Raw genomic sequence first — 72,089 nt, forward strand, 5'->3', positions numbered from 1 at the left:
TACACAGTGTGTGTAACAGAGAGAGTGAGACGATGAGAGACCACTGTGCAAAAAATGGTTAGAAATGAAGAATGCAGCTTACACAGTGAGTGAGAGAGGGAGACGATGAGAGATCACTGTGCTAAAAATAGTTGGAAATGAAGAATGCAACTTACACAGTGTGTGTGAGAGAAAGGGAGAGACGACGAGAGACCACTGTACAAAAAATGGTTGGAAATGAAAAATGTAGCTTACACAGTGTGTGTGTGTGAGAGAGAGGGGGAGACGATGAGAGACCATTGTGCGAAAAATCGTTGGAAATGAAGAATGCAGATTACATAGTGTATGTGTGTGTGTGAGACAGAGAGGGAGACGATGAGAGACCAATGTGCGAAAAATTGTTGGAAATGAAGAATGCAGCTTACACAGTATGTGTGTGTGAGAGAGAGAGGGAGACGATGAGAGACCACTGTGCGAAAAATGGTTAGAAATGAAGAATGTAGCTTACATAGTGTGTGTGAGAGATAGGGAGACGATAAGAGGCCACTGTTCAAAAAATGGTTGGAAATGAAGAATGCAGCTTACATAGTGTGTGTGTGTGAGAGAGGGAGACGATGAGAGACCACTGTGCGAAAAATAGTTAAAAATGAAGAATGCAGCTTACACAGTGTGTGTGAGAGAGAGAGGGAGACGATGAGAGATCACTATGCAAAAAATGGTTGGAAATGAAGAATGCAGCTTACACAGTGTGTGTGTGAGAGAGAGGGAGACGATGAGAGACCACTGTGCGAAAAATAGTTGAAAATGAAGAATGCAGCTTACACAGTGTGTGTGAGAGAGAGAGGGAGACGATGAGAGATCACTATGCGAAAAATGGTTGGAAATGAAGAATGCAGCTTACACAGTGTGTGTGTGTGAGAGAGAGGGAGACAATGAGAGACCACTGTGCGAAAAATAGTTGAAAATGAAGAATGCAGCTTACACAGTGTGTGTGAGAGAGAGAGGGAGACGATGAGAGACCACTGTGCAAAAAATAGTTGGAAATGAAGAATGCAGCTTACACAGTGTGTGTGTGTGTGTGTGTGAGGGAGAGGGAGACGATGAAAGACCACTATGCGAAAAATGGTTGGAAATGAAGAATGCAGCTAACACAGTGTGTGTGTGTGAGAGAGAGGGAGACGATGAAAGACCACTGTGCGAAAAGTACTTAAAAATGCAAAATGCAGCTTACACAGTGTGTGTGTGTGTGTGTGTGTGTGTGTGTGTGAGAAAGAGAGAGACGATGAGAGACCACTGTGCGAAAAATAGTTGGAAATGAAGAATTCAGGTTACACAGTGTGGGTGAGAGAGAGAAGGAGATGATGAGAGACCACTGTGCGAAAAACGGTTGGAAATGAAGAATGCAGCTGACACAGTGTGTGTGTGAGAGAGGAAGACAATTAGAGATCACTGTGCAAAAAATGGTTGGAAATTAAGAATGCAGCTTACACAATGTGTGTGTGTGAGAGAGAGAAGGAGACGATGAGAGACCACTGTGTGAAAAATGGTTGGAAATAAAGAATGCAGCTTACACAATGTGTGAGAGAGAGGGAGACGATGCGACCACTGTGCGAAAAATAGTTGGAAATGAAAAGTGCAGCTTACACAGTGTGTGAGAGGGAGAGGGAGACGATGAGATACCGCTGTGCGAAAAATGGTTTGAAATGAAGAATGCAACTTACACAGTATGTGAGAGAGAGAGGGGGGAGTTGATGAGGGGCCACTGTGCGAAAAATGGTTGGAAATGAAGAAAGCAACTTACATAGTGTGTGTGTGTGAGAGGGAGGGAGACGAAGACGAACCACTGTATGAAAAATGGTTGAAAATAAAGAATGCAGCTTACACAGTGTGTGTTTGAGAGTGAGAGACGATGAGAAACTACTGTGCGAAAAATAGTTGGAAATGAAAAATGCAGCTTACGCAGTGTGTGTGTGTGAGAGAGATAGAGACGATGAGAGACCATTGTGCGAAAAATGGTTAGAAATGAAGAATGCAACTTACACAGTGTGTGTGTGAGAGAGGGAGACGATGAGAAACCACTGTCCGAAAAATAGTTGGAAATAAAAAATGCAGCTTCCGCAGTGTGTGTGAGAGATAGGGAGACGATGAGAGACCACTGTGCGAAAAATGGTTGGAAATGAAGAATGCAGCTTACACAGTGTGTGTGTGTGAGAGAATGGGAGACGATGAGAGACCACTGTGTGAAAAATGGTAGGAAAAGAAAAATGCAACTTACACAGTGTGTGTGGGAGAGAGAGGGAGGGAGACGATGAGAGACCATTATGCGAAAAAATTTGGAAATGCAGAATGCAGATTACACAGTATGTGAGAGAGAGAGAGAGAGAGATAGGGGGAGACGATGAGAGACTGTTGTGCAAAAAATGGTTGGAAATGAAGAATGCAACTTACAAAGTGTGTGTGTGAGAGAGAGGAAGACGATGAGAGACCACTATGCGAAAAATTGTTGGAAATGAAGAATGCAGCTTACACAGTGTGTGTGTGAGAGATAGCGAGACGATGAGATACCACTGTACAAAAAATGGTTGAAAATGAAGAATGCAACTTACACAGTCTGTGTGTGAGAGAGAGAGAGAGAGAAAGAGAGAAAGAGAGAGAGAGAGAGAGGGAGATGATGATGGACCAATGTGCGAAAAATGGTTAGAAATGAAGAAAGTAGCTTACACTGTGTGTGAGAGAGGGAGGGAGACGATGACGGACCATTATGCGAAAAATGGTTGAAAATGAAGAATGCATCTTACACAGTGTGTGTGTGAGATTGGGAGATGATGAGAGACCACTGTGCGAAAAATAGTTGGAAATGAAAAATGCATCTTACACAGTGTGTGTGAGAGAGAGATAGAGACGATGAGAGACCACTGTGCAAAAAATTGTTGGAAATGAAGAATGCAACTTACACAGTGTGTGTGAGAGAGAGGGAGACGATGAGAGACCACTGTGCGAAAAATGGTTAGAAATAAAAAATGCAGCTTACGCAGTGTGTGTGAGAGATAGGGAGACGATGAGAGACCACTGTATGAAAAATGGTTGGAAATGAAGAATGCAGCTTACACAGTTTGTGTAAGAGAATGGAGACGATGAGAGACCACTTTGCGAAAAATGGTCAGAAAAGAAAAATGCAGCTTACACAGTGTGTGTGTGTGTGAGAGAAAGAGAGGGAGACGATGAGAGACCATTGTGCAAAAAATGGTTGGAAATGCAGAATGCAAATTACACAGTGTGTGAAGGAGAGAGGGGGAGACGATGAGAGACCACTTTGCGAAAAATGGTTGGAAATAAAAAATGCAGCTTACACAGTGTGTGTGTGAGAGAGAGGGAGACGATGAGAGACCATTGTGCGAAAAATGGTTGGAAATGAAAAATGCAGCTTACACAGTTTGTGAGAGAGAGAGAGAGAGAGAGAGAGAGAGAGAGAGATAGGGAGACGATGAGAGACCACTGTGCGAAAAATAGTTGGAAATAAAAAATGCAGCTTACACAGTGTGTGTGAGAGAGAGAGGGAGACGATGAGAGACCACTATGTGAAAAATGGTTGAAAATGAAGAATGCAACTTACACAGTGTGTGTGAGAGAAGGGGAGACGATGAAGACCACTGTGCAAAAAATGGTTGGAAATGAAAAATGCAGCTTACACAGTGTGTGAGAGAGAGAGAGAGGGGGACAATGAGAGACCACTGTGCGAAAAATAGTTTAAAATGAAGAATGCAGCTTACACAGTGTGTGAGAGAGAGGGGGGAGATGATGAGAGACCAATGTGCGAAATATAATTGGAAATGAAAAATGCAGCTTACACAGTGTGTGAGAGAGAGGAGACGATGAGAGAGCACTGTATGAAAAATGTTAGGAAATGAAGAATACAGCTTACACAGTGTGTGTGAGAGAGAGGAAGATGATGAGAGACCACTGTGTGAAAAATGGTTGGAAATGAAGAATGCATCTTACACAGTGTGTGAGAGATAGAGAGGGAGACGATAAGAGACCACTGTGCGAAAAATGGTTGGAAATGAAAAATGCAGCTTACACAGTGTGTGTGTGTGTGTGTGTGTGTGTGTGTGTGTGTGTGAGAGAGAGATGGAGACGATGAGAAACCACTGTGTGAAAAATGATTGGAAATGAAGAATACAACTTACATAGTATGTGTGTGTGAGAGAGGGAGATGATGAGAGACCATTGTGCGAAAAATAGTTGGAAATGAAAAATGCAGGTTTCAGTGTGTGTGAGAGAGAGGGAGACGATGAGAGACGATGATAAATTCATACGTACTGGTATAATAAAATCGTGGACAAATTAGAACATGACATGTGGATTATACTTTCTACGTCACTAATTAATGATATTTTTTTAAATACATATCATATCACTAAATTTTTCTTATATTTTAATAAAAAAATTATTTTACCAAAAGACTTAAATATTCGTTTTTTATATTGGACAAAAATTATCCTAATCCTTTTAATTCAGTTAAAATTCAATTAACTTTAGTTTTATATTTTTAAATTTAAATCAATTTAATAATTAAAACCAAAATACATTTTATTATTCATATACGCTAAAAAATCGTTTTATTTCTCATGAACTCTAATTTAATCTCTCTTGTCCGCTTCATACAAAAAAGAAGAACATATCTAAAAAATTGTTCTTCATCATTGTATACCAATCTACTAATAAAGAACAACCTCACTCCTAATCTCCTACCCGGACAGCAGTATTCTATCCTCACCCTCTCCCTTCCTAGCCGTGCTCCCTCTCTGTCGGTCTTTACTTAGTAGCGGCACGCACCAGCATCCGCCTTGTTGTTCTCCATCGTTCTCCTCCCTTTCTAGTCAAAGAAAAAGAAGAACCCAATTCCTCTAGCAAAGGTTTTTTCTCAGGGCATCGTCGGCTCTATCGCCGCTTCAGCTCACGGCACCACTCTCATTGTTTACTTGCATTTCTTTGCCAACATCATGGAGGTTCCTCAGCAAAGACTTTTTCTCTGTTATCAATTAATTTCTCATCTTGTTTGTGTAACTTCTGTAAAATATTGAATTGCAAAATAATTTCTCACGTGGTCATTATACTTGAATTATATCTATTTTAGTAATTCACTAATTCAGCTGGATTATAGTCCTCAACGAATATGTGAACTTGAGTAAACTTGAATGACCTGATAGTTGGATATTTTTTGTGTTACAAAAAATTTCTTCAATCAGCGTGAACCACAAGGGGAAAAATGGATAGTACTCACATTAGAGCAAGCTCTCCAAAGCATGATAGTTTTTCCGATGTGTAATGCTGTAAAACCTTGGTTACTTCCCCATCTTTTTCTTCCTGCCATTATTATAAACACAGAACAAGAATTTTAACACATCTTGTTCACAACAAAGAAAGTAATCCGGTTTTAGAAATGCTTGTAGAAGCAACATTTGTGATATGGTCCTAGACCTTGAAAACGTGATTTCATATGGATTATGCAAGGGGCAAAGCCAAGAGAGCCGGAGTGCTGGATTAGGTTTTAGAAATAACAGAAAGGTGGTTTTCGTAAGTGTTTATGTCAGTTGTCTTTATCATGAATGAAAAATTGCTTGCTAAGAAAGCTTTTAAAATAAAATTAGAACTTTTGGACGCCTGCAGATGCCATGATCCTTGCCTTTGCCTCTGGCTTGAATAAATTTCAGTATTTGCTTGAAAGAATAGTTGAGGAGCCATCACAGAGATCCATAAAATCGATACGGCAATCAAATGACAAAGATACAAACCTGAGTTGCCAAGACTTCAAATTCTCCACTACCAACAACATAAAAACAGTCACCTTCACTGCCCTGAAAAGTATAACTTTTGTCACAATTTTTGCCATTGCAAAATACAAACCAAGTCAAAATAAACAGAGGTTTCTAATATTAATGCAAGCTCCATTCAAGAATAGTGTTAATCCATTTAGAGACTTAAGCTCCACATTGTAGTGTTTGGTAGTACTATATCTTAGAGAACCATCATTATTATAAATCCCTTTAGAAGCACGTTGTAGACCAGAAATATAATCTTCAGATACTGCTGCACCAGCATCGCAATAATCTACTGGCGACCTGAAATTCAAGTGGAAAGACTCTTGAAATACATATGCTAGTTACTCAAGGTTAACCACAGTAGAATAGACAACAGCATTATTGATTGTAATGAAGAGTAGACAAGACCATAGAAGGTCGATGAAATTCATTTTACCCCTGTCTAGGTTTGTCTGTAATTCCATTCTAACAACTTTAATAGCCTACAATTTAAATCCCCTATGTCTATATATACTTTCAATAATAAATCAGCGTAAAGATTCAAAACGTGGAAACAATTCAAAGTTTTAGTTAAAACTATACAACAATGCCTCTCATTTAAGACATTATTATGACATTCTTTAAATCTAAGAATTTTTTATTGCCTCATAAATAAGTCTTTAAACGATTGCAACTTGTCCAAATTTGTAAAATATAAATAAATAAATAAAAAACATCCTGAAATCAGCTTGCTAAATCTCCAAAAACCCATTATGAAAGCCTTTTTATATTTCCTTCTTTGATGTCGAGTCTAAAATGGCCATTACAATCCGAATTTTTGGGTTAGTTACTTGATCTGTGTTCCCTCAAATATCGATGAGCTTTCATGTGTCTGATAAGTTAATGTTGATTGGTGCAGAAAATGACTGGGGAACTTTGATACGAAGACCATGGATAAGAGTTCCTGAAAACGGTGCAACGGAGCTCGCGAATTCAATGCCAAATATCTCTTCTGAACACCTGATGAAAATGCTTTTGAAGCCACAACTTATTAACAATAATGGAGCCATGGCCATGCAACAGGAATCTTGTTAGTACAGAGAATCTGCCACTGAAAAATTTGTATTCTCAATCTGTTCCTGACCAAGCTAATGTCATTAACTTACATTCTCAAGCAAAAAACGATAACCATATGTCTTCTGGAACAGTTATTGATAAGCCGAAGTTCGAACCTGAGGTATTAAATGCTCAAATGTATGAGATTCCATCTGTAGGAGCAGGAACCAACATTGAAAAAGTGGCCTCAAATCCTGCTAACTCTCAAATAGCACACTTCCTCAACTATCATTCCATTCCTATATGCTTTTGTCATGGCCCTTTTTTTAGAGTTAGTTTTAAGCTGATAATTTGAATATTTAGGAACTTGTGATTAAAGTTAGTTTAGTGCCGTAACTTTCGATTAAATCTTTTGTATCAACTAACCCTTTTTATATGTTAGGAAATCTGAGTTTTTAGTTCAATAACTTAATCCAAAAGAAAACAGATGTAACAGAGTCGTGACTAGTAACTAAATCTTGGATTTTCTGTTTGGAACACAGATTAGACAGATGCTCTTTGGACATTCAAGAATGAAAACTGATTATTCTACTAATTTTGCATATAACATTGTAACAATTCATCCATCATTAGATAACATACTAGATCTCATTAAAATTCAGTTCAATGATAAACATCAAATAAATCGACTCAGTTATCTTACATAAAATAAATACACCAAACATAACTCTGCAAAAATGGACAGCCAATTTACAACATGAATATAATTTTAGGATTTATATGTATGAAATATGAATCTAATTTTAAACTAACCTCAAAATTTACAACATGAACTAAGACTCACATTTCCCCTTAGTCCCTTAGCATTACTTCCAAAGATTTTGGATCATGCAAGTGTTTCTACTTAAATGTGGATTACAAAGAAATTGTAGTATACTATGTATGAATATAGGTGTCAGCATGGTTCATCCGCTTTGTACACATGTCTTTGCCAAACTTTTTGTGTTCTTTTTTGGGACCATCAGTGAGGACAGTATATGATAAATGCTTCTAAATTCAACTACAGCAATCAAAATACAGTATATAAACATATCTAAATTTCAGAATTAAATAAGGCACAAAATCACACACCAGTCCATAATTGGTTCAGTCTCCCCAAGCTAAAGATAATGACAAAACAAATAGGACTTGTTCAGAAACGATACCTCTTTGCACGCTTGGGATCAATTAAGGCTAGTTGGGCAAGCTTGGCAGCTGACATTGCTTTTTTAGAATCAGCTGCAGATATGTATTCTGAACCAGAGACTAGCATCTCAGGTTTGATGGTTGTTGACCCATCCATGGATTGACTGTGTTGGTGTCTAACTCTAGGCCGTTCATTGTTACCAAGGACACTGTTCTCTGCAGAAGAGGTAGGCCCTCCTGATGCAGGACCTGATGTGAGTGCCAAACCTGAAGCTGCAGCAGCATTAGATGGCTCACCCATTTGAAATGTTGATGTCGCAGATGATGAATTGAATTTATCCATATCGAGGTACATTGAAAGTAAGTCCTCCTCTGTGTCATCAGAAAACGGCGCCACATCGGCGCCTCCAACAACACCAAGGTCACTGTCGAAGCTGATATCATCAGGTAGGGTTAGAATCTTTGAATGAGCACGCCTGTGTCCCCTATTTCTTGGAGGATTATCGGGCATCGTGACTAAATCCACATTCCATGACCAAAGTGACTGGAGTCTGGGCTAGAACCTGGAACCACAACCCTAACGAACACTATGCAATTGCAATGTTACTGCTAAGCTAATACAGTCCAACCACTCCAAACCCCCCAGTATATCTCATTCCACGAAATATGACAGCCTAAGAATCGAAGAAGGAAAAAAAGCAGAAAAAAAAATCAATTGCCTAACGTGAAAGTCCGAGTAATGGTAATTCTAAAAATGATAAAGAATAAGCATCATGCATACGAAATCGATAACAATGAAATCGCAGATTAGTAGCAATTAGGCGCAGTGGAAAGACGATTCAAACACTTTTTATTTTTTATGTTTTATATATGTTTTTGTTGTAAACTTTTAATTTTTAAATTGATTTAAATTTAAAAATATAAAACTAAAGTTAGTTGAATTTTGACTAAATTAAAAGTATTAGGATAGTTTTTGTCTAATATAAAAAAATATTTAAATTTTTAAATAAAAATTATTTTTTATTTTTGTTAAAATATAAGGATAATTTAATAAAAGTATTGAGATGATATGTATTTAAGAAAAAATAAAATTAATTAGTGACATAGAAAATATAATCCATGTGTCGTGTTTTAATTTGTTTACAATTTTATTATACCAATACATATAAATTTATTATCGTACTAAAGCAAATAGCCAAATATACCTTATTTTTACTATCCACTAGTGGGTTACCCGCTCTTCCCTGGAACTGTATTATGCATCAAGTGAAGCAATATCAAAAAATTATGAATGCTTTGTTTGGATGTCAAATAATTTTAAAAAATGGTTAGTACGAATAATTTATTAAATTAAACCTTAAGTTTATCAGTATAACTTGAATCATTATATATTGTGTAGAGGAATTACACCTGCATAAAATAAATGCAAATAAATAATGTATTATTTAATGTGTTGCAAAAAAATGTTTCAAATTATTTCAAACTAATATAATAGAAACTGGACAATTTTGCAATAAAAATCTTAATTTTACATTAAATGTCGTAGAAAAATTCAAATTCAATTGTGCTTTTTATCTTGAGAAAGTATAGAGAGTCAATAGAGTATCTGTATAATGTGTATAATGGAGATTTAGGGATGTTCGATTCAGTAGGATATCAAATATTTATTATCCCTAGTACCCGGATGGTTATTCTGGATAATATAGGTGTATTGTATTTGAGAAATTAGTAGTATTTTATCTTAAATGTTCATTTTTTATCCATTAGCTCCCTAGCGGAATTCTTTCATCTTGCTTCATATAATAATAATATATAATTATAAAAAATTAATTATTTATTCCCATCTTACCTATATCTATTACTTGTATAATAGCCGTGGCTCATTAAGGCACGCGTCACTCTCACGTTAATCTGGAATAAAAAAATGAAAAAGGAGTAACCTAAAACCTAATCCCCTCACTCCCTTCGTTCTCTTCTCGATTGACTATTCTCTCCTTCTGGCCTGGATCATTTTCGTCGGTGTTGTGACCTCGATCATTCCCTCTCCTCTGTGTGACACTCTCTTTCTCTCTTATTTTCTCACTTTCTCTCTTATGGTGTTACTCTCACTCTTAAACCCAGTTCTCTGCTTCTCGATCCTTTTTTGCATTCTACCATTCTTTGCTTTTACTTGAGACACACACTCTCTCCTTCTTTCTCGATGTTTTTCCCACTCTGAAACCTTAGCCCTTCAACCCCGTTTTCCTCCCTTCAGTTCAGGTTTCTCTTCAAATCTGGCTATTCTCTCAATGCTTCTCTGCCATATCTCTCTCTAGGAACATTATTGATCTCAATGAACGGATGCTATAAACGGCTGCAGTGACACCGACAGCATCTATGAAGAGGAAGAAACGATTTCTTTAATTACTCAAAATGCCGGTATATCGGGATCTGGTCCAGTCAAAGCGGGGCGACGGAAGCCCTAAAGGCAAACGTTACCGAATTTCATCGCTGTTTTCTGCCGCCAATGACCCCTCAGAACAGTGTCCGGAGGCATTGCGGAGGCCACGGCGGACGCGACTGAAATGGTAGACCTCGGATGAGGGGCTGGAAAAGTGGGCCGAACACAGTAGAAGTCTTTAAATTCCAAATGTTTGCTCACCAGAACAGGTTAGATATCGGATGCTTCGTCATCGTGTTTTTTAGTATTTCTTTGATTTTGTTTCAAATAAATGTTAATTACTATTATGTATACTGTGATATGTTGGTATATGAAAATATATAAGAGATTAATTGAGTTTTTTGGAATAAAAATTAAGGAATAAGGCTTGGTTTTCTTGATCTTCCGTATAATCACATTCTTTCTCTCTTCGAAATCCTAATGTCTCAAAGTTCTCTCTATCCATCCCAAATGCAGCAGCAACAGAATGAGTAGAGGAAGAGGGTGATGAAGACTCACAGCCGAAATAGGCTATAATGGGGCGGAGGACAAGTCGAGACTTCTCCTCCTGAGGCTGTGATTTTCCCTCTCAAACGCAGCAGCGGCGGAATGATTAGAAAAAGAGGGCGATAAAGAGTCAAATGAGCACTTTTCTTATATTTAGATTTTGTGATTATGAATAATTATTTGTACAGTTGTTAAGTCACCTACATAATTATATTACTCATATCACGTAATTTTTAAACCATTAAAGTTATTACTTTACCTGTGTCATTTTTGAAAATGGTTCATTATGCCATAAGCTTATCCACTGGGATTCATGATTTAATTATGGTTGGAAATTAAGAAAGAGAAAAAAAAGAGGAAGAGAGTATTCGTTGACTGTAAACATCCTTTAAGAATTCATATTTTTTAAAGTTTTAATATAGAGCTAGACTAGAGTGGTATGAGGCTATTAGAAATTTGCATTTCCTACACATATGCATTTTTTATTTTTTGCAATTGTTGTTTGAGTTGACCTCTTTTTTTTTATTGTTATTTTACAACTCTGTACTACTTTAATTTTATGTCTTTGTTGGTTGGATAGATATTTTTAGTAATAGTAGTATAAGTCATATGATTTGTTGAATTTGATAAGTTGAAAAAAATTTAGAGGCACATTAAGAAGTATTTTTGGAATACTACTCTCTATTTTTCAAATGGTATATTAAAAGTAGATTATATTTTTGCTTTACCTTTTAAATAAAAGGTAAAGCAAAAAGTAACGTCCGAAAGCAAAAAATAACGTCCTCTATAGTACTTTCTTTAAACTAAGTTAGGATTTAAATTAAAAGATAGTGGTTAAGAGATTTGAAGGATAGTTCAAGTTGGAAAAAAGTTTTGTTTTTATTTCTGTATTTCTTTTTTTCATCTTGAGAAATAAGTTTGACGAGAGATTTCGGACATTTATTCTTTTTCTCTTTTTTTCCGTCAACAAATAAATAAAATCAAAGGTCAAAATAGCAGTTTTTTCAAATCTTTAAGTTCCTCATTTTTTTATGCAATGGGTCTTTTAAATTTTATAGACTTTCATTAGCATTGAAAAATGATAACTTATATTTTTGTAAAATAATTTTTTTATCTAAGAAATAAATTATTTTAACACAATAAATCAAAGAATTTTTACATAAATGATATTGGTTATAGTTTTTATTTATGTTTTATCTTTTAAACTATGTTGTTTATATGTTTAAATTGTATTTATTATCGCATAATTTATGAAGTTGAATATGATACAATATACTGTGAGGCAGGATTTCTTTAACCAATTTTAAGTGCTCATCAAATAGTATGCTGATATTCAAATGAATATTTTGAAAAATAAGAATAGAAAGAATGAGTATAAATTTGGTCTTAATTAAAAAAATTTTATAAATTATGATAGATTAAGAAATGATATTTATGTATTTTGAGTAATGATAAAATAAATTAATTTTTATCTTTAAATAAAAAATTAAACAATAAAAATACCTTTTTATATGATAATTTAAAAGGGCTGAAAAAAGAAATAAAAATTTTCAATCCGTGCGATCTTCTGCTAGTATATATATATATATATATATATATATATATGGAAAATTTTTTTGGATATTTATAATCATTAATCAATTAGTATTAGTATTTTCTTTTTGTATTTGGCTATACGGGCCAGATTCAGTCGAACCCCGACAACCTTTCTGACCCGATGGGAAAGATGAGTGACCAGAGGTCTAGCTCCACCAGAGACACCATTGTCGCTCAGAGGAAGAACACCGTTACCGTTCCATTGATCTTAAACTATTGTCTTAACCCACTTGCGCTGGTTCTTCTTGCTTTGAATCTGACCTACCACTCATCTTCATCATTCCGCCAAGTCGCTCCTCCTCTCCCCCAACCCGTTTCGTGGCTGGATCGAAACCGGTCGTGGAGCATGGATCCTCGTGGTAGCCGCGCTGAAGAGGCCGATTCTGGCCTGCCACTATCCTCACCTTCAAAACGATCTGCTTGTTCCCGTCATTCTCCACCGCAAAACCACATGCTCACCCTTTGCCATCATCGCTGCTAGTCGGAGCTCGGAGCGGTTGGTTGCGTCGACGATCCGATGGGTTTCGCGTGCTTCTATATCAAAACTGTCCAAACTTGCATCTTGAATTGAGTTACCATTTTCTGTGATACTTGGAGAGTTTCCAGCCTGTTGGTATCGATTGCCACCCTTCCCTGTCGAGCTGGTTGAGACGATACCCACTGTTATCGCTCCCGAGATTTGATAAGTTCCCATCTGTTCTCAAATGTATCATTAGAAGTAATAAACGTTACTACATTTTTCTATTGAGAAACGTTACGTTACTCGCAACTTTTTTGAGAGTTTTTACTTTCTTTTCCTTTTAAGAAAGAAGAGCTCCTGCTTGTGTATATGGATAAGAAAAAGTTTAGGGACCAGCAATTTTGTTAAATTATGGCCAGCATATAACCAGCAAAGAAAAGTGAGTTATTAGATAAAATTTCACACCAATCTCACACCATTAAAACTATTATTGATGGCTATTTGATGGCTACAAATCACAAAAATTGCCGATCTCTAACATTTTCTATGGATAACACTACTCATCCTTCATTCAGCCTTTCAATTTAATATTTTATTATTTTAATTTTTAATTAATTATGTTTCCTGTTTTTAAGAAACTACAATTAGTTTTTAAAAAAATACTACTTATATTTAAAATTCAGCATTTGTTGAGTTTTTTAATTTAATAATATTATTTAATTATTTTTTAATTAAGTCACTTTACTATTTTTTAGTAAACATATTGTTAATTATATTTAATTTAAAGTTTATTTAATTAGATGTGTTTGTTTTATTTTTTTTAATTATTATAATAAAAGACTAATTAAAGAAATAAGTTAAAAGATACTTGATTGCATTAATAAAAATATGGGCAAATCCCTCAAATAAGTCAAAGAAATACTAAAATGACGTGATTCAGCAAAAAAAAATGGTTCATGAATCAACTAGACAGAATTTTATTTTCAATATTAGAAGTGATATGGTGTATATCATCGTTATGGGGGTGCTGAGTGCTTCACCGAAATGTGACGGCCAAGAATCTTTAAATCAGACGGTTCGTTTTCCAGCAACTAATCGAACGGTTCGATTTTAGGTTGGGAAAGTACACAAATCGAACTGTCCGATTTGCGCCCCACCAACCACGCGTCGAGCATGTAAGATGGCCCCTCCTTCTGGGTGTATACATTCGAAGTGTATTCATTCATTCTCCACTTTCACTTTCATTCAACAACATTACAACCCCACCACCCTCACTTTTACATTCTCCTCCATTGTTAACACAACCGAGCTTCCAAAAAGAAAAAAAAATTTGGACCACCACTGCCTGTTATGCCAAGAAGAAGGAGAGTGAAAGATGTTAATTGTCCGAAACTTCACATTACTAATTATCTTGATCATCCTAATTATGTAAATTTTTATTTTTAAATATTTTAATTAAATAAAAATAATAATTATAATGTTAGAAATTAATAATTTATTATAGTGATAATGTTAGAAATTAGATTAGTGTAGTAATAATAATTTTTAATGATTTTGATTTAACTAAAATAATAGTAATAATATTAGATTAGTTGTTTATTAATGTTGATAATTAACGTAGTAATAATTTTTAAATATTTTAATTTAATTAAAATAATAGTGAGATTACATATTAGTAGATTAATTGTAGTGATATTGTTAGTTGTTTAGTTTAATAACAATTTTTTTTAAATATTCTGTACGTATGATAATAAATTAATTAATACAATTAATAGACTGGTGAAGAAGAATAATACTGTACTGTATGCGTGCGGAAGTAATTTATTTATTATAAGAATATTAGGTAGCGTTTGGTGGAGAGACAGAGGCGGAAAGACTGAGACTGAGAGACAGAGACTAAGAGACAGAAATTAAAATAAATTTCAGTATTCTGTTTGGCGCAAAATGGGAGACAGGAATTGAAACAAGAATAAAACTCTAATTTAATTTGCACAAAGGGTAAAATTGGAATTAATTAATTGAAATGAAAGTATTTTAGGTATAAAATGTTATTAAAGTTTCAGTCTCCATCTCTAAAAATTTCAGTCCCCTGTGTCCCTACTTTTTGGAGGTACTGAAATATTGAAATTTTAGAGACAGAGACAGAAATTTTAGTACCAGTCTCTGAACTAACAAACATGATACTGAGTTTCAGTCTCTCAGTCTCTGTCTCAGTACCTCAAAACAAACGCTACCTTAAGTAATAAGTTTTAAACGTGTGTGATAATAAATAAATTAATTAGTGTTAATTGTTTTGTAATAAATAATTTTATTGTAGTAATAATTTTTATTTACGTAATTGATGTATTTCTGTTATTATTATTATAATAATAATAATTATTATTATTAGTGCTATATAAATATTATTTTAGACATTTGAATGGGTAAGTCACCAAAAAAAAAAAGACATTTGAATGGGTAATTTTAATGCATCTAAAAATAATTAGATTTAGCAATAAGATTTATTGATAACCATAGATTGTAAAAAATATAGATTTAGGCATTTAGCAATAAGATTTATTGATAACCATTAGATTGTAAAAAATAATTAGATTTAGCAATAAGATTTATTAATAATATAGTTGTTAATATGATTATATTTTACTGGTTATGTGATCTATGAAAATGTGACTATGATAAATTTAGGTTGTTAATTAAACAAGGTTATATTTGTTTAATGTGGAATCGTGACTATGTTTTGTAGGGTTCACGGACGTTGCAATGTGACCACTACATACCGCCAGATCGGTACAATCAGATTGTAGAGGGACATTTACGGGAGACAGGCTTTTATCACGTTTCTCATATTGGAATTGTCCAATGTCAGTCGGCATTGGTTAATGCTCTGATCGAAAGATGGCGCCCTGAAACTCACACATTCCATTTACCGGTTGGTGAGTGTGCGGTGACGTTGGAGGACGTGGCGATTATTCTTGGTCTTCCGTCGAATGGTTTGCCAGTTACAGGACCGACACTCAGCAGTTATGAGGCATTAAAGGCTGAATGCCTGGATCAGTTTAGTGTTGCACCTAGGAAGAGTGAGTGTAGAGGAAGTTTCATCAAGTTGACCTGGTTTCGAGCACTGAAGGATCGTATAGTGTTGGCTGACAATATTCAGATTCAGAGGTACGTGAAGTGCCACAAAATGTTATTATTTGGTACCGTTATATTTGGAGATAAGTCTGGGGCAGGGGTGCACTGGAAGTTTCTGCCATTACTCCGCAACTTTTCTGGGATTATACAGTTTAGTTGGGGATCGGCATGCCTGGCACACCTTTATAGAGCGTTGTGTAGGGCAACTCGAGTCGACTGTAAAGAGATTGATGGTCCACTAACACTTTTGCTTACTTGGGCTTGGATCTGGCTACCATTTCTTGCGCCGATTTCTGACAATCTTCGACTCTTTCCGATTGCAAACTGGTAAATTTAAATACTACATGCTTTTAAATAGTGGTGCACGCTGTATTTTAAACTTCGTTGATAAATGTTATTTAATGAATTGTTTGCTGTCAGGTGGCATAATTGGGAGCGTGCCGAACGTCCCTACAGATATCGTACTCTTGGACAGTTTAGGAGAGCGTTAAATGATCTGCAAGAAGGACATGTTAGTTGTAAGAAATAAATATTTGTTTTCCTTTAGTCGTGTTATTATTCGGTGCGTAATACTCCTTTACTTGCATAATCAACAATGCATCATGCAAAAGTTAATAAGTTTATCAATTAGGCCATGAAATAGTATATAATAAACTAATAATCACAGAACCGGTTCCGATGATTTTCTAGTCGAACCGGCCGGTCAGGTTCAACGGTTTTCTAGACGAACCGGACCGGTCCAGTTCAATAGTTGCCTTTCCGAACCGTTCGGTCCAGTTCAATGGTTTTTTGGTCAAATCGGTCGGTCCGGTCCGGTTTTAACCACAACAATGGAAGACATAGTTATCAGAATCAAATCGGTTCATTCTGGATTTGACCTGTTCGGGCCGATTCTTTGCCAAGTGTGGTCTCATCATCGGCCCAGACCGACCTACGGTCCGGTTCGATGGTTTTCTAGTCGAACCGCCAGTCAGGTTCAACGATTTTCTAGACGAATCGGACCGGTCCAGTTCAATAGTTATCTGTCCGAACCGGGCAAACCAGTTCAATGGTTTTTGGGTCGAACCGGTCGGTCCGGTCCGGTCGGGTCCAGTTTTAACAGCAACAATGGAAGACAAAGATACCAGAACCAACCCAGTTCATTCTGCATTGGCACGGTTCTGGCCGGTTCGTTGCCAAGTGTGGTCTCATCATCGGACCGGACCAATCTACGATTCGGTTCGATGGTTTTCTGGTCGAACCAGCCGGTTCGGTTCAGTGGTTGCCTTGTCAAACTAGCCGGTCCGGTTTGGCCTAGTCTGGTTCTAACAACAACGATGGAAAATACTCAATTTCTCAGCATACACGTTCACTTGATAATCAAATATTAACCAATTACTAATTATATGCTATATTTTGCCTATTTACCGTTCTCTTAAATATTTGTTCTAAACTCAAAACTGATGCACAAATCATATCTTAACAAATCTTAATTTAAAATGATGACATACCTGCATTTACATATTGAGGAAACTCCGATGTATGCATTGCCTCCAAATCCAGTGACCGCATGAAAGTCGGCTCCTCAAAAGGCTGCTGGTTTGCTAGTGCATTTGCCACATCCGCCACGTCTGCCACCATAGCATCGTCTGCATGATCTTCGTCTACACCTGGACCAACCACCTCGTAGTTACTTTCAAACTCTTCTTCACTATCAATGCTGTAATCTTCTAATTCAATATCTCGATCCGCTGCAGATTGCTCGAACTAAACATACAGTTCGATGAATGATATTCGGGACCGGCCTTCAAGATACACTGAAAACATTTCTTGCATGCTCGCTTCATCGGTTATGTATTTCGTTTAAAATTGAACGAACCCACCAAATACAGACACAGGACATCTGTACAGAATACATGACACTCCCCTACGTATTTGAGGATCCATTTTTTCCCAAATCACACCTTTTAATTCTTCAAATGACAGAGTAAATGGAATCACAATATCTAATGAATTTTGACACACAAATTTTACTCCCTCAGATGTTTGTAATAAAATTTGACCATCATAATACACTTTCAATCTCACTCTATCATCCATCACCGAATAGAAAAAAAGAGAAAGAAAGCTTCGAGCTTCAGAGAACTCAAAGCTGTGGGAAGAAGAAGATGAGAATTGGTTGGTAGCTCGGCATTAATTTGAGTAACTGTGAAGCTCAAATCGGACCGTCCGACCGCATGCTCCATTTCAAATTTTTTTGAACACTGAAATCGGACCATCCGTTTTGAGGTTGGCCGCCAAAAATTTCCTCCAGGTCCAAGAAATCGCTGGGTCCGATTTCGTGGTCTTCTAGTAAGCAAACATGAAATTGCTGGGTCCGATTTCGTTGGCCCAAAATCATCTTCCTCCTCTCATGAAATCGCTCCGTCCGATTTCTTTGCAAACTACATCACTGCCTCACACAAATCGGACGGTCCGATTTGTGTCCTCCCTAACCTGCATGAAATCGGACCGTCCGATTTCCTCACACCAACTGAACGCCGTCACACCTCCGTTAAACTCCTCTAAGATCCATAACCATGCGTTACACCAATATAGGTGTCATATGCAAAAAATTGCTCATCAACCAGATGCACGTTTCTATGTAATTCGAATGAGTCTAATTCGAATTACACCTTCACTGTAATTCGAATAACCTGATTCGAATTACACACACGCACACAAGCACTAATTACTAAGGATTGAGTGTGTGTAATTCGAATCACCTTATTCGAATTAGTGTATGTGTGTAATTCGAATCAGATTCGAATTACATTGAATGTGTAATTCGAATTAGGCTAATTCGAATTACATAGAAATGCCCTCTTGGTTGAACCTGTAATAATTTTTTCTTTGGCTGAATCACGTAAATTTTTCACTAACATGGTTTATATGGGTGATCTATATGATAAAAACTCAGGTAATATATGTTTAATAATTTTTTCTTCTTGTAAAAAATATTTGCACAAATATATTACAAAAAAAATATATATTCACTTTATTGTGGAAATATGTATTTTACAAGAGTACTTATAAATGACACAACACAATAAATTAATATTCAAAGTTTAAACTCGATTCATTACGATTAATGATAGATTATGACAAACACAAGTCCAAAAATAGAAGATAACAATTTTCACAAATCCACAAAAAATAAAATCTCAATCCATGCCCAAAATCAAGCATTTTCTACCATTAGATCTGAATCCACAAAAGAAAGAAGCACTTATGCTGAACCAATAAAAAAAAAAACACACAAAAATCGTTAGACTTAATTTCACTCTTAACCAACTCTATTGTATTTGTGCAATACATTCTGGGCAAAGTATTTAATGGAACTCTATATGAGAATTCCATTCGATGGAACTCTCAAAAATATTTATGAATTTGCCCCCATTTCACTATCTTATATTTATTTATTGGAAATAAAATATTAAGTTTATTAACAACCTCATACATAATAGTGCATTTTTCCAAAGAAGCACACTTGTGAGTTGTTTCAGCTTTTTCAACTTACGAGGAATTGAACCATTGAGTTTACTCAACTTAAAACAGAACTTGAGTTCCGGTTGTATGAACTAAACGGAAACATCAATGTCATGAGGTTGTCAAGTTGTAGCGATTGATAAAGTTTAGAAATGTGGAAGGAATGGAGTCAGAAAAGTTCAATTAATTTGCTGAAGGGATTTCTAGCTCGAGCTCCTCCGCCATGATTTTGCTGCTGACCGCACCCCCGGATGAAACGCCGTTGTCCGATGGAAGGCAAATGACATGTTTATTTTTCTTCTTTTCTTCACTATTTCCTTATGAATCTTACTCTGTTTAAGTTGAGAAATTTTGTTTCTATTTTTGTTACCTTTAAGCAAAATCTAATCCTAAGACATTTAAAATTTTCATTTTTTTGTCAATAACTTTTTTTCTTTTTCCTTCTCCAGATCTATCATGATGTTTTTCTCACTATTGTTCATACCAAGATCTGAATTTCTTGTGGCCTGTGGAGTGGAATTCGTTGCTGCAGATTTGATTTGTGGGGATTGATTAGGGAAAATTAGGTGCTAAATCCAGCATTCGTTCATCTTCCAAGCTTTCTCTATGAAGGTGGAAGCTGAGCCTTTATTTATTTATTTATTTATTTTGGACAGAGTCGAACGGGTCGAGATGCAATCCAAACTGACCCAAACACAAGAACTTGAACCAGAAATGTCTAATCTAGCCTTAGGCACTTAGCTCTTCCATGGTTGCCATCGAAGGTCAAGAAAGGATCTCAAGTGCCAGCGCCGCCCCAGGTGCCTCACTGCCCTCTGTAATTGCTCGCAAACCCGAGAGTTCTACTGGCAGGAACGGCACTGCATCCTACCTCAGCTGTGCACAAATTGATGTCTCCATCTTCGATGATCGAAAGCCAATGCAACTCAGCCACTATGAGGACCTGCAACTCTTCTGCTTCCTGGTATCCGTGACTACCTCAGCCACTTGCCAAGGTAGCTAGGAGACTAAAGATGAAGAATCTGCTCAACCTTTAATTTTGAATCTTGTTAGGTGATATGAGCAATGATACTTGAGTTTTCAATTTTTCATCAATCTTGTACCCCTATGAATCTTACGTCTGGTTGGGGTAGGTTGGGTTTTCCGAGCTCATATCCATGACCAGAAAAAAAAAAAAAAACGGAGGTCAATTTGTGAATATAAAAAATAGAGATGGGTCAATTTTGAATTATTCTGACAATTCCATCTAATGGAGCTCATCTTTAAAGCTCCATTGAATAGTTTGCCTACATTCTGCACATCAACTGCCACCCTGTATGTTACTGCACCTCCTTTCTGCAAAAGGTCTAAAAGTCAAAAGAGACTAATGTCACGTGTTGCAAAACTGTAGTTGATAGTCTTCACACATACTATTGTCTTAACCCACTTGCGCTGGTTCTTCTTGCTTTGAATCTGACCTACCACTCCTCTTCATCATTCCGCCAAGTCGCTCCTCCTCTCCCCCAACCCGTTTCGTGGCTGGATCGAAACCGGTCGTGGAGCATGGATCCTCGTGGTAGCCGCGCTGAAGAGGCCGATTCTGGCCCGCCACTATCCTCACCTTCAAAACGATCTGCTTGTTCGGTCATTCTCCACCGCAGAACCACATGCTCGCCCTTTGCCATCATCGCTGCTAGTCGGAGCTCGGAGCGGTTGGTTGCGTCGACGATCTGATGGGTTTCGCTTGCTTCTTGCATTGAGTTACCATTTTCTGCGATGCTTGGAGAGTTTCCAGCCTGTTGGTATCGATTGCCACCCTTCCCTGTCGAGCTGGTTGAGACGATACCCACTGTTATCGCTCCCGAGATTAGATAAGTTCCAGTCTCACGCTGTGTTGGTTGATTCGTCGCCTCCTTTGCTGCCAGAATGCCTCCCTTTGCAGGATTGTTCTAATGTCATGTGGTTGGCTATAGCAGCAAGTCTGATTCTAAAGGAGGCAAGCACATTAGCTGTTAGACCATTAGATAAATGAGTCCTCCAGGTAACTCTTCTTCTTTCGCAATTGTTGATATTAGTGATGCTGTTGCTGCTTGAGTATGTTGTCTGCTCTGTTTGATTGGCTGTTTAAAGTCCTATTCCAAACACTTTGCGTTGATTATAGTATACCTAACATCGGCTTCATATCTACACTTTTAAATAATGCCTGATTTCTCAATTTCCATATTTCCTACATGAGAAACCTAGATCTGCTCTTCGTGGTATCTTTTTTATCTCATCCCTGCTCATTTATAAAGTTTGGATTCATATATATATATAGGTCAGAGAGAGATTAGAGATTTTGTAACATCATAGATCCATAGCAATTTCAGTAAGAGAGTTAGGATTCATATATTTAACGTGTAATATTTATGGCCCATGAGGAATTTGCCCAACAACGGGGTTATTAATTATGGTTAACAACCTAATCAATATATCTACCTACCGTTTTCAGGGGTGGACTAAAATCCCGACCAAAATCTCCACCTACCACATCAACAAACAACAAAAATCTCTGTTGCCATTTGCAAATCCTTATATCTCCCTTTGTAAGGTGTACTGGAATAAGATGAGGGTGCTATGGTCAACCTCCATGCCGAACCATGTTAGTGAGCTTCAGTTAATCAAATATTAATAGTTTTTCAATTTAGTGCCGATCACATTTGTCTCAGCCTACTTTGATCTTCCATTCGTTAACTTGAAAGGTAACTGACGGTGTCTCTAAAAGTTTTTAACAAATTGAATGTGGGATTCATGATAGATTTTTCTACTTATGCCTTTTGTTGATTCCTACTATCAAGTGTCTAACTCCCCTAACCCCCCCCCCCCCCCCCCCCCCCAAAATTCTGATTTTTGTTCATAATCTCCCTTAGGATATTTGAATCTGCTTTGTTGGGGCCATGGAGAGATGAACTACGCAGATTGTTGATTGGGTGCTCTTTGATGAATCATTGAGGTCGAGCGGAGGCAAATGATTCGTAATCAAAACCGAACCAGAAAAAGGAAAACCCATGGACAGTATTCAGTAGGTGATTAAAAAAAGATTCAATTTTGGTCTTTGGGTACTTTTATTTAGCTTATTTTTATTTTCTTTTTTAGTTTGGTATGATGCCAGCCTTCTGGGTTTTCATGTAGTAGCCTTGGAACTTTCATGATTGTTAATCAACTTAACTTTCCGTGAGATTGAAGGTTCCAAATTCCTCACCTATTGCCATGTATTTAAGTAATTTAAAAAGAGAATTGTGGTTTTGTGTTTGGTAGTAGGAGAAACCTCAATTGCTGGATCTGCTCTTCTTACTATAAAGCGGTGTTCTGATCATAGATCTTTGTGCCAGGCTTGTGATTCGGGGGTAGTGGATTGATCTCTCTCTCTCTCTCTCTCTCTGCTTAAGTCAGGTCCATTCTCTCTTTCCCTCCCTCTTTCTATCTTCCAATGATTGTTACTTAAATTTTATTAGTTTTAGAAAAATACTACTTACATTTAAAATTCAGCTTTTGTTCAGCTTTTTGATTTAATAATATTATTTATGGAAACCGAGGTTCTTCTTTGTTGTTTTGCCATCATATTTATGTTTGTTTTCGTTGTTGAGAAGCAACAAGAGAAGAGTGAAGAAGGTGATGGATGAAATGACCAAGAAACAACCTTCACACTGGTGGTGGCTTGACACTACCACCACCAACCGTTCCCCATGGCTTCAATCCACTCTTTCCGGTTCCAAACTTTATTCCTCTTTCTCCCTCCTTATTAATTTGCATAGTAAAAAATAGTTGCAATTTTTGACAAATTCGTAAGTTGTAATTATTAGATTGTCTTGTAACTTGTTATATGCACAGAGAGTCCTTTGCCTATCTTGTTTTAGCCTCTTTTTTCCCCTCCAAACATCTAGGAACGACACACTAGTAGTAGTAGGCTTCATCAGTGATTTGAAATTAGGAGCATCTTGTCAAATATTATTAGCAATATTTCTAATGACTAATAATAAATAATCTACTGTCCATATCATGCTTTGATTGATTTAAGAAAGAAGAAAAAAGACATAGAAAAGAAAACTGTTCATTCATGGTCATCTTACTATTCACAAAATACAATTCATTCGTTTTGAGGAGTAATTGGCCTAAGAATACAACTTATCAGAAATGAAATTGCAAAACTATAAATAATAGAGCTAAATAAAAACCAAATACATGTAACACACTTTCCTACTGTTGTTCTAAACGAGTAATCCCCATAACCTACTGTTGTTATGGAAATCACAGAAAAGTAAACACTATCTAACCAACTCATTTTCTCTGAATAATGGACTATGACTGCTCCGATGCCAAAGACAAACAGGCCAGCAAGAAGTGCTAAGAAAACTTTTGTCCAATAACCTATTTTATGGTTGACTACCAAACAATCTAAGATGCCTCCTTCTAATTTTTTAGCTAAGCACTTATCTAATTTTCTAAGAAGGCATTTCAGGTAGCCTTCAAGAATAGCAGAAACCACAGGACACGAAAGAGCTAAAATCATAGTAAAGACTTTACCAGCTTCAGAAATAGGGGTAATATCCCCGTAACCTATTGTGCTTAGAGTAACTACTATGAAATAGAAGCCATCCACAATTACCACAAACTTCTTTATAGAATTACCCTTATTAGATTTATCCCTAAACTTCCCGAAAATGTAAACTAAAACCCCAAACAAAAAACAAATTAAAAGGCACACCAAAGGTAACACAGTACATTTCTTTTCAGCATCTACCTGAAATTAAATAGAGAAAACAATAATTAGTAATTAAATAATAATTTTTTATAACAAATAAATTAGAAATATGTAATAGTAATGTTAAAGAGTCATATCTTAATTATATCTAAAAAAATATTTTAACTGTGTTTATTAATCTTTAATTTTGAACCATTTATTTTTAATAAATAATTGAAAAATTGGAGTTGATTTTTTTAATTATTCCAAATACTTTTTTGAAGATAAAGTATATCTTTTGTTATAATATTATGAGATTGTAATATTATATAGAAGATTAACATACCGATGATTGGTGTGAAGCAGCCGTATGAAAAGAGGAATCTGACGATCTTTGAGTTATACGATCTACTTGATTTTCAGATTGATCCTGAAATCAAATGAAAAAAATATAAATATAATAGTTTTAATTCTTATTCTTGGTATTTTAAAATAACATATGACCAAAATAATCTTCTAGACTAACAAATTAAGAAGAGTTAGTACTGACATGTAATCTTCATAGAATTTAGGATTTTTTTAAAAAATTAAATTTTCCTTACATCTATCTCTTAATCTATTTAATATATAAAGGTCAAGCAGTTCAACAAAAGAAAAGAAACTTAATTTTTTTCTTCATCTAACCACCTCCACCACCCCCACATCCTCTGATCCTTCTCTTCCTCCTCATTTTTCTCTTCATGTCACCAACTGAAAATTGTGTTTCAAGTCATCAGGATCAGCTGGGCAGTCCCTTCATCAAAATAGAGCTGGAAGTTGCAAATGTCTTCGTCTATGGCAGCAAGGGAAAGCCGTGTGTCGAAGGAGAAAGAACTGAGCGAACCCAGATGAAGAAGAAGGTTTAGCAGCAGAGACTATGAGCACAAGGTGAAGAGAGCAGCGGAGGGTATCCCAGCAACCAGTAGGGTTGAGATTGTAGCTGAAGATTTGAAGTTTATCTTAAAAGTCAGACTAAATGGGAAGGGAGATTTCGGAAGTCCAGAGAAGTAGGGGCGACCCAGAGATGGAGGAAGCACGATGGGGAAGAACAAGGATATTCAAGAACGTGCCACCGCAGCAATAAACAGATGATTGGAGAAGTGGCTATCGGAAAACTGGAACGGCGTTGGAATCTGCTGCACGTCACGCCCTTGAAAGCATGAAAAGATTCTTGCATACTTCTTCTTCTTCCTCCAAATGCATACTGTTTCTACTGTTAGCTATTTATTCCAAAGTGGGATTAACACTATTGAGCTTCAGGTTTCAATATTTGAGTTCTTTTCTTTTGCTGACTTTTTCAAGTATTCATTTCTTTTTGTTTTGTTTTTGTTTTGCAGTTTAGGGTTTCAGACATACTCAAACGAGTTGCAAGTTAAAGTGTTGTCGGAAATGGTTCTATAATTCACGGGTAAGCATAGGATTCTTGCAGAACTCAAGCGCCTCGATCATTACATCAAATTCCTTCAGGTTATTTCTTTCTTTCTTATAATTTTGATTTGCTTACTAGGAAAGTGGATCTAATTTTGTTGCAAGCAAACTTCTTTGTAAATTCTAAAGTCTGTTATCCGTTTTATTAATATCCATTTTTCTTTTAAATTTATTTCCTGTGTTTTCTTAAACTATTCAGGAAAAATTGGAAGAGCAAATCAAAGCAGATAATGTGTCAGTCATTTTATTAATATCTCTGCCTCCTTTTTTTTTTCCTGACCATTTTCCTTATCTTCCCTTAGGAGGAACAAGGTGTAGAACATCTCTTCAAACACTTACTGGATTTTCCAGATAATACGTCACAGCATTTTGATATTGTATGCATTCTTTTTTGATTTCCTATCATACCTATTATTCATTTGTTTCATTGTTTGTTTTAAGTCATTCATGTTTGATAAAGATATGTTTCCAATGAAAATTGTGAATCAAATATGTATCTATTTAGAATCACCCTTTTTAGTGTTTTGACAAACCCCAATTCAATTTCTAATTGGTTTGGCTGAGCTGATTACTGCTTCACATACTTGAATTTTATATGTTCTATATTGCTCTGTGATACATTCCATTATCACATATAAAAAGTTCTCATCTTTTCGTCAGGTTTGTCTATTTATTTATTTATTTAATTCTATGATTTTGGTGACTTTGTTTTAACTGATATTGTGTATGCTCTGTTTTCAGGTCCTTTATTTATTTATTTATTTATTTAATTTTGTTCATTGCAAGAGGTCCGTTAACTTTTTCAAACCTCTCTATTTAGGAGGATAGGTAGGAACATGGTAACTAACTTCATCCATTCTAATAAATCTCTTTCATCAAATCTACAATTGTCCTTTGTTTATATATTTGGTCATTTATTTGTGTTTTGACTTCTAAAAGATGAAGTTGGAGGATAACCTTTGTACAAAGTTGACAGTAAACTGGGTGAAGGTGAGCGTCCATTGCATCCCCTGGGTTTTCAAAGTTATTTGAAATTTTTGGTTTGAGATTGATTTTGGTTTTAGTTGACTTCTACTTTTTATTTCTCAAAGTGGCACTAAAATTTGGGCATAAGATCAGCAAAGGCAAAAATTTTCTTGATTTGGCAATAAATTTGGACACTATAACTATGGCCCATCTTTTGAGTGGCAAATTCACTATATATTCCTTTAAATATCTTGATTGTAAATATCCTTCATTACACGTTGCCTATATTGATGAGGTAGAGGATACTAGCAGAGATAGAGACAATTGACAAAAAAAAGGTCAATAAAGTTTGTTGTCATGTCTGTGTACTACAATTTTCTTCAAGATAGATATCTTTTTAAAATGAAATTTTATCCAAAATAATTGTATATTCAAAAATATTAGAAAACACTAAATTTTTTATCTTACAATAAAATACATAACAGAAAATGAGTGAAAAGAAAGAATAAAAATGTTAGATAAAAAGAGGTAATACTGATATTTTTTTATCAAGGATCTAATTCATTTAAATTAAGATGTTTTTAATAATTTGATTAGTTCCAGTACATAATTAATTTGAGACACTTATTTTGAAATTGATATACCCTATAGTTAATATATATAAAGATGAATTATGTTTGTATCTATAAATTGTGATTTGAGTTGAAATGATAAATCAATTTCAGGTTATGGTTACATCCTAACCTTTAGATAAGCATACATTGGTGAGAATTGTGAGAACTGAGGTGAGTGAGTACTTTCTTGCAATGTTTACTATAAATAATCTTTTAAATATTGCCATAAAAACTGTGGTCACTATCTAGATCCAAAAAAAAGGATCAATAAGGTTTACTAAAATGACTGCACCACCATTTCTTGTGAATTAAATATTTGAGATGGATTTGGGTTTTAGTTGATTTCTGTCTTTTAAGCAGCTCAACGTCTTCCCCTCAGCTGGAGGTTCTATACTTACCCTTAGAAATGAAAATTTATACTGGAGGTTCTATACTTACCCTTAGTTGATTTCATTAGTTGAAGTTAAGATGATGGCATTGATTGTTTTTAACCTTTTCTTCCTACTAGGTGCATCTTTGATTGGTTCATTTGTCAATTCAAACATTCTTGCTGCATTTTCTGTTCCTACTGGGAAGAAATCATGCAATATTTTGATTTACAAGAGTCTGATTCTGAAGTAATTTCAAGACCTTTGCTATTTTTTAGATTTCATTTGATATATACATTTTCTACTTAAGAGGCATAATCTATTGAATTTGCATTTATCCATCATTAGGTAAGAACTTTAATTATTCTGTCTCTTTGATAGTGTGATTGCTTGAACTGGTGGCTTGCTTTTTGGCTATGATACACAGGTATTTATTTCATTTCATTTTGGATTTCATATACACGATTAGAAAAATCATTATTCCTTCTTTAAGTCGTGTTTATTATGCCACATCTGCCCCTAATGATTGTTTCTGCTTCTTTAATTTATCTTAGTTTTGGAGTTTGCAAATTAAACAAACAAAGAATAATGATTTCCATCCGCGTGTGCAGGGTAATAGTAAAAAAAACAGAAACAGGGAATGAATGTGCTCTCATGGAAATGTTAAGTTTAAGAATAATCATTTCCCTACTCCTTTGTTCTACCAAAAGTATCTCTTTTCTAATTATTTTCACTTTCTTTTTCATAGTTTGCTATATCATACGAATAATTTTTGCATAGGAAAGTGCTGGGCTTCATTTCTAAGTGTTTGATACCCACTAGCATCTTTGAATATGTAAGTAGTTATAGGAACTTCCTCAAATCTAATATAGTTATATGAATTTTTTTATATAATATTTATATTTTATTAGATGGTTAGGAAAAAATATCTAGGTGTTAGTTACAACTTTTTCATGTGATTTAATGATGTAAAAGTTCCTTTTTTTCTGCATTTATTTATTTATATTTTGCTTCAAGTTGAGTTTTTTTTTTCTTGGAAAAAATAAAAGAATGTGAATGACTTTGGTATGTAATGCAATGGAATGTGTGTTGTTAACATACACTGGGTGGTTGAACAAATAAAGAAGATGATTCAGGGCGAAGAATTGGAGAAGCTAATAATAAGGAGCTTGGAATGGCTGATGAATTGGAATAGGAGCAGGTGGTTGTTGTTGATTTAGGCGTTGGAAAAGATCAGAGATGAAAAAAGTAAGTGGATAGATAGAACGTGTGTTTCGTTTAGAATTTGTGAGATCATATATATAAACGTGTAGAAAGATTGATATGTTAAGTCCTTTCCAGGATTTTTGTTAACCTTAAATGCAAACCAAAAAGTAGAATAACAATTCCTTGCATTAGGACCTAAAAAAGGCATTCCTTAGTTGTTTTCATTGAAAAGATACCCCAAACTATCAGCTGTCAATGTAATATTTTTATCTCCATTATCCTATTTCTTATTTTGATTGTTCTGAATTCTAATTATAGTTTCCTGAAAATAATGTGAACTCTAGGTTTTTTTTTCCCTTCTTCCTACTTGTTTAGAGATGACATGCTATTTTCTCAGATTTTTTAGTTTTCTCAAAAATAATATTTTACTAAAATTTTGATTCTTTGTTTGTGCAGCATATCCAAAACTCATAGGTTCTACCAACTATATAGGTTAGTTTTATTAAGTTTCAGAATTCAGTATAAATTTTCTTATCAGTCAAGGAGTCAAGGAGAGTGGGACAACTAATTGAAGTTTCAAGCGACTACAAATCCTATTTATAGATGAACCTCTTTATTGTTTGAACATGTTTTCTTTTTCTTTTTTAACTCTTTAATTGTAATATCATAAGTTGATTGGAGCTGAGACTGAGATATAAAATCTCTTTCCATCATATTGTAGGACTTTCATTGTATTCTAATTCTATGATGTCAAAACTTGTGATGTCAAAACTAGGAAGCAATAATAAGTGATAATGTTTTACTTTGCTAGATACATGTTCCATTTAGGTTTTTTATCCTTTTTTCTCTATGCAAAGTTTGAGCCTTGTTTTTGTCAATCATGCTGTTTGATTTATTGTGAAAAAGGCTAATCGATTGTGGTGTTTATCTAATCCTATAACTTGATGCTATCAATTTTTTTTTACTTTCACTAAGTGAACTCTCCAATAGCTCAATTTTGCTTTGTCTTTTAGTTACTGAGGAAAATTATGATTTGTCTATTATATAGTATGTCATTAGTTATATAATGTTAGTATTTTTTGTTTGGAGAACCATATGTCTAACTTATTTTAATTATTATTAAATTCATCCTATTTCTGCTTCTGACTTCTTTTGTATAGTCTCATTTTTATTGCTTAGTATTTTTACAATGATCAATTAGTAATGTTTTTATTTATTCAGTGATAAGCATCCGAATAAATAAAATAAAAGTAATGCTTCTAATTAACATACAAGCAATATAAATGAAGAAGTTTATTGTTTTTATGGTCATGAAAATATGAAAAATGATTGTTTATATAAATTCCTATGATACTTAACAGGCTGAGATACAGGCTGACCCTGTAACCTCCAGAGCCCAAGTTAGTTTACTCAGCCCTATATACTGGGCTTCTGGCCCGCATTATTACCAAAAACAGTACTAAACAAAATATTTTGTTTTATTTTTTCTATAAACACCTAAAGAGAGAAAAGGAAGGTACCGAACAATATGAAAGCAAGACATTAAACTGATCCGTTCGGTTCTAACATTCTAAAAAATTTTAACATACCGGTAGCTGATCTGGGATAGCCGTATGATAAGAGTCATCTGACGATTGGACTGATAAACGAACTATTTGATTTTCAGATTGATCCTAGAATCAAATAAAAAAAAAAAGTTTTAGTTTTTATCCTTATACCAAAATAAATTATTTAAAAAAATAATATTGTATCATACAAAAAATATTAATTGAAGTAAAAAAAATATAATATGATGTTAATAATTTTATTCTAAAATATATTTTTAAAAATATTATTAACAAAACAGTTTCTAAATAATTTAAAATACAACAAAAACAATTCATAAATATTATATTTTTTAAATAATAAGAAAATTTTGTATTTAGCAAATGAGTTATCTATTAAATATGATTTTTTTTGACAATATTTAAATAAATAATTTAGAAAATGTAAAAAAAAATACAAAGCTCTAAATTTTTTTACTTTTTAAAAAAATATAGTCATTCATAAAATTATCAAATTTTAATAATAATAAAAAATATTTTCTAAATTTATGCATTATACTATAAGAAACGTCAGTAATATTTGAATATAAAAAAAATTTCATATTTAAAAAATGACTTATCTATTAAATATAAATTTGTGACAATATTTGAATAAATATGTTAAAAATAATATTTAAAATATAAAATAATATTAAATGATTTAAAAATATAACATAAAAAATTTATAAATATTATATTTTTTGTAAATAATAAAAAAAAATCAAATTTAAAAAAAAACCTTATCTATTAAATATAAATTTTTGTGGTAATATTTAAATAAATATTTTAAAAAGTATAAAAAAAATACAAAACAAAATTTAATTTCTAAACCTTTTTTATTTTTTTTTAAATATAATGATTCATAAAATTCTCAAATTTTAATAATAATAAATTTATGCATAAAGAACGTCACCTACATTAACAGAGCATATGGCTTTTTATTGTTTAACAAAATATAGTAACTTGCCTGGTGATGAGAAGACCCGCTAAGACTATTATCTGATTGATAACCCTCCATTTCAAAATACAACACCTGAGTTACTTAAAAAACATTACTGAAAGTTATTATAAGAATGCTACAAGGCCTACATATTTCAAAAAAGAAAAATACTGTAGGAGCTTACCTTACAGAGATTGACGTCGACGGGGAAATGAAAAAGAGGCTGCCTTTGGTGCTTAGAAGAATGCAGCAGCTATGAGGCGAGGAGGTGACTTGGAAGTGCTCACAAAATGCAGCAGTGTGCTTAGAAGAGTGAGGAGTAGTGCTCACAAAATGCAGTGTGCTTAGAAGAGTGAGGATGCAGTGTGCTTAGAAGAGTGAGGATGCAGTGTCAAAGGGCAGCAGTGTGCTTAGAAGAGTGACGAGTGCTCACAAAATGCAGTGTGCTTAGAAGAGTGAAGAGTGCTCACAAAATGCTGCTATGAGAGGAAGAGTAATCGTCTGAGAGTAATGTAATATGGAACCCTACGCTCATGGTCATTTTAGTCTATATATTATTATTTTATATGTATGCATAATATTAAAAATATAAATTAAATACATATATAATATGTAAAATGAAAAAGTTGCTGCATGGTGGCAGCATGGTGGCGTGGTGGTGGAAAGTGGTTATTATGCGTGAGAACGTACTACTGCTGATGATTCCTTAGTACCTTATGTACCATTATTTTTTTATTAATGGCTATTTTTTTACATATGAAAAAAGATTATGGTAATAATATACATTAAACACTGAACAGTTATAACAATAATAAATATATAGTCTCATGTAATAATAATAATAATAATAATAATAATAATAATAATAATAATAAACCCTAAACCAATAACGACGAGATTGCACACAACAATATTATATAATAACAGCAGTAGTATTTAATAATAGTAACTACAACTACTACTACTACTACTACTACTACTAATAATAATAATAATAATAATAATAATAATAACCTGTTTTTTTTTTTCGTTTTTAGCATTGTAGGACTGTAAATCTGCAGCTCTATAATTTTACATAATACACCATTATATAATATGTGTGAATAACACTATTTTTTTATTAATAAATTATGTTTTGACAAATGTAATTACTAGCATTATTTCTTCTTCTTTTTTTTACTTGTTTGCAAATGTAATTACTATTGGCAAGCTTATTTCTTCAACAAAAGCTTACTTATAATTTCTTTATTTAATATACAAATATTTGAAAATTATATATATTATCAATTAATTTAAAGTTATATTTCAACATCCAATTAAGCTCCTTGTTTTGAATTTTTTAATATATTTTATATACAAAAATCTTGCTCTTCATACAATAAACCAATTTTATCTGAATTTTAACTAATATATATTCCAACGTCAAATCGAACAACTTTTGAGCTTTTCAGAAAAAAATGTAATATCATTTTGAATTACAAATAAAAAAAAATTAATTTCTCAAAATTATTTTCCATCGATACTACATTAAGTAAGTTTCTTTATTAATTTAAATGTATATTAAATATAAATATTATATATATATAATTAATTTTAATTTAGTTCGAATCAAATAACATCAATTATAAGGAGATATTGATGCAGGTTTTTCTTCATTAAAAAGCTTCTTATATAATAGTGGATTATTATTTGAAATGAATAATACCTATATACACATATTTCTTATACAATAGTGCATTTTATATACCATTTTATGAGTCGTTATTGGCTCTTTTGGAGCAAAATGAAAAAAGCGTGGTGGAGTGGTGGAGTGGTGGCGAGAAATCAGAATTGTAATATGGTTATCCGTTATGTACCTTATGTACGATTCGTCACAGTGCGTTATTTTTTTACTGGCTATTTTTTTATACATGGAAATAGACTGTACTAAATATATTAAAATTAGTCAATAAAATTAATTATTAATATATTTATATATAAATATATATTATATTAATAATTAATTTTATTGTATAAATAATATTTTTAATAAAATATATTAATGTTATACAATAAAATAAATATTTATACTATTATAATACTAGTGTAAATCACAAATTAAAAAATACAGATTGTATTTTGTATTTTCAAATTTTTTTTAATAATAACCAAAACGTAAATTGTGTTTTAAATTTTTAATAATAATAATAACAACAATAATAATAGTGCTAATAATAATATAATAATATTAATAATACTAATATTCTTAATATTAACTAACAGTAACAATAGTATAACTAAAACAGTAAATAATCATAAAAATAATAAATATACAATTCCGTATAATAATAATAATAATAACCTGTTGTAGTGCTAATAACAATAATAATAATAGTAATATAATAATATAATAATATTCATAATACTAGTATAGTAGTATTCCAAGGCAACCCTCCTAGTTTGCAGGGGATTTTTTTTCTTTTTTTTCTTTTTTTATGTTAAAACGTAACTTTCGTTTTTTTTTTTCGTTCTTTAATATTTCAGGATTATAAATCTGCAAGTTTATAATTTTGTACAACACATCATAAATTCATAATATAATATGTGTGAATAGTACTATTTTTTTTATTCGTAAATTATTTTCTGATAAATGTAATTATTAGCATTATTTCTTTGTTTTTTTTACTTGTTTGCAAATATAATTACTATTATATTAGCAAGCTTATTTCTTAAACAAAAGCTTATTTATGATTTTTATTTAATATACAAATATTTGAAAATTATATATATATATTCTCAATTAATTTAAAATTACATTTGAACATTCAATTAAATTCTTTGTTCTGAATTTTTTAATGTATTTTATATACAAAAATATTGCTCTTCATACAGCAATAAACCAATTTTATCTGAATTTTAACTAATATTTCCAACATTAAATCGAACAACCTTTTAGCTTTTAGAAAAAATGTAATTTCTTTTTGCACTATAAATAAAAAAAACATAGTTTCTCAAAATTATTTTCCATCGGTACTACATTAAGTAAATTTTTTTATTATTTAAATGTATATATATTAAACATAAATATTTTATATATGTAATTAATTTTAATTTACATTTGAGTTCGAATCAAATAATATCAATTATAAGGAGATATTGATGCAGGTTTTTATTCATCAAAAAACTTCTTATACAATTGTATATGAAAAAATTGTTGAAGAGATTTATAAATAAAATAAATTATTTAATTGCAAATAGTTACACATTTTTAGAGTATATTATTTTTTAATCTAAAAACTTGTGTAATCAGTCATGTAAAAGAAAGTTGTGACAAATGAATATATTACAATAACAAAAATGAAGACATAATATATAAAATAGGAAATTATCAACTGCAGAATGATATTTAAGTTGTAATATAATTCCTATTTAACCATATGTATGAAGTAAATATTATTAAAATTTAAAAAATTATTATCGAATGAACTCGTGTGCATGAAGTAATATATAAATGACTCGTTAAAAGATTAAAAAAGATTATGGTAATAATATACATTAAACACTGAACAGTTATAACAATAATAAATATATAGTCTCATGTAATAATAATAATAATAATAATAATAATAATAATAATAATAATAATAATAATAATAATAATAACAACGACGAGATTGCACACAACAATATTATATAATAACAGCAGTAGTATTTAATAATAGTAACTACAACTACTACTACTACTACTAATAATAATAATAATAATAATAATAATAATAATAACCTGTTTTTTTTTTTCGTTTTTAGCATTGTAGGACTGTAAATCTGCAGCGTTAGATGGAAGATGGAAGAAAAGTCGTTATTGGCTCTTTTGGAGGAAAATGAAAAAAGTGCAGCGTGGTGGAGTGGTGGTGAGAAATCAGAATTGTAATATGGTTATCCGTTATGTACCTTATGTACGATTCGTCACACTGCGTTATTTTTTTAGTGGCTATTATATACATTAAAAATAAATTAGATTATATATATATATTTATATATAAATATATTAATAATTAATTTTAATAGTTAATTTTATTATACGAATAATATTTTTAATAAAATATATTAATGTTATACAATAATTTTATACTGCTATAATATCAGTATAAATCACAAATTAAAAAATGTAGATTGTATTTTGTATTTTCGAACTTTTTTTAATAATAACCAAAACACAAATTGTGTTTTAAATTTTTAATAATAATAATAACAACAATAATAGTGCTAATAATAATATAATAATATTAATAATACTAATATTCTTAATATTAACTAACAGTAACGATAGTATAACTAAAACAGTAAATAAATATAACAATAATAAATATACAATTCCGTATAATAATAATAATAATAATAATAATAATAATAATAATAACCTGTTGTAGTGCTAATAACAATAATAATAATAGTAATATAATAATATTCATAATACTAGTATAGTAGTATATATTCCAAGGCAACCCTCCTAGCTTGCAGGGGATTTTTTTTTCTTTTTTTATGTTAAAACGTAACTTTCGTTTTTTTTTTTTTCGTTCTTTAATATTGCAGGATTATAAATCTGCAAGTTTATAATTTTGTACAACACATCATAATATAATATGTGTGAATAGTACTATTTTTTTTTATTCGTAAATTATTTTCTGATAAATGTAATTATTAGCATTATTTCTTTGTTTTTTTTACTTGTTTGCAAATATAATTACTATTAGCAAGCTTATTTCTTAAACAAAAGCTTATTTATGATTTTTATTTAATATACAAATATTTGAAAATTATATATATATTCTCAATTAATTTAAAATTACATTTGAACATTCAATTAAATTTTTTGTTCTGAAATTTTTATTGTATTTTATATACAAAAATATTGCTCTTCATACAGCAATAAACCAATTTTATCTGAATTTTAACTAATATTCCAACATCAAATCGAACAACTTTTTAGCTTTTAGAAAAAATGTAATTTCTTTTTGCACTATAAATAAAAAAAACATAGTTTCTCAAAATTATTTTCCATCGGTACTACATTAAGTAAATTTTTTTATTATTTAAATGTATATATATTAAACATAAATATTTTATATATGTAATTAATTTTAGTTTACATTTGAGTTCGAATCAAATAACATCAATTATAAGGAGATATTGATACAGGTTTTTATTCATTAATGAGAAGTTTATAGTTATAATAAAAAAACTAATTCATTGATGAAAGATTAAAAATGTAAATTGTTAACTACTAAAAAACTTGAATAAGCACATACGTACTCAATATCATTTAATTTCTAAATTCGGCAAATTAAGAAAAAAAAGACATATTAAATGAAAGGTGAGGTGCGTAATATAAATTGCATTCGTATTGCAAATGAAAAAGTGATACCAATATATGAAGAATAAAATAATCAATATATATATATATATATACATACATATTACATGCTTTACAAAAATATATTATTTGTCTAAAGTCTTGTTACTTAGTAGATCCAACAAAATGAAATTCTCTTTCATGACTCAGTTTTCCTTTCCATGTAAATATTATACTATAAAAAAATATTAAGCAATATTAAATGTAATATTGTAATTAATAAATTGATTTTAGCTAAACGTGTAATACATATCATAGAAATGTTGATGGGATAGAATTAGCCCGTTTCTCTTCTGCGGATCTTTTTCACCCTAAATGGTTCTAACTTATAGTTTTTTTTTTTTGGTGACTTCTAACTTATAGTTTATCTATAGTTTCATAAACACACCAAAATTAAACTAAAATAGTGCATTATTATTTGAAAACTATAACACTACAGGCCTATATTTAAACTATAGAATATGATGCTTAAATAAATTGCACTGTAGGCCTATAAAACATATCCAGCAAACAATTTTGTGCCAATATTACAAATAACATTCTCTCAAAACAATTGCAAATTCAATTCAATTCTAAAAAGTTGCTACTATTCCATAAAACAGTAATATACATACACTGAGATAGAAGATTTTTGTCCATCATCTCAATTAATCAAATCTATCGTAAGACACATCCATATCCACAAAATGTGTATATATCAATATTATCAATATCAGCCGTAAGCCACTGCTTATACTTTTGTAGTAACTAAATCCAGCAACCCCTTTAACAACAAAAAGAATATAAACAAGTAGCTTTGTATTGTCACCATATTTTCTACTTTACTTCATCTTCATAAGTAAATCCACCCGTAATCTGAAAAAAAGTTAGCAGCCAAAATGCAGCAATACTTGGACCTTTTACGTTGTGTTATGTGCTGGGAATTGAAAACAACTAGTATTTTTATCTATAATAATATTACGAAAATATAAATTTTTTAAAATTAAAGTTGACTTTGTTCAGCTAAATTATGCAGGATATAAAAAATTTATAAAATCAAATTACTTTTATAAAAAAATTTATACATTGATAAAAGTCTCTAGTGAAAAAGACTAAGATATTTGTAGATAAAAAATTAAATAATAAGATTTTTAGTTATTATTTTTATATAAAAAATCTAATTTTTTATTAATAATTAATTTTAACATTTGTTATGTAAAATTTAAAACAATTTAAGGTGTATACTTTTATATTTAATTAGGTGTTAACTATTAAGTCTGTTACACAAATAAAAATAATTAATTTTTATACTTGTTATTTGAAAATAATATTTTTTCTCTCTATGTATATAAAAATATAATTAGATATTAGCACAAAAAAATTATACTAATAGTTATAAAATTAACTCATAATTAATTATTTTAAAACAATTGAATCTTGATTCTAACTTTTAATTATAACATTAGTATTCTCTTCAAATTATATGTAAATAAATATTTAAAAAAAGAGAAATAAAAATATATATTAAAAATATAAGCGGTAAAAATTTAAAACTAAATAAAAAACTAAAAAATTATGTATATAATAACAACAATAATAATATTTTTTATTTAAATTATATCATTTTGTTAATTTTGTTTTTTGTAAAAGCGAAAGATAGAAAAAACAGAGAATGAGAGAAAAGAGAGAGAAAGATAAAGACGAAGAATGAGAGTGAGGATATGACTTTGTTAATTTTGGAAGAAAAAATTTTATTTTAATTGTAAAAAAGTATCGGATGACATATTTTAATTATTCAAATTACTAATATAAAATATAAATTATATAGAGAGTAAAAATAGTAGAGAGAAATAGAAAAATGGAGAGAGGTAGATGAGAGAATTTAGAAAAGGAGTTTATTAATTTTGAAAAAAAAATATTTTCTCTCAATTTTAATAAGAGAGTGTCATGTGACACATTTGATTATTAAATTAGATGGTAATATATGATACATAATATAAGTATATTTTAATTTCAATTTTAATATTTTAATTTTAATTTTAATACAATTAAAAAATATCATATTGCACATTTTGATTGTCAAATTAGTAATGATATTGATATTGATAATGATATATAAAATAGATAGAGTGGTTGAAGGAATGAGAGAACTAGAGAAAGAAAGAGGGAGGAGAGGAAAACTCTTTAATTTTAGAAAAAAAGATTTGATTTCAATTGTAATGAGGGAGTGACATGTGGCATATTTTGGTTGTAAAATTAGTAAAGAGAAGAGAAGAATTCTTTAATTTTGGAGGAAAAAATTTAATTTCAATTACAATGAGAGTGAATATCTTGGTTGTAAAATTAGTAAGGATGAGAAGAGAATTCTTTAATTTTGGAGCGAAAAGTTTTATTCCAATTGTAATAAGAAAGTGATATGTAGCATATTTTAGTTGTAAAACTAGAGATATATAATAGATAGATAGATAGTTAAGGTTAGCATATCAAGTAATGTAAATAGAACAACAATATGATGCTAAAAGCATAGCCAATGAAAGTATGAAGGCAGAGTAGTACAAAACTAACTTGAAAAATTAATATAAGTTGAAAGTAACTTGAGGTATCAACCGCATTAATGTCCTATCAATTACTATCAGTATCCAAATGATATATAGAAGAGAATCACTTATTTCTAACTGCACTTTTGAAACCATAACCTTGGGTAATTAGAATTGCTGGTATCATAAGTTCATAACTTCTACCAAATTCAAATTAATAAAGCAAGTCAAAAGAAGTTTTGCATATCATGTTTCAAGAAACTAAAGAGAAAAAATACATCTAAGAGATCAAGAAAGGACAAGGCTGATTATACCAATATTAACATGTGCTGCTATTTCTACCATAAACAAAGTATGAATAATTGATAACTAATGTTTAAAATTTTTCAAAAATATGATGAAAGAGAATAAAGTATCCACTGAAATATCACCTTTGGTTTTTGTTAAAAAAATAGGAACAAAATAAATTACACATTTTTCACACTGAAATTGATAAATCAGTTATTAGAAAATTTATCTTAAAAGATAAAATCAAATCAAATTAATCTTTTTTTTAGATTGTTTAGATTCACTTTGAGCTCTTTTTATTACTGTCACTCTGTCAGTTGTCTATAGGGAAGAAGGGGTTCTCTTGTTAACCTGTAAAGTTAGTATCAATATTTTTACATCATAAACAAATATAAACTTTTTATATTGTAGACATTGAAAGTAAAAAAAAAAAAAATGAAGACCTTCCCATAATCCTTAGATCCAACTTTGGTGCGATACCCTTCACATTCCTTGTTTTACAGATTCCAAATGTATTATGAGAAGCGAACCAAGATGCACTAATAAACGTTAGGTTTAATTATTCTGTTGGTCCTTATAGTTTTACAAAATTTTCAATTAGGTTCCTATACTTTTTTTCTTTTTAATTGAGTCTTTGCACCAAATTTTTTTTTTAATTGGGTCTCTACACTTTTTTTTTCCTTTTATTTAGGTCCCTATACCAATTCTTTTTGTTTAATTCGGTCCCTATAAAATTAAGCCAATTACTATTAAAAGGGACTTAATTGAAAAAAAAAATTAGTGCAGGGACCCAATTAAAAAGAAAAAAAAGTATAGGGACCTAATTGAAAATTTTACAAACCTATAGGAACCAACAGAGTAATTAAACCTAAACGTTACTACTTTCTATTAATAAACGATACGTTAAATACTCGCAACTTTTTTGAGAGTTTTTACTTTCTTTTCCTTCTAAGAAAGAAGAGCTCCTGCTTGTGTTTATTTATGATTACATTGTAAAGCCAAGACTGTGGAGATAGATACATAAAAAAGAATTTGGATCCTAAGCTAAGCATAAATATTAAATAAAGAAAAAGAAGAAACCGAAAATGGCCAGCACGCTGTAAAGGTGGATCCAGAAACAGTAGATACTGAGAGTAACAATGGGATCGGCCAAACCCATTGAACCTAGTACGTATCGTATTGGTATAAGGTAAGATTGTCTCTAATAAAAGCATCTTTATGAAAGTCAGAATTTGTCGTATTAGCTCTAAAATTATTATGATTATTCGTTTGTTATTCAATAATGTTAGGAAGAAAAGAAATAGTTATAACTTATCTTATTTAATATTTATTAATAAAATTTTAATTATTTTTTTTGTTTTTCTAATATTATTGTTTAAATAATAAGTACTATCAAATAAACTATAACTAATTTAATAAATCATTCGCAATTTCATATTTTGAATTAGTTGTGTAATATAATGTCTAAAATTAAAAATTATTCGATCTATTCGATAAAAAAAATTTCAATACAAGTGTTAGATGACTTAGATCCAAAATAATAAATAAATAAATTTAAGTTAGTTAAAAGATAACTCATTTATTTATTTAAATAAATATTGAATCTTTAAAATTTTATTTTGTATAAATAGTAATTTATTAATTAATCACAGATTTTTATATAAAATTTAAATTTATGATAAATTAATTTTAAATAATAATAATATTTTTCTATATTTTAATAAGAATAGTGTTATTTATTCATCTAGTTTAACACTTATTTAAGATATTAAATTAAATTTAAATGTACGAGACATTGAATGAGTTAAAACTAAATTAAAATTATAATTTAAATATCTTTGGATCACCAAGTTAAATAATTGTAAACTAGAAGAGAGATGTTATTGCCACAACTAATATAACAATAGCATTTTTCATCATCCTTGAAATCAAAATGTCTAAAGAATTTTCTCTAAATTTTAAATTTTATTTTAAAGGATAAATATAATTTTTTATTATTTATTTTTATAAGTAAAACTAAAAAAAATATAAAAGAGAAATTATTTAAAAGTGAGAAATCATATTTTATCCTTTAAAGTGAAAATTTAAAATTTACAGAATTTAAATTTCCTAAATAACGAGATTCATGGTATTGGTATGGTTGCTAATTTGCTCTCCTTTTATTTTTTCTCTTCTTCTAATAAAAAAAATATTAAAGATCAATAGTTTTATTAATATTACTCAATATTCAATATTTTAGTTAATATTTCATTCTTATACTATTAATACTTAGAATTTAGAATTTAGAATTTAAAATTTAATATTCATAAAATGTTGATAAAAATTATAAATTTTATTGATCATGTAATGTTTTAATATTTGTTGAAGACTTACATTTCAAAAGCTTAAACATCTTCTCTAAGTAAGAGTCTCTTTTGAATTTGTTTGATTTTTTTATAAATATTTTTTTATTTGTCTTATACTATTTTTTATTATTGAAATTTAATAAAGATCAAATTCTAGATCTTTTAGACATAGAGTTTTAATATCATATCATAAAATTATTCATTCTAAAAATTTAAACTAATAAAAAAAATATCATTAATTATTATATCTCTAATAATTTTTTATTTATTAGGGATTAGAATCTTTGATTTAGGAGTGAGCATCAATTGTGCATTAGAATTTAGAACAGCAAAATCAGCAAAGATTTTGAGTAATAAGACAACCTACTTTTGCTTAAAATATGAATAAATTTAGGGTTAAGTATGATTTTGATTCTTAAGGTATAAGTCGAAATTTTTTTTCGTCTTTAACCTTTTTTTTATACAAAATTGTCCCTAAGGTTTAATTTAGTAAAAAAATCATCATTTTTACCAAAAATTTAATTTTTATTACTAAATTACCCCTAACTAAAAAAAAAGAGTTAAATTAAAGAGGGAAAGAGATCACGCAAAAGGGGGAAGAAAGAAGAAAGGGGAAGGGAAGGCGGGGAAGAAAAATTTTATTTTTATTACTAAATTACCCCTAACTAAATAAAAAACAGGTTAAATTAAAGAGGGAAAGAGATCACGCAAAAGGGGGAAGAAAGAAGAAAGGAGAAGGGAAAGGTGGGGAAGGGAATCACGCGAGAGGGAAGGGAGGCCGTTGTCATCATACTGGGTTCGTCGCCACCATTAAGCCGCGTCGTCGTCGTCGTCGTCTTGAGTTGTTCCGTCATCGCTAGATCCACCACCGTGACGCTGACGAGAGAGAGAGAGAGAGAGAGAGAGAGAGAGAGAGAGAGAGAGAGAGAGAGAGAGAGAGAGAGAGAGAGAGAGAGAGAGAGAGAGAGAGAGACGCCACTATCGCGCCAGCTGCCACCACTACCGTCCGTTGAGCTCAATGCCGTCGCTGAAGCTCCTCAGCTGCTTCGTGTCCTCGCCACTACTCTTCTTCCTCGCTAGCTCGCCGTTGCTCCACACCGCTGGGTTCCAATTCTGTTTCAGATTAACTTGATTATTCTGCTTCAGTTTCTAATTATTCTGCTTTCATTTCAATTCTGATTTTGTTAATCATACTGTTGTTGTTGACTCTAATTTCATATTGGGTATTGATTTCATCTTGGGTATTGATTCTATTATTTTCCTGTTTCTGTTTTGTTTCTGATTCTATTTCATTCTTCTATTTCTCTGTTTTGATTTTTTGATATCTTTTAGTTGAAATTTTGTTGTTGTTGTATTCTTTTTCTTTGTTTTGGTTTTTTGATATTCGTTAGTTGAAATTTTGTTGCTGTTATTGAAATTATGTTGCTTTGTTAAAATTGTAGTTGAAATTTTGTTGAAATTCTAGTCTAAGAAGAAGAAAAAAAAGAGATATGATTGTGATTGAGATGAAGAACTGGGTACTAAGTATTGCTGTGATGAAGAAAAAGAATCGGTTATTTTGGGGAAGAAGAGGAAGGGTATTTTGGTCTGAATAACAATTTTAAAATTAAGTTAAATCTTATGGACGATTTTGTATGAAAAAAAAAAAAATTGGAGACGAAAAAATTTTCAACCTATACCATAAGAACTAAAATCATACTTACCTTTGAATTTATTTACCATAACATTTTTTTTAACCGAAAAACAACATTTTTTCACCTTTCTGAAGCACAATGTAAAGAAACTTATTACTTCATCTAAAATAAATAAGTGTGAAGGAGAAAAAATTACATAAACAATTATTATTATTTGTATTTTATCAAACATAATGTATCTATTAAATCATATTTTTTATGAATTATTTTTTATACAACACCACAAATAAAAAAGGAATTATTATAATTTAATAGTTACCAAAATTCTTAAAAAACTTAAAAAAAAAAATTAAATTTCACTTTACTCGACAACCATCTCGAAATTATTCTTATAAATTTGTGAGAGTGATCAAAAGAAACCAAATGTGAGATAGATTGAGAGAGACCAAATGATTATTCCAAATATCACAGTCCTCGTTATAATAGCAATAATATTAAATATATGCTAAAAATTAGTTATCAATCAATTATTGCTTATAAATATATATTTGACATCTTATAATTTTTCATTATATTATTGTAAATAAATTTAATTATTTTATTATGTCAAATTTAATTATTTTGGTAGCTAATTATTTAATTAAAAAAATATAATTAATATGTATAAATATCAATAATATTATTTATACACAAAAAAAATAATTATAAAATTTAGGAGTGTTCATGAATTAGATTATATCCACACATTTATAGTATTTATCTGTATCTACACCAAATAATACGTTGTATTTATATTTTATTTCAATTAATAATTATTATTTATATATATTGTATTATTTTATTTTTATTATTTAAGAAAAAATAGTTTAATAATATTTTTGAAATAAACATATTTGAAAGAATGAAAAAAAATATTAGAGCGAAAAGAGGAATTTTATTGATTTTTTTTTAAAAAATTATTTTAATTTTTTTTCTGCGGATATATATGAAATCTGATCCCATCCGCAAATATAAATTTCAAATCATATCCGAGTAGAGAAAATGTAAATATTGGATTCGATGAGTGTAGTATATATATATTAACTCGAGATTTTGATCATATCCGATCTAATACGATCCGCTAACACTTTTAATCAAATCAACTATCTATATGGAATATATGTTAAAATACAAAATATAAATTAAAAATAAATTAAACAATACATATAATTATACACAAATATATAGTAGTTAACAAATATATAGTAGTTAATTTTTTGTAAGAATGTAAATAAGTACGGATAACCTGATTATCTAATTGAGCAGATACAAATAATTCGATTATCTAATTAAATCCAACCAAATCCGATTTTATATTGAGCATTATACCTGACGGATAATCGAGTAAAATTCGATTATACTCAACCTTAATTTGTTCGGAAATCAAATCTAGGGGATCGATGAACCTGAACCGACCCGATGAACAAATTACCTAACACATTATATTAAAAAAATTATAATATTTATATAATTTAAATTTTACTAATTTTAATCTCATCTTAGTCATTAATTTTTCCACTTTTCAGCATAATTTTTTTTGTGTTATGCAATATTTTTTCACATTTTTTAATTTTTGCATACTAATTTAATTTAAATATCCAATCTATTCCAACTTAAATTTAATCGGTTTAAATTTAATCACAAAAAATATAATAACTCAATCTAACTCGAGCTGATCAAATTTAATTAGTCTAATTCTTAAACTCACCAAAACTCTACCTAACGTGCTAGTTTCATTATATCTCTAATAATATATATATATATATATATATATATGATCATTAATTTAGTAATTAATTTTTAGTGTGTATATAATTTTTTAGTGTGTATATAGTTTTTAGTTGAACAATTATAAAAGTTAGACATACTTTTGTAAAAGAAATTTAGGAAATAATCATAATTCTGAAAATCAAATTGAACTATCCAAATTCAATTGGATTAACTAAAAACTAGTCAATAAATCAATTTGATTTAAGATAAAAATTGGTTGATAATAAATAAGTTAAAGAATCCAAAAATCAATCAAACTATTACTTTTTTAAGTAAAATAATTTAAAAATAGTAAAATATTTTTTTAAATGTATATTTATATAAATATATTATTTTATTATATACAAATCAATTCCAATTAAATAACGATTTAATTTTTAAAAGACCAAACACATAAATTTTATGGAAAGAAAAGGCCAATGAGCACAATTTCAAATTAAGTTTCCAAGGTACATATTCTTTGTCCACTATTGTCTTTGCTTAACATTAGTTAAGCAAATTCCCTCAAACAAGAAATTTTTTAGGTCCTCATGCTCCTTGCCACCAGTTGTGGGGTGCTTCCAGCAGCTTAAAGGGACCATATGAATTAACTAATTTGCCATGAAATGAAACTACTAAATTAGTTCTCAATTCAAAAGTTGAAAATATAAAAATCTGGCCTTCTATATATTTTAATTCATGGACTTCCAACAAAAATTTTTAAAAGTTACAAAATCAATTTCTAGGAGTAGGACTAGGAACAATTCTAAAGCAGAGCAAAGTAGAGGCTCTACAAACACATTCAGCTTAAAATAGACAACCTAAGTCGGCAAGAGCAAAAGCGAAATCAAACAATCATGCCTTATAGCCATATAGAATATCAAGAACTGAACCAATAACCCCGAAAAATTTCTCTCGTTATAACCAAATTCACCAATCACATTATGCAAAATGCTTACAATCCATGTATGAGGGTTAGGAAGATAGTAAAGCTTTTAAATAACAGGAATCAAACCATTACTTCTATTACAGAACCACCTTCCGACTAAAATAACAAAAAAGGAATACCTGTGACCAACAAGGAACTGCATTACATCTGGACCAATTTTTTTAATAGTGCTTTTAGTGCCAGTTTTATTTGAGAAGCATTTCAAAGCCACTTCAAATGTTGCATCCTCAGGACAGCCATTTGACTTTCGAGTGTGAACAGAAGGCTGCAATTATGTATAAAACAAACAAAATTAAATAGAGATTATGAAACCTGTAGCTTACTATCCGTTGAGGCTCCATTTCAAAAGTAACAATACATAATGTTAAGCAAGTAGATTTTCAAACAATCTAGCTGCTGATTACCTTAGTCATGTATTTCCACAGGTAATGCACAACTATTTCCAGTTTCCATTTTGGTTCACTGAAGGTCTGCAATCACGCTCAGTAAAAATAGAACGATTAGCCATAACATAACTGTCATGTCATCAATACTATGTAAATATCATATAGTGAGATTTATTTTGATTCTTGATTAGTATAACTAGAAGAAAATGTTTCAAAAGGAAAGGGATAATCCTATACAGACAGCTATTTGCAAAAAGGGTGAGAGGAGCAGAGAGACAATGTTCACACTCAACCTTAAGAAATAGGGGGATGGTATCTATGTTGTAAGCTAGTTGATCTAAAATGATGTCCATCAAAGATTTTCTGCATCAAAATAGGATGTCGGACATATTTTAGCCAAGAGCATTGAGTAAAAATGAAAAATCAATTGAAAGGAACCTAGAGAAACATAATTAATCGAAACAACTACCTCAGACCATCTGCTCTTGTTGTGTGGCCTTCAAGATCTGCTTTCTTCCTTGATATATCAAGGTCCTTAATCTAAAATCATCCAGAATATTAATAAAAAGAAAATTTGTTTGAACTTCAAAATACATAATCTTTTCAGAAACTTACCATAACAAAAAACTTATCCACAGAGACACAGGTGTTCTTCACTACTTCATGTAAAGCAAAAGATAATACAGTATGAAAGTGTTTGGATAACTGAGATTCAGTATTCTTTTGAATCTCTAGATGTGCATGTTAGCTCAAACCAACAAATAAGCAAACCATCAAACACTTGGTGTGCACAGCGAAATTCATCTAACCTAACTGCGTAGCCAAATTGAGAAAAGAAGATACTGGGACAAGAAAACATGACATTTGTTTTTAATCCTGCATCAAACCAGAAAAATTGAAACAATGAACAATATGCGCAGATATATGTAATACCGAAGAATAGGCTTGCAGGGCTGAACTTGATTTCATTTGCAGCCCCACCTATTACTAGGATAGCAAATGTTTTCAGAAGTGCTATGTAAGGATCAAAAGGATGATCACCAATGCTGTGTCAATTATAAAGTCTAGTGTCTTTGTTAATCCCTACATGTATACATATATATAGCAATATTAGTCAACATTCAACTCAGTCATCATGTCATGAGGTAGAAATCTTACTGTTGCACCAAATGCTCTTACACTCATAGATATAATCTAAATAACCCTAAAATATTCATATTCAGGGTGAAAGCATAAATATTCAAGATCAAACCACATTGCAAGGTTTGAATTAATACAAAAGGCATTCGAGGTCAAATCATTCCTGAAGTTCCACAAAATAATAGACGCGTTACCTCTCTTCAATTACTGCTCTAAATGCGTCCATGAATACTTCAACATTCTGTTTTGAACATTAAAATTCAAAAGGAAATAAATCGAATTGGATATGATTTTAGGACCAAAACAAAGAGAAATAAAAAACCAAACTAATAAATAAATAAAAATAAATAAATAAAATGTGTTCCCTTGTTTTGCAGCCACTTATCCTTTATTTCTACTCTCTCGCTGACACAGCTAAAAACTGACCATAGGTAAGGCTTAAATTGTTTAAGATATTTTGTAGTATATTTTGCTTAAGATCTGAAAAATCAACTTTCTGTAGTCATATGTACCTTAATAGCTCCTTTCAGCCCTTTCTTTGCATAATCAACTGGCGTGTGGTTATTTTCAATGGAGGCAATGCGGCCAATGTCAATGAAGTCTCTAGAAGGAATACAAATTGGAGTCCCAACCTATCAAATAGAAGATAGTACATACAAACTCATAGAAACCATGAATCACGAAACAAAATAGAATTAACAAGGCTCCTTCATTATACTAACAGTAGAACCCAAACAGATAAAGTCGGTTTTAATGGTAAGAAAATTCTTTCAAGATAAGGTTTAGAGATCTCAATCAGAACAACAATTGGGTTGACTGAGATCACTCCAAAAAATAATGATGCAAAACAACATAAATTAGTAAATCAATGCTTAGAATTTTCAAAATGTGAATTAAATATATATTATAAACAATACCAGTGTAACAATTTTTTTTCTTTAAGTGATACTATTTTATTTAGTACACATCTCTCCTCTGAAAACCTCATTCTAATCAGTCACAGAGTAATTTAAATCTATGTACTTGGCACGTTGCATTTCATGAACTGGTAATTATAGTTACCTCAGAAGCAGAACTCTAAAAGACACAATAGATTATCTTCAACGCAAACTTTTAGCCATAACAATTAATGGAGCTACTTTCAAAACCAAATTCGAACCTTGAAGAGGATTCAAGAACAAAAATCTAAACCATAAAATAAAAGTGGAACAGATTGAGTTTTAGATGCAATAATAACGTATGAACATTTGAATTCCAAACAAAATATAGATCAATAGAAATTCCAGAATCTAAAATAGATAAAGACATACATGTAGGTTTTAGATCTGGTGACACGATGACTCGACGAGGCTGTGAACGGCGAGGATGGATGGCGCGAGACAGAGAGAGACATAAGCTGAGAGGCGGCAGAGGGAGCTCGTGTAACGCGAGCAGCAGAGGAGGGAGCTCATGCGAGCGAGCGGCGGCGGAGGGAGCTCGTGCAAGCGAGCAGTGACGGAGGGAGCTCGTGCAAGCGAGCGGCGACAAAGCAGAAGCGACGGAGAAGTCACATTTTCAACGCGAGTTTTGCCCTAATTTCAACTCGAATCAGAGAGAGAGAGAGAAGAAGAAGAGCAAGCTTAAAGGAAGGATCGGAGAAAATGAACGGTGATTTTGTGTTGAATGAAGTTTCATCATCGAATATGGTGTGTTTTGTGCCAGCGGACTTTGTGTTTATGCAATCAGGGCTTAATTTTGGAGGGCTTTATTAATGATTATTGAAGGATTTTTTTGTGATGATAGTTTTAAATTTCAATTTCAATTTTATCGACAAAATTATCGAGAAATGTTAGAATTTGTCAGTAAATTTTGTAAAAAAAGTTATCAAAAATTTATCAAAAGTTCGTTGATATCTTTTACAGTAAAATTTTATTAGAAAAATTTGTTTATAATCTACTATTTTTTAAGTGTTTTTTTATTAATTTGATGGTTGAATTTTAATGTGTATATAATAAACGACAATGATTAATATATAATTATTCAATCATATTATAAATATATACTAAAAATTAGTCTTTAATTAACTATTTTATATACAAATATATATTTCGTATTTTATAAAATATTTTTTTATATTGCTGTAAATAAATTTAATTATTTTAGTAACTGAATTATTTAGTTCTTTATTTTTTAATATTCAAAATTTAAAATTTTATTTTGTTAAAGATGATTAAACCAATAAAATTAAAATAGGAATTACAAATTAAATTGAATTAATTTAAATTATATTTCAAATTATAATAGTTTAGAAAAAGGAATTTTGCTATTGGGAGAGTGAGAGGGTTAGTTTTTATGAGTGGTTAGTTAGTTAATGTGACTTAGTTAATTCTGTTAGTGTTTGGAGGAATGGTAGTGGTCCTCGTGTGACTTAGTTACACTAATAGTAATGTATTTGTACAATCTAGATATAACAAAATTCATGTTCTTTTTTATTGTACATTCTGATCTTGGTAATCAAGATCTCTAATATGGTATCATATATTTTTTTAACAGTTTTGCAAACACTATTGAATAGCTAGAGACAATATATAATTAAACAATTAAATAAGATGTGAGCATTATAATTTATAATGTGAATCTAAAATAATTAAGCATAAATTTGCTATTAATAAGAAAATCAAAATGAGAGGTTTTTTTTTTCAACTAACAACAGTAAAACTCAATTTAGATTATCCAATGAGTAAATATTTTGCACTTTCACATTATCTCCAATAATAATATTTTTAAGTGGGATAAGAGTAGGAACAAGACGAACCATTTGAAACTTGCCATGAATTTTGATATCATGCCAAGGAGTCCCAAAAATCCAAAACTCTTGATTTTCACTATCATGGTAGGCAATGCAGCTAGGTAATTGAGATGTGGTTATGGAATACTGAAAAATGGGAGTCCAAGATTCTCCAACTCTATATCTTTCCATCATCCACATTGAGACAAGCAACTCATTAAAATACATGAAACAAAGAGAATCCTTGAAATCTACTATGCAGTCTTTACCTTGACCCCTGGGCGTGTTAGAGAAGAATTGGAACTGCTCGGTGTCAAAATTAAAAGTCCATACTGTGGCATTTCTATCAACATCTCTACCAATCCAATGAAGTGCCCCATTAAAACAAGTAGGATGTTCGAACACATATATCAAATGATTGGGATAATCTACCTCAATATTTATCCATGTCGATGTTCCAACTGTGTGCATTTGAACAACTATTCGATGATCATGTTTAAATATATGGATTCTCATTATCTTGTATTGGTTTGTTTTGGGGTGAAAACCAAAACACCAAGATATTTGCTCGCAGGGTGTCAAGATTGGAGGGTGTTTTGGAAGTCTTATGAACTCGCCTGTTATTGGGTTGCAAACAAATGAAATGTCTCGATCTATTGACCACCTCATGTGAAAAAGACCATTACAAGAATGCACGTCAACATAAACTCTTTTACACTGGAATGATTTGGGAATAGGAAGAGGAATCTCAAATTTAGGATGAAGTTTTATGCTGCTACTATTATTGGGTTCTAGGACCTCAAACAAATTAAGGCAGAATGGATTGTTTCTCCTTTCATGCCATGCAATTCCGTCATATTCAACAAGGTGAAAGATTTTTGAATAACAATGTCAGATCATGGTAGCAGGAGGTGTATAAGTAAAGAATAACTTGGCAAAGTTTGAATCAGAAATCAATGTGTTCCAATGCTTGCAAACACATCTACAAATGAGAACAGATTTCATGAGAAGTCTAAGAAAGATGTCGGTAATTATATCGACTAGAAGACTGGCAAAACAAGAATTGCGTATTTGGGATTTCCTATCAATTAAGTACAAAATAATTCAGAGAAAGAGAAAGGAGAAATTCACGATGTTATTTTGTGTTACTCCGTGAAGAAACAAAATATGGCTTACCTCACGCAGCATGCAAAGAAGCATTGGAAGAGAGATTTGATCATTTTTTCCATCACTCTCACGTGGCAATGATTGCTGGAAAAAGGCAAGCACCTGATGATTGAAGCAAGTAAAGTTGATGCTTTCAAGGAGAGTTTACTGATTCTTATAAAAATCATGCTAGTTGAATGAGAAAATCAGTTACGAATAAATATAATTTGTAAAGAAACTTTTAAATAAACTTTTTAAAAAACCACAAACAATAGCATCGGCCACATTATTTTCTATTCTCATTAATCAAATAAGAACAAGATCGGACTAACCTTAGATCAAGGATATATACAAATGCCAAATACTAAAATAAAAATAAGAAGTTGCAGTTTCAAGTCTTTTTTATCTTTGATTTAAAAAAAAAGGTAAATCAAAATAAAAATAAAATAAAATTGGATAAAAAGAAATCACTTTACCTCAAATGGCATAGTCTTTTCACATTCATCTAAAAATCGCGGGTTCGAGTTTCAATCCTAACTTTTAAAAAAAATTATTTGAGAGAAAATCTAATCTTAAACCTGTAAATATAAAATTCGAAAAAGTATGTTAAATAAGGTTGCGGCTTCGATTTTTTACGAAGTAATTCAAACTTCAAATCAAATTACTTGATTTTGATTTTACTTTTAAATTTAAGAGTATATACTCATTTTGGTCCTCAAAAAATTTTAGACTGGACACTTTAGTCCCCAACTAAAATTAATTACTCGATTGGTCCCTAACAATTAATTCCGTCAGTCACTTAGGTCCTTTACTCCGTTAACTCTAACGGAGGACAAAATAGTCCCTGATAACTCTAACGGAAGACAAAATGGTCCCTAATCTCCTCTGTTCGGAAACGACACTGTTCTCTCCCAATTTCTATCATATCTCGTATAACACTAGCAGTCTAACACTGTAACTTCAAACTACACAATACACACTCTATAAATTTAATGTTCACAAGAAAAAAAATCCTCAACTTGTTCTCAACCAATTCATACTTAGGAAACTAATGCCTATGCCTCTCAACTAGTTATCGTCTTCGATAGATCCCATGAATCTAGACAGTAAGTCTGATTTGTTAAGACTCGTTGTCATCGTTGCCATCTCCCTCCTCCTCTGCCCTAGCATCTCTATGACCACATTGTCCACCACTCCGATCGCTTCCTTCAGCTTCTTCTCCGAACTAATATTCAGTAATCGCTTCTGTTTCCATATGAGCGGCAATAGCGACATTGCTCGTTATACTGATAGCTTGGATGCGAGATCGAAATTGTCTGCCAACTTTGACTTTGGAAAAGAAGGAATGAAGCACTCGGTGTCTATTTCAAATGAGAATTTGCATATGATGTCGAAGGAGAATCTTCTCATGATGTCCTAATGTCCAACAATCTATATTGCTTGCCGAAGAGTGGAGAAAGGCATGCCCTTGGAGTAGTTTTAGAACTTGGTTTTGAGGATGTCGTTGATGTGTCGGGGTTAGAGGTGATATTATCAAAGGCGTGGAAGTGGATGCTTTTGGAGGGTGAAGTGCAGAGGAGGTGGATGTACCAGTCACAAAGATTTAGGAAGTGTGCGGTCCATGACATGTTGAGGTAGGTGCGACACGTGTGACAATTACACTATAGCTTAATCTTGGAGCTAAAGAGGGGGAAGAAAAAGATGGAAAAGAAGACAATGAAGGTGAAGAAGGAGAGTATGAATGTTAGGGTTATGTGAAATATGATAAAAATTGGGGAAGAACAGTGTCGTTTTCGAATAAAGAGGTTCGGGATCATTTTGTTCCTTGTTAGAGTTGTCAGGGACCATTTTGTCTCCTATTAGAGTTGTCAGGGACTATTTTGTCCTCCGTTAGAGTTAACTGAGTAAAGGACCAAAGTGACTGACGGAATTAATTGTTAGGGACCAATCGAATAATTAATTTTAGTTGGGGACTAAAGTGTCCAGTCTGAAATTCTTTGAGGACCAAAATGGGTATATACTCTAAATTTAATTATTATATAAACCTTTTAAATTTTAAATTTTTTCTTTTAAAAAAAATAAAACTAACATGAGTTAATACAAGACTAAATAAAAGTAAAAAAAAAAATCAAGTTTACTCCTTTTATGTTCATATATATATATATATATATATATATATATATATATATATATATATATATATATATATATATATATATATATATATAATCCATGAAATAAATGAAACAGCTTAATGATAATAACTTAAATCTACTATAATAAAGTGATAAGGGTATAATAGGTACTGATGTGTACGATATTCTCGGAACTAAAACCGACCTATAATTTCGGCCGCAGTATCCTCTGGCTGAGTCAGCCTTATCTTCCAATGATGACCCATAACAACAGAATCCACTAAACTGAATGGACGGTAACTCCTCTCAACAGAAAGATACTAATAACAACTCTAACCGTAAATATCGGAGCCACTCCACCCTACTCGCCTATAAAACACAAGGAAACGTAACCCATCACAGGACACAACTTTCACTCCTGATTATTGTATTTTCTTTCTATAATCAGCGCATATTCTTACTTGAGCGTCGGAGTGCTTTTTGCAGGTACTCCCGCCGCCGTGTTTCAGAGGTATCCGAGGATCGGCTACTGCGCTTGCCCCGGCCGACGTATAAGTTCGTCCAGGCCAAGGAGATCTCAAGGACAAGCACACTCCTTGGATCATTCAGGACGGAACATTTGGCGCCCACCGTGGGGCCGAAGTCAAGCTAACCCCACTCATTTCTACTATATTTCTGTCTCTTGAGTTTTTCTTTGCAGGATTACCCTGACCATAGGTATGGCCGACAACGGAGTCCCTCAGCTCACACAGGCCGACCTTATGGCCCAGATGGCTGAACTTCAAGCGGAGGTCAAGAGACTGGCCGAGCTGTCGGCACAAAACAGCGCCAACAAACAAGATGAAGGCAATCCCAAAAGCTCACCCCAGAGTGCGGCTGACTTGTTAATCGCCAACCCCCCGAAGGAGAGACTGACGTTGGATAATCCCTTCTCTGAGGAAATCACAAATTTCCAAATGCCAAAACACTTCACACTACCCTCCTCACTCGAGCCCTATAAGGGGATTGGTGACCCCCGGGCTCACATTAAGAAATTTCAGTCTATGATGTTTTTTAACGGCCCTAACAATGAACCTGTACTTTGCCGAGCTTTCCCGACTTACCTTGACGAGGCCGCTTTACTTTGGTTTTCGAAATTACCTGCAGGTTCGATCTCCTCTTTCGAAGAATTGGCAAAGTCTTTCATCGACTATTTTGCTGCGGCACGAATATACGTCCACGGATCGGATTATCTTGGCACAATTTGCCAAGGTCCTCAGGAGAGTTTGAAGGACTATCTGACCAGATTTGCAGAGGCGACAATGGAGATACCCGACCTGGACCCCGCCGTCCACCTACACGCACTTAAGGCCGGCCTCCGACCTGGAAAGTTTAGGGAAACCATCGCGATCACCAAACCGCGGACATTGGAAGAGTTCAGGGAGAGGGCGGCAGGACAAATGGAAATCGAAGAACTACGCGAGGCCAACAAAACGAAAAGAAGATCCAGGAGAGAAGAGGACCGAACACCAAGGTCGCCCCATAACAAAGACCTCGGCAAACCATTCAAACTTACTCCGAAATTCGACAATTACACCAGATTCAACACGAGAAGGGAAAGGATAATCAAAGAAATACTCAACGCCAAAATCATAAAACCTCCAGCAAGAGCAGGTAGCTATCAAGACCAGAGGTTCGTAGACAAAAGTAAACACTGTGCTTTCCACCAGAAATACGGACACACGACCGACGAATGCATAATAGCCAAAGACCTCTTGGAGAGACTTGCTCGACAAGGCCTACTAGACAAGTACATTGAAGGAAGAAAACATAAAGGGGATAATAGAGACAAGGAGGAACGACAACCGACCTCAGTCAACAAAGAAACTAACAAATGGTCAAATGGTAACCAACCCAAAGCAGTCATAAATTGCATATCTGGAGGATTCACCGGAGGCGGCGAAACAACATCGGCAAGGAAACGCAGTTACCGAGCTATGCTGGCCATCGAAGGGACAGCATCACTAAACAATCAGGAGACACCAGATCTAGAAATCACTTTCAACAAAACAGACATATGCTCGGCCGTCCCACACCTAGACGATCCAGTGGTAATCTCCATCCAAACAGGCGATCTTTTGGTAAGAAAAGTCCTTTTAGACCCAGGTAGTAGTGCAGACGTTCTCTTTTATTCTACCTTCTTAAAAATGAACTTATCTGAAAAACTGATACAACCCTCATCTGGAGAACTAGTGGGGTTCTCCGGAGAAAGGGTACCAATAAAAGGGTATCTATGGCTAAAAACGACAATAGGTGAAAATCCGTTATCCCGAACCCTTGATATACAATACCTGATAGTTGACTGCATTAGTCCTTATAATATTATTCTCGGGAGACCTGCTCTGAACATGTTCAGAGCAGTGATATCAACTTTTCATCTATGCGTTAAGTTTCAGGCACAGGACGGCAGGATAGCAACGATCCACTCGGACCGACAACAAGCTCGGCAATGCTACAACTCTAGCCTAAAAAGATCGGACACGAGACAGAGGCAACACGAGGTTAAAGCAGTCCAAACTAGAGAGGAAATCCTATCCCTAGCCGAACTTGACCCCCGGGGAGACACGCAGGAAAGATCCCAACCAACGGACGAACTTCAGAAAATCCAACTAACATCAAAGTCAGAACAAGTAACATACACCGGTCAAGCACTACAAGGGCAAGACAGGGCAGATCTCATCAAGTTACTACAAGCCAACTCTGACCTGTTCGCTTGGACCCCAGCGGACATGCCAGGAATAAATTCGGACGTCATCTGTCATAAACTCGCCACCAACCTATCAAGCCGACCTATAGCTCAGAGGAAAAGAAACCTCGGAGCGGAGAAATCAAAGGCAGCCTTAGAGGAAACCACTAAACTCTTACAAGCCAATTTCATCAGGGAGATCCGCTTCACCACATGGCTCTCAAATGTGGTAATGGTAAGAAAGAACTCAGGTAAATGGCGCATGTGCGTCGATTTTACAGATTTAAATAAAGTATGCCCTAAAGATGCCTACCCTTTACCATGCATTGACAAGCTCGTCGACAACGCATCAGGTTTCGAAAGCTTAAGCTTCATGGATGCATACTCTGGGTATAATCAGATACTCATGCATCCTGAAGACCAAAGCAAAACAGCATTTATAACCGAGCACGGAAACTTTTGTTACCGAGTAATGCCATTTGGCTTAAAGAATGCAGGGGCAACCTATCAACGCTTAATGGACAAAGTCTTCCATCACCAAATAGGACGCAACATGAAAATCTACGTAGACAACATGGTCGCCAAGACCAGAAGAGAAGAATCACATTGCGAAGACCTCGGCGAGATATTCGAACAAATCCGAGCTTATAATATGAGACTAAACCCAGAAAAGTGTGCCTTCGGGGTAAAAGGAGGAAAGTTCCTCGGATTCATGCTTACCTCACGAGGAATCGAGGCGAACCCCGAGAAGTGTTCGGCAGTCCTCAATATGACGAGCCCTAAAACAATAAAAGAAGTGCAACAACTGGCCGGAAGGATAGCGGCGTTATCTCGATTTTTACCCGCGGCATCAAATCGAGCATATCACCTTTTCCAAACAATATCGAAGAACAAAAAGTTTCACTGGACAGAAGAAGGCGAGAAAGCTTTCTCCGAGCTTAAAGCAATCCTATCAACACCACCCGTGCTGCAAAGACCAAAAATCGGTAAACCATTATATTTATACTTGTCTATTTCAAATTATTCTATAAGCTCGGCCCTTGTGCGTGAGACAGGGAAAACACAACAGCCAGTGTACTTCGTCAGCAGAGTCATGCAACCAACAGAGCAACGATATCCGAGGATAGAACAACTCGCCCTAGCACTGGTAATCACAGCAAGGAGACTTAGACACTACTTCCAAAGCCACACAATCATAGTGAGGACAAACCAACCACTAAGACAGATACTGACGAAGCTAGAACTGGCCGGACGCCTCACCAAATGGTCCATTGAACTTTCAGAGTTCGACATCCAGTTCCAACCTAGGTCGGCACTCAAAGCACAAGTGCTGGCCGACTTCATCTCAGAACTAACGACTAATGAACACGACAAGTCTTGGGAACTTCATGTTGACGGAGCATCCAGCCGAGAAGGAAGTGGAGCAGGGGTAATCCTCAAAGAGGGAGACAAGGTAATAGCCGAACAAGCACTCCAGTTCCACTTCCCAGCCAGCAACAACCAAGCCGAATATGAAGCCCTCATTGCAGGACTCAAACTCGCCTTGAGCCTCCAAGTACGAAGCTTGACAACACATTGCGACTCCCTCCTCGTAGTCCAACAAATCCAAGGAGAATTTCAGCTAAAAGATCCTTTGCTAGAGCAATACTGGCTCATAGCAAAGGATCTTATTTCAAAATTCGACGCATTTAGCATACTGCATGTTTATAGAGGAAAAAATGTGAGAGCGGATGTACTATCCAAGCTCGCAGCCACTAGGGCAGACACACAAGCATCCACACTAACACAACTCTCACTAAAAAAGCCGAGCACTGATTTATTACATGTGACGAACATTAACCGCCTCCATGATTGGAGGACTCCTTTCCTTGAATACATTAATACAGGCGCTATACCAAGAGACGAACTCAAACCACAGCACTTCAGACGAAAGGCAAGCTTTTACACGAGCATAGAAGGAAAACTATATAGATGAGGGCTCTCACAACCCCTGCTAAAATGCTTAAGCAAAGACGAAGCAAAAGAAGTAATGGACGAAGTCCACGAGGGAGTCTGTGGAAACCACATCGGGGGACGAGCACTGGCAGCTAAGATCGTCCGAACCGGATATTACTGGCCAACCATAAAAAGGGATTGCATAACAAAAGTCAAAACATGTGACAACTGTCAGAAACATGCAGCTATTTCCACAAAGCCAGCCGAGCTACTACATAGCATGGAGGTAAGCTGGCCATTTCACAAATGGGGGCTCGATATCCTCGGTCCATTCCCAATAGCGCCGGGCCAGGTAAAATTTCTTTTAGTAGCAATCGATTATTTCTCAAAATGGATAGAGGCGCAACCATTAGCACGGATAACAACCGAAAAGGTACGATCATTTATATGGAAAAACATTATATGCCGATTTGGAATACCCAGGGAGATAATATCTGATAATGGTAGGCAGTTTACAGATAATAAACTCAGCTCATTTCTAAAAAACTTTTACATAAAGCATCATTTTAGCTCGGTCGAGCACCCACAAACCAACGGGCAGGCCGAGGCTACTAACCGAGTAATATTGCAGGCAATAAAGAAAAAACTAAATGACGCAAAAGGAGAATGGGCGGAACTGATCCCAGAAATATTGTGGGGATACAACACAATAATACAAACAACTACGGGCGAAACACCTTTCAAACTAGTCTATGGGTCCGAAGCACTAATCCCCATTGAGGTCGGAGTCCCCACCCTGAGAACCGAGCTATACGACGAACAACACAACTTACAGGCAAGGAATGCCGAACTTGATCTAGCCGAAGAGACCAGGGAGCTAGCAGCCATTAGACAAAGAGCAGTAAAACAAATAATCGAAAGAAAACACAACAAAAGGGTATTGCCGAAGACATTCACGGAAGGTGACTTGGTCCTCAGACGAACAGAAGAAGCTAGACGTCCCCCAGCTCACGGGAAGCTCACCGCAAACTGGGAAGGTCCATTCCGAGTAAACAAGGTGCTCGGCATGGGAGCTTACCAGCTGCAAACATTACAAGGCAACCCAATATCTGGAACCTGGAACATCTCTTCTTTAAAGATGTACCAATCTTAAGTTGTACAAATTGCGGATGAGGGTACTCTTTTTCCCCTTTAGAGCCTTTTTTCCCCGAAAAATAGGATTTTTTTGCCTAAAGAGGGTTTTAATGAGGCCTGACGCACAATATACTCTATTATCAATATTCAAATTCAATCAAAGACGTCATACTTCGTCAAAATATTCAAAAAACACAAATGATACCGTTACCAATTATCGCACTTACTACTATAATAAAGCAAAATAACAAACACAAAACATAAGCCGACCTAAACATGGTCGAAACCAGTCAACAAGTTCAAACTCAAAATACCTCGTTCCCAACTACATAAGTCAATCTATAAAGAAAGCAAATAACCAAACCAAGAGGGAGGGGGGACATTCTCATCGTGCTCCTCCGCCGTCCCGTCAACGACTAACTTCCCATTTGTTACTACCTTCGTCATATCAAGACGACCAATATCAAACTCCGGAGCCAACAAAGAAATCTGGCTCACAGCTCGGTCGAATCCATAAGAAAACATCTCCATGTTATTTTCCTCCAACTCAAGAATACGAGCCGTAAGACCACCCTTGGCGACATCATTTTCCATCACCTCAGACTGCAATAATCGAATCTGATCTCTCAGCCGAGTTACCTCTTCCTCTGATTCCTTTGCCTTCGCAACAGCACTAACAACAACATCATCCCTCTCTTTTACCGACTTTTCTAATTCATCAATCTTAGCCTTATATGTCCTCTCAACAGCGGCAGCCTTTTCTACAACCCCCTGCTGTTCGGAACCAATGAGCTCGGTAGTGCGACCAACACACATCAAGCGAGAACCAATGATCTACAACCATCACACCAAAATAAGAACAAAGCCCTAAAGAAAGATCAAAGTAAAATTCAATAATGCAAACAAACCTGAACAAATTTGCCAAGACTTTCCATACCGATACGACGAGTCATAAGCATATCCCCCGGGTATTGAGAAGCCCGGTCAGAAAGCTCAGCAAAGTTGAACTGTTCACTCCAGAGAGAATGAGAGTTCGACCCCGGAATAAAGCCATGAAGTTTCTTCTGTCGATCAAAGACAGAATCACTACCACCAACGACTTCCTGGTCAGCCTCAGAAATAACCTCCAAAGATATGTCATCCCTCTTTCTTTTGAACGAAGACGCCGGACAACCAACAGAAGAAAAAGCTTGCCTGCCACCTTCCTTATGCTCGGCGGGTGACAAACCCTATTTTGACGGTTTATCTTGTATTGATTTTTGGGGATTTTATCACCTTTTACCCATATTTATTCAAGAAATAGCATAGTTTTGTATATTCTCCTTTAATTGTGCTTGAATGTGAAAACATGCTTTTTAGGACTCAAAATAGCTAAATTTATTTCACCTTGATTCTATTAGATGCCTTGATATGTTTGTTAAGTGATTTAAGGTTTAGGAGGCAAAGATTGGATCAAGGGAATGAAGAAAGAAAGCATGAAAAGTTGGAGAACTCATGAAGAAATGAAAGAACCGGAAAGCTGTCAAGCCGACCTCTTTGCACTTAAACGACCATAACTTGAGCTACAGAGGTTCAATTGATGCGGTTCCAGTTGGGTTGGAAAGCTAACATCCGGGGCTTCAAAACGATATAAGATTTGCCATAGTTGCATCGCGCATAGGGGCGCGCACGCGCACGGTACGCGGACGCGCCGATGGTGGCACATGACCCACTTAATGCAAACGTGGCCAGCGATTTTAGAAGCCTTGTGGGCCCAATCCAACTCATTTCTAATGCTATTTAAGCCAAGGATTGAAGGGGAATCAACATACTTTTACATACTTTCATACTTTAGAAGTTAGTTATCATTAGTTTAGTTTTAGCTTAGTTTAGTAGTGAGAGTTAGTTTCTAGAGAGAGAAGCTCTCACTTCTCTCTAGAATTAGGATTAGGTTTAGTTCAATAATCTTAGATCTAGGTTTTAATCTTTGCTTTCTTCTACTTCTACCTTTCAATTCTTTGTTGTTACATTGCAATTTTCTTTATGTTGTTCTTATGTTTTGTTGTAGACCTACTATTGTTCATTCCATTTTCTTTCAATTCAATAAGAGGTAATTCATGTAGATCTTGTTTCCTTTAATTGTTGTTAATTCTTTACATTTGATTGTAGTTAGAATTAATTCTTGTGATTGATTTACTATGTTTTTCTTTTGTGCCTTCCAAGTGTTTGATGAAATGCTTGGTTGGATTTTAGAGTAGAGTTTTATGTTCTTAGCTTGGAAAGGTAACTTAGGAACTCTTGAGTTATTAATGTCCAAGTAATTGATGATTGGGATCCATTAACTCTAGTTCTCACTAATTGAATTAGTGGAGAGTTAGGACTTATGGAGTAGGATTGATATAGCTCATTTGACTTTCCTTTACTACTAGTTAGAGGATGATTTAATGAGATTAATCCTTACCAATTCTCATATTGTGGTTAGTGATTAGGATAGAGATCCTTGACCACCAACCCTTGCCAAGACCTTTTTAGCCATTAGTTTACTTTCTTGCCATTTACTTTTCATGCTTCTTATCCAAAACCCCAAAATAACTCATAACCAATAACAAGACACTTTATTGTAATTCCTAGGGAGAACGACCCGAGGTCCAATACTTCGGTTTATAAATTTTAGGGGTTTGTACTAGTGACAAACAACTTTTTGTATGAAAGGATTAGTGATTGGTTTAGAAACTATACTTGCAACGAGAATTCATTTGTGAAATTCTATACCATCAAAAACCCATTCGTCAAAATGGCGCCGTTGCCGGAGAATTGCAATGGTGTTATGTTATTGGTTATTGTATATATGTGAATATGTTTGCCTTTTGCTTCTTTGTTAGTTCTTACTAGTTTTTAGGATTTAATTTTCTTGCTTCTTATTTGATTTTATTTTTATTTTCTCTTGCTATCATGAATTCTCACTTTGGCTATGAGTGTGATTACAACTATGTTGTAGGTAATGGGGGCTACAATGAAGATGTGTATCAAGAATGGGATAACCAAAGGTGGGAAGAGCCACATGCACATGATCAATCTTCATGGCAACAACCTCCACCAATACACTATGAAGAAGAGCCATTCTTTGATGCATATCAATCTAATGGCTATGGTGAACTCCCTTGTGACTTTCAAGAACCACCACCATATGCCTGTGAGCCATACCCTCAACATAACCCTCAACCATACTCAAAAGCCACTTTTCACCAACCACCTTCATATGACCCTCATCCATATCCACCATTACAACAACCGTATGAGCCATATGAACCACATATAGAGCCACCACCATCTCAACATCACCACTTCCAAGAGCCACCCCCTCCATGTTATTACCAAGATGAACCACCTCAATTGTATGAAAATTTTCAACCACAAATGTATGAAAATTTTCAACCACAAGATGAATACCACTTTCCACCACAACCTCCCATGGAAGAATATTCATGTCCATCAATCCAAGAGCCATATGATCCTAATCATATTATCCAAGAGGAACAAGAGTCAAGGGATCATCTCAAGGAAACATTGGATCAACTTCAAGCAACCATGGAGCGTGTTGTGCAACAAGTGGAAAGAGTGGAAATTATTGAACCACCACAACTCTACCAAGAAGAACCACCTTCCTACTATGAACCCTTCCCCCAAATTGATGAACCCTTCCATCCACCCCAACCTCCAATGGATGACATCCTTGATGTTCTTGTTCAAGGACAAGAGGAAATGAAAAGGGATGTGCAACAATTCACGGCCGCCTTGGATGAGGTGGTAAACCGGTTAGCATCCCAATGCTTGAACTCTCAAGGAACTCCCATGGCTACATGTGGGGAATCAAATGAAGAGCATAACATAAAAGAGAGATTGGTGGAGAATGAGAGAAGTTGCTTTGTATTGGAACAATTGGAGGAAGCTATGATTATTGAAGAAAGGGAAGAATTGGTTGAAGACTTAGGAGATGCGGAGCCTCCATGGAAATCTAGAATTGAAGAAAACCCCTCCAAGATGATTGAAATTGATGCTAGGAAGGAAAGTGCACACCTTCCAAGACATATTCCATATGAAGATTTGGATGGGATAGAGCAAGAAGTGAGTTCCCTTGGTGATGAAGATCAAGCATCAAACCTTAGTGGTGAAGAATCCTTTGAGCATGAAGAACCTTCTCCCAACAAGATGGAAAGCAATGTGGAGGTAAATTTTTCTTACCCTCCCATCTATGACTTGAGTAGGAGAAAAGGTTTATATAAAATTGTTGAACAAAGGATTATAATTGAGAAGTCTTGTGAAGAGGTGGAAATCCTTAGAAAAAGGAGGATGGGAATTGAATACGCTTTATCAAAACTCTTGGAGTTGTCTTTGCCTAGGTTGCCATCTACTCCTTCATTTGAGTGGGTGAAATTTATTTCTATTAGCTTTATTATCCCACTTGAATATGGTTTGCTTGAAACGGATGGCCAACTTAGGGAGCTTTGTGGGATGAAGCGTAAACGAAAAAGGTTTTGTGGTTGGCGTTGCAAATCAAGGCTCATTATGGTTGATGCATCAAACATGAGATATAAAGGTTGGAGTAGTGCTCAAATAGATGGGTCTAGGAGGATTGTTGGCCACTATATAGAGAATTCACCTTACTCACCACCCGGTTGGACTAATAATGATAATCAACCTCAAGACGGGTATGAAAACAAAGTGTGGGATCCCGGATTACAAGAAGAGGATCAACTTTGGGAGCCCCAAGCTTGTGAAGAACTCCATCAAGACTTGGCTCAATCCATGAAGAATCTTGGGGCACAATGGAAAACTAAGCATTGGTGGGAGTTCCAAGATGAATACAAGCACAAGCCACCTTGATGAGGAGCTCTCCATAAGTCCAACTTAAGGACAATAAACAAAAGTGCTAGGTGGGAGACAACCCACCATGGTAAAATCCTTTCATTTTCTCTTTTGTACATATTGATAGAATTAGTTTAATTTCATGTTTTGTTTAGATAGTTGAGTTTAATTGGTAGTTTAGTATGTTAAATAAGGTTTTAGGGTGTTTTGGTAGATGCTTGGAGGTTTAGAATGCTGAGATTGGTGCAAAAAAAAAAAAAAAAAAACGGCCATCGGCGCGTTAGCACGCTGTGCGCGCGCGCGCACATTGCACTTCCGCAACTTCTGGTACAAAAACCAGAGAGTTGTGCGCGCGTTGTGCCAGCATTGTGCTGGGAGCACAAGCTCATCCACGCGTAAGCGCGCTGTGCGCGCGCGCGCGGATCGTCCCTGCTGCATCCACGCGTAAGCGCGCTGTGCGCGCGCGTGCGGATTTGCTCCCTGCTTTTCTCCTTCCTCTTTTCTCCTTCCTCTTTCCTCTTCTCTTCTTCTTTCTTTCTAATTTTTTTTTCTTCTTCTTCCTCTCTTAGAAAATTTTTTTCTTTTAATATAAATGAAAATTTTTTTTTAATAAAAAAAATAATAATATAATAAATAAATAAATAAATAAATAAAATACAAAAAAAACAAAAAAAAAAAAAAATTTTCTCTTTTCCTCCATTTTCTTTTATTGCATTTGCTTATTTTCATTCATTGCATTTTAATTTTGTTTTTTTTTACCTTGTTCTCATTTTATTTTCTAAGTTTTCCATTTTAATAATGGTGTTGAACTTTCCTACTCAATTGTTGAGACTTTCTTACATTATTTTGGTGCTTCTTGACTTGTTTGATATTGTTGGGTGATGAAACTTTTAAATCAATGCTTCATCTTGTACGACTTTTGTGTCTTTATGCATTGATATGACCTCATATTGTCTTTCATGACCCACTTCTTCTCATTTGAACTTGATGCTCAACACACTCTTCATACTTTAACTTTACTCTTGCATCGAGCTTAATGATATGCCTTAGCTTACATTATTTTCTCACTCACATGCTTAGCTAACATGTAGTAGGAAATCATACTCTTATTTGGCATTAGCCCCGCCTATGTTCTAATTGCCTTGATATCTTTGTTATAGGCTTAATTTTCTTTCCTTTTCTTTCCTTTTAGGTTGGCCACCAAGAAGGGAGAAAGGAAAAGCTTTTAAATGGGGCACCAAACAAGTCCTCCGCGTAGCCTTGTGAAGAAGCTCATCAATTGTAGCAACCCGTCCACCTTGCTCTTCTTTGCATGCACCGAGGACGGTGCAATCTTCAAGTGTGGGGAGGTCGTCTGACCGATCTCCATGGGTAAAAATTTCCTTTTCAACACCAAATTTTTTATTTTCTTTAATTAGATTAGCTATTGCATTGCATGATAGGTTGCATGTTAGTTAGAATTTGTACATATTTTTACCACTTCTTTGTTATTAGGACTACTTGGTTAGGGTGATGATTTTCTTTCCAAGAAACCGTTTTAGGGTAACCTACCAATTTGAAAATTTTTGTTGAACTTGCTTGAAAGAATTTATTTTGGAACATGGTTTTTGAGCTAAAAACATAAGCAAGTGAGATTTGTGCCTAATTGCGTGGTTACATCTTATAACCACTTATTTTTCCTTCTTGTGTGCATTATTTTCTTCCTATGATTGTGATCTTTGATTTGTTTGATTCTCTATGTCCATTATTTGGTGTATTCATGCATTTATATGATTGAGGCCATCATTTCATTAGCTCACTCACCCAAATGGCCTTACCTTCTATCTTCCTTTGTTAGCCAAATTTGAGCCTACGATTAACCCACTTTGTTCTTAATTTAGCACATTACAAGCCTTAAAGCGGAAAACAATAAAAGTCCTTATTTGGATCTTTGATTAGCTTAGGCTAGTGTGTGTGAGTATCATTCAAGTGTGGGAACCTTGGGACATTGGGTGAATAAAAGGGTAGTTTTGTATTATTATTGTAAATATTGGGAATTGGGTACATACTCATGCGTTAATTAAATGTAAGACCTTATGCATTGATATTCTTGAAAAAAAAAAGAAAAAAATAAAAGAAAAAGAAAAAAAAAGAAAAAAAAATAAATGTGAAAAAAAAAGAGAAAAAGAAAAGAAAAGAAAAAGAAGAAAAAGAAAGAAATAAAAAGGGGACAAAATGTCCCAAAGTAAAGTCCAATAAAGATCAATGCATAAGTATTGTGAAATGAAAAGGGATGCATGAGTATGTGAAAAAGTGAGGAAGGGGTAGTTAGATTAGTACTTAATTGTATAGGTCATTATATAGGTTAGGTGGAAAAGTTTAAGTTAATCAAAGATTCAAATCCTAAGTCCACTAGCCATATATGATCCTACCTTGACCCTAACTCCATTACAACCTAAAGAAAAGACCTCATGATACATGTATGCATGCATTGAATAATTGTTGATTGTTAGATGAAAAACAAATCTTGGAAGGCATGATTAGGGGAGAATTGAGAGAATTGACCCTACACACTTGAGCGACTAGAGTGCAAACACTTCCAGTGAGGGTTCGATGCTCGACTCCTTTATTTCCGGCTTTCACGAGCGTTCTTCTTGCAAGTCTACTTGAACTTCATTTTGATATTCGAATTGGTAGGATTCATGAATCGTTATATGATCTTGACCCTACTTGTGCATGTATGACTTGGAGGATTGATTTTTAACCAAGTAGGTAAAACCATTTTTTGCATTTAGTTGCATCCATTTAGATAATTGCATATAGTTTAGGTTGCATAAAGTTTATTTACATTGAATAAATGTTGATACCCTTTGTTTCTCTCTTGGCTTAAGCATGAGGACATGCTTGGTTTAAGTGTGGGGAGGTTGACAAACCCTATTTTGACGGTTTATCTTGTATTGATTTTTGGGGATTTTATCACCTTTTACCCATATTTATTCAAGAAATAGCATGGTTTTGTATATTCTCCTTTAATTGTGCTTGAATGTGAAAACATGCTTTTTAGGACTCAAAATAGCTAAATTTATTTCACCTTGATTCTATTAGATGCCTTGATATGTTTGTTAAGTGATTTAAGGTTTAGGAGGCAAAGATTGGATCAAGGGAATGAAGAAAGAAAGCATGAAAAGTTGGAGAACTCATGAAGAAATGAAAGAACCGGAAAGCTGTCAAGCCGACCTCTTTGCACTTAAACGACCATAACTTGAGCTACAGATGTCCAATTGATGCGGTTCCAGTTGGGTTGGAAAGCTAACATCCGGGGCTTCGAAACGATATAAGATTTGCCATAGTTGCATCGCGCATAGGGGCGCGCACGCGCACGTTACGCGGACGCACCGATGGTGGCACATGACCCACTTAATGCAAACGTGGCCAGCGATTTTAGAAGCCTTGTGGGCCCAATCCAACTCATTTCTAATGCTATTTAAGCCAAGGATTGAAGGGGAATCAACATACTTTTACATACTTTCATACTTTAGAAGTTAGTTATCATTAGTTTAGTTTTAGCTTAGTTTAGTAGTGAGAGTTAGTTTCTAGAGAGAGAAGCTCTCACTTCTCTCTAGAATTAGGATTAGGTTTAGTTCAATAATCTTAGATCTAGGTTTTAATCTTTGCTTTCTTCTACTTCTACCTTTCAATTCTTTGTTGTTACATTGCAATTTCCTTTATGTTGTTCTTATGTTTTGTTGTAGACCTACTATTGTTCATTCCATTTTCTTTCAATTCAGTAAGAGGTAATTCATGTAGATCTTGTTTCCTTTAATTGTTGTTAATTCTTTACATTTGATTGTAGTTAGAATTAATTCTTGTGATTGATTTACTATGTTTTCCTTTTGTGCCTTCCAAGTGTTTGATGAAATGCTTGGTTGGATTTTAGAGTAGAGTTTTATGTTCTTGGCTTGGAAAGGTAACTTAGGAACTCTTGAGTTATTAATGTCCAAGTAATTGATGATTGGGATCCATTAACTCTAGTTCTCACTAATTGAATTAGTGGAGAGTTAGGACTTATGGAGTAGGATTGATATAGCTCATTTGACTTTCCTTTACTACTAGTTAGAGGATGATTTAATGAGATTAATCCTTGCCAATTCTCATATTGTGGTTAGTGATTAGGATAGAGATCCTTGATCACCAACCCTTGCCAAGACCTTTTTAGCCATTAGTTTACTTTCTTGCCATTTACTTTTCATGCTTCTTATCCAAAACCCCAAAATAACTCATAACCAATAACAAGACACTTTATTGTAATTCCTAGGGAGAACGACCCGAGGTCCAATACTTCGGTTTATAAATTTTAGGGGTTTGTACTAGTGACAAACAACTTTTTGTATGAAAGGATTAGTGATTGGTTTAGAAACTATACTTGCAACGAGAATTCATTTGTGAAATTCTATACCATCAAAAATCCAATCGTCAGCGGGACCAACAGTTTTATCCTTTTTCTTGTTTAAAAAGGTCTGTAACTTCAGAGGGTCCAAGAGAGGTACTCGCCCACCTACAGGATAATCACCAACATCAGTAAAACCATACAAACAGTTATACAAATAAAAAGCAAACGAAACATTACCTATATACATTTTCAAACCCTCAACATCGCCAGAATCATAAAAACGCAGAATATCAGCAATAGACATACACTCCCCAGCAGCAACACTCTCAACCAAAAAATCCAACAAAAACTCCTCCTCTTCACTCCGCTCAGAAGCCTCAAGAATCTGACTCGGCTCAGAGCACCAATAAAGGGAAAATTTTTCACAAAGCTCGTCATCCAGATAAAACGGATACTCGGACTCAACCGACCGGACTTTGACAAAAAGAGATTTGAAGTTTTTAAAGGAGAATTTGTAAAGAAGGAATACAGAATGACCAGGAAAGCTACTAAAACAAACCCACAAACCCTTTCGAGTACCCTTTGCTTGAAACAATGAGAAGAACAATGTCAAAGAACAAGGGAAAGATAGATAATCCATTAAAACCTGAAAAGCGTGAAGAAACGCCCAGGAGTTAGGGTGTAACTGCGAAGGAGCGCAGTTCAGTTGGGTAAGAACATCACATTCAAAGGGAGAAAACGGAAATCTCACACCAAGCTCAACCATGCATGGAGTATACATATAAAAATACAACCAATCTCCCCTTCTCTCGTAAACCCTATCATCACTAGAGCACGGGAGGAGTTTAACAGTGACCTCAGAACCTCTCCTTACGAAATCTACTCCTCTTAACTCAGAAAGGGAGTCAACACTAGTGAAGGAGGACGACCGGGTCCTAACGTCCTCATTAACCCAGTGGTAAGGATTGTCTTCCCTAACCTCTACAACCTTTAACTTCTCTTTCAATTTCTCCCCTGCCATGGACTCATAGAAACTGTAACAGTAAAAGATAGAAAGCACTAACCTTTCGAAGACATAGCGAGATAAAATGGGAAGGAAGACGAAATAGCAAGGCGTAAGTTCCAAAAGAGGCGTTTATTGCAAGCCCACTATTTTAGTGGGCAACTTAAATCCATACCCACTACAAACGTGGGGAACCAAAACGACATCAACGCACAATAAAAGCGACACAGTTTTCTAAACACCAAAAACCCAAAAAACACCTTCGACACAACAAGCAGGCCCACCAAGCATTTACCGCGCAAAAGGAGAAACCAAATATTCAAAACACTCAAAAGCTCCGCTGCCGTTCCTAGATGCAACACCAGCCGAGCTTGGGGGCTATGATGTGTACGACATTCTCGGAACTAAAACCGACCTATAATCTCGGCCGCAGTATCCTCTGGCTGAGTCAGCCTTATCTTCCAATGATGACCCATAACAACAGAATCCACTAAACTGAATGGACGGTAACTCCTCTCAACAGAAAGATACTAATAACAACTCTAACCGTAAATATCGGAGCCACTCCACCCTACTCGCCTATAAAACACAAGGAAACGTAACCCATCACAGGACACAACTTTCACTCCTGATTATTGTATTTTCTTTCTATAATCAGCGCATATTCTTACTTGAGCGTCGGAGTGCTTTTTGCAGATACTCCCGCCGCCGTGTTTCAGAGGTATCCGAGGATCAGCTACTGCGCTTGCCCCGGCCGACGTATAAGTTCGTCCAGACCAAGCAGATCTCAAGGACAAGCACACTTCTCGGATCATTCAGGACGGAACAGGTACTGTATGCAATAATACAGAAAATGGTTAAGAGTGATATCGGTTATTACAAAGTAGTTATGCATTTAGGGATAGTTTCCTTACCCTCCAAAAAACATGTTAAATAGGGTTGTTAATTTGTTATGCTTGCTTCGATTTTTAAGGAAGTACCAGTTATGACAAGAAGTGGTGCAATGGGTAGTAATTTGGATAAAGGAATGTAGGCCAACAAAGAAAATTGAGGGTTACTGAAGCTAAAGAATAGGGAATATGCGTGTAGGTGGGTGTAAAATAATAGGAAAAGTTGTTGAGTATGATGTGTATGGATTTGTTGCAATTGGTTTTTGTTTATGGATAAATTATTATCTTTGTTTACAAATATTCAAAATATAAAGATATTTATAATAAAAATAAAATTTATCTTATACGATTATATATACCCATAGAAAATAAGACTATTTTGATAAAATTATGTATATTCTCTAAAAAAAATATTAAAAATTTTCAAAGGATTCAAATCCTAAAAGAGCCTAATAAATAAATTTTTATTAATTTTTTTATTTGCCGAGGCAACTATGATGTTGGTGAGAATATGAAGATTTTTTTTCTATTTGATGCAATGTTGAGTAATAATAATGAAAAAAATTTATATTGGTAAATACATAATACGAGGTTATACAAAAAATTTATTTAATTCAATCTATTTCTATTATAAAAAATACGGTAAATATTGCGCACATTAATGCCGACTTTTAAGGATGAAATCTACATAATAATTATACTAGGATTGCTAGCTTAATGTGAAAATTAGTTATGAATATAATTTGTAAATAAACTTTTAAATAAATTTTAGGATAAAGTACTAAATTGGTTCCCTAGGTTTGGGCATAATTCTGTTTTGGTCCTTAAGATTTAAAGTGTTCTATTTGAATCCAAAAAAGTTCCATTTAGCATCAATTTAGTCCCACAGTGAGGTCAAAATTAAATAATTAACAAAATATCATACATAACAACAGTTCAAGAACAAAATCGATAATCTGGAGAACAAGTACAAGCTCCAGAGGCACAAAATCAACCATTGATGCATCAATACATTTATTTATCATTTTCTTTAGTTTTATAGAAAATATTTTATTTATATTATAAAAAAATAATAAATAAATGTATTGATGTATCAATGGTTGATTTTATGCCTCTGGAACTTATACTTGTTCTTCAGATTATCGATTTTGTTCTTGTACTGTTGTTATGTAGGACATCTTGTTAATTATTTAATTTTGACCTCACTGTGGGACTAA

At 33.4% G+C, this 72,089-nt stretch overlaps 4 protein-coding genes and 1 long non-coding RNA gene across 21 annotated transcripts; 3 read left to right on the forward strand and 2 right to left on the reverse strand.

Moving 5' to 3' along the window:
- Positions 1-8,028: 8,028 nt before the first annotated feature.
- On the reverse strand, positions 8,029-8,532 carry LOC112756590 (probable transcription factor PosF21). Its single transcript, XM_029293782.1, has one exon. It carries the CDS (start codon positions 8,530-8,532, stop codon positions 8,029-8,031), a length of 504 nt encoding a protein of 167 aa, XP_029149615.1.
- Positions 8,533-14,021: 5,489 nt separating this feature from the next.
- On the forward strand, positions 14,022-16,664 carry LOC112756591 (serine/threonine-protein phosphatase 7 long form homolog). Its single transcript, XM_025805210.1, has 3 exons — positions 14,022-14,078; positions 15,747-16,462; positions 16,556-16,664. Exons 1-3 carry the CDS (start codon positions 14,022-14,024, stop codon positions 16,662-16,664), a joined length of 882 nt encoding a protein of 293 aa, XP_025660995.1.
- Positions 16,665-19,606: 2,942 nt separating this feature from the next.
- Positions 19,607-29,772, forward strand: LOC112756329 (uncharacterized). 12 transcript variants are annotated; one of them, XR_011873790.1, is made up of 16 exons: positions 19,607-19,918; positions 20,092-20,208; positions 20,299-21,662; positions 22,531-22,686; positions 22,993-23,053; positions 25,118-25,640; positions 25,718-25,847; positions 26,111-26,185; positions 26,550-26,636; positions 26,748-26,798; positions 27,500-27,559; positions 27,749-27,813; positions 27,897-28,005; positions 28,138-28,183; positions 28,881-29,004; positions 29,419-29,772. It is a non-coding gene; the product is annotated as an uncharacterized lncRNA (long non-coding RNA). The 12 variants fall into 12 exon arrangements; XR_011873781.1 differs by lacking the exons at positions 19,607-19,918; positions 20,092-20,208 and adding an exon at positions 22,113-22,362 and having other exon boundaries at positions 20,935-21,662; XR_011873787.1 differs by lacking the exons at positions 19,607-19,918; positions 20,092-20,208 and adding an exon at positions 22,113-22,362 and having other exon boundaries at positions 20,935-21,662; positions 28,884-29,004.
- A 16,572-nt stretch (positions 29,773-46,344) lies between these two features.
- On the reverse strand, positions 46,345-49,642 carry LOC112756512 (negative regulator of systemic acquired resistance SNI1). 6 transcript variants are annotated; one of them, XM_072219765.1, is made up of 10 exons: positions 49,234-49,642; positions 48,986-49,108; positions 48,436-48,555; positions 48,118-48,164; positions 47,593-47,659; positions 47,399-47,439; positions 47,253-47,323; positions 47,077-47,146; positions 46,802-46,867; positions 46,345-46,662 (listed from the first exon to the last, which is right to left on the reverse strand). In XM_072219765.1, exons 5-10 carry the CDS (start codon positions 47,645-47,647, stop codon positions 46,444-46,446), a joined length of 522 nt encoding a protein of 173 aa, XP_072075866.1. In that variant the 5' UTR covers positions 47,648-47,659; positions 48,118-48,164; positions 48,436-48,555; positions 48,986-49,108; positions 49,234-49,642; the 3' UTR covers positions 46,345-46,443. The 6 variants fall into 6 exon arrangements, with proteins under 6 accessions (XP_072075866.1, XP_072075867.1, XP_025660912.1 ...); XM_072219766.1 differs by lacking the exon at positions 48,986-49,108 and having other exon boundaries at positions 48,436-48,526; XM_025805127.3 differs by lacking the exon at positions 48,986-49,108.
- Positions 49,643-53,255: 3,613 nt separating this feature from the next.
- LOC140179974 (uncharacterized) lies at positions 53,256-58,671 on the forward strand. The gene is made up of 4 exons (XM_072220344.1): positions 53,256-53,422; positions 54,420-54,482; positions 54,672-56,931; positions 57,097-58,671. The coding sequence occupies exons 1-4, from the start codon at positions 53,256-53,258 to the stop codon at positions 58,669-58,671; spliced, it is 4,065 nt and encodes a 1,354-aa protein (XP_072076445.1).
- The last annotated feature ends 13,418 nt before the right edge of the window (positions 58,672-72,089 follow it).

Source organism: Arachis hypogaea, chromosome 16 (genome assembly GCF_003086295.3).
Source record: "Arachis hypogaea cultivar Tifrunner chromosome 16, arahy.Tifrunner.gnm2.J5K5, whole genome shotgun sequence".
Lineage (NCBI taxonomy): Eukaryota > Viridiplantae > Streptophyta > Magnoliopsida > Fabales > Fabaceae > Arachis > Arachis hypogaea.

Coding starts and splice junctions, on each gene's coding strand:
- LOC112756590 (XM_029293782.1), bottom strand. CDS start 8,532: ATGCCCGATAATCCTCCAAGAAATAGGGGACACAGGCGTGCTCATTCA.
- LOC112756591 (XM_025805210.1), top strand. CDS start 14,022: ATGGGGGTGCTGAGTGCTTCACCGAAATGTGACGGCCAAGAATCTTTA. Junction 14,079..15,746: donor AAGAATCTTTAAATCAGACG/GTTCGTTTTCCA, acceptor TATGTTTTGTAG/GGTTCACGGACGTTGCAATG. Junction 16,463..16,555: donor CTCTTTCCGATTGCAAACTG/GTAAATTTAAAT, acceptor GTTTGCTGTCAG/GTGGCATAATTGGGAGCGTG.
- LOC112756512 (XM_072219766.1), bottom strand. CDS start 47,647: ATGTCATGTTTTCTTGTCCCAGTATCTTCTTTTCTCAATTTGGCTACG. Junction 47,324..47,398: donor TGGATAAGTTTTTTGTTATG/GTAAGTTTCTGA, acceptor GGATGATTTTAG/ATTAAGGACCTTGATATATC. Junction 47,147..47,252: donor ACAAGAGCAGATGGTCTGAG/GTAGTTGTTTCG, acceptor ATTTTGATGCAG/AAAATCTTTGATGGACATCA.
- LOC140179974 (XM_072220344.1), top strand. CDS start 53,256: ATGTCCAACAATCTATATTGCTTGCCGAAGAGTGGAGAAAGGCATGCC. Junction 53,423..54,419: donor GAAGTGCAGAGGAGGTGGAT/GTACCAGTCACA, acceptor TTCTATAATCAG/CGCATATTCTTACTTGAGCG. Junction 56,932..57,096: donor GGCTCTCAAATGTGGTAATG/GTAAGAAAGAAC, acceptor GGGTATAATCAG/ATACTCATGCATCCTGAAGA.